The 71,040-nt window shown below is 47.9% G+C and overlaps 1 protein-coding gene and 2 non-coding genes across 3 annotated transcripts; 1 reads left to right on the top strand and 2 right to left on the bottom strand.

The window, feature by feature from the left end:
• Positions 1 to 22,162: 22,162 nt before the first annotated feature.
• On the top strand, positions 22,163 to 50,805 carry Fam174b (family with sequence similarity 174 member B). The gene is made up of 3 exons (XM_020154401.2): positions 22,163 to 22,503; positions 42,563 to 42,694; positions 48,808 to 50,805. Exons 1-3 carry the CDS (start codon positions 22,196 to 22,198, stop codon positions 48,809 to 48,811), a joined length of 444 nt encoding a protein of 147 aa, XP_020009990.1. The 5' UTR covers positions 22,163 to 22,195; the 3' UTR covers positions 48,812 to 50,805.
• LOC141419384 (U6 spliceosomal RNA) lies at positions 40,790 to 40,893 on the bottom strand. The gene has a single exon (XR_012444156.1). It is a non-coding gene; the product is annotated as a U6 spliceosomal RNA (small nuclear RNA).
• Positions 43,978 to 44,050, bottom strand: Trnaa-agc (transfer RNA alanine (anticodon AGC)). Its single transcript has one exon. It is a non-coding gene; the product is annotated as a tRNA-Ala (tRNA).
• Positions 50,806 to 71,040: the final 20,235 nt, after the last annotated feature.

Consider the following 71,040-nt stretch of genomic DNA (forward strand, 5'->3'; position numbering starts at 1 on the left):
CGCTGACATTCCTTTTTCCTTCTGAAATCAGAAGATAAAACTCCCGCGTGAGAGGCACATTCTGCACGAGGAGGAAGGAAGCTCTTCTTATCCCAGAGACAGGGAGTCGAGGCCCAGGGAAATCTAAAGAGAATCTTATTAAAGTACCATTGACCTTGCTGCTTCCCAGTTCCTAGCCCAGCCCCTTTGTCTTGTCCTATTGTCACAATTTGCTGTCCTCATGTAACCTCTTTGCCATGGTTTGGAAATGTTTCCCGGGTCCCCAAGCAGTGCTGTGTGGAAATTTGATTCTCCTCGTGAGGTGTTAGGAGGGTGTTAAATGGGACCTTTGGGAGGTGATTAGGTTCGGTCAGGTCATTAAGGTGGAGTCCCTATAATTGAACCCTGGAGGTTTTTAAGGCGAGAGGAAGAACAGAGGATTCTCACATACAGACGTACATACTCCCTGGCTACCTCAGGATTCTGCCAGCAAGAAGGCCATCCATCACCAGATGTCACCCTTCAACCTTGAGTCAAAATAAGCCTCTTTTCTTCATAAAGTTGCCCAGACTCGGCACTAATGGACTAATACGCTGGTCTATAAGTGTCAGGCTCTAACTGCTTCTTTGTCTTCCTTATCATTGTGAGAGCTTCCATGTAATGTAAAAGTTTTAAATAAAAGTGTATACTCTTTTCCTATTAACTGATTTTTTTAGAAAATATTTTCTTTCTTTTTAAATCTTGTTCTTTTGTTTTTTAACCTGTTAATTGACCTTATATCACTTTAAATTTGGGGTCTAGCCAGAGACTCTAGGAGGATACAGGAGAATTTTTACATCCCTTACAAAACCAAAAGGACTGTGATCAAATGTTCCAAATTATTATTATTTATTATTATTATTGTTTGTGGTACTGGGATTTGAACTAAGGACCTACACCTTGAGCCACTCCACCACCCCTTTTTTGTGATTTTTTTTTTTGAGATAGGGTCTCTCGAACTGTTTGCCCAGGCTGGCTTAATTATTAGTAAGAAGATAAATGCAAATTAGAACAAGAAAGAACTTACACCGATTAGAATGTCAGCGTTAGACAGCTGGATTTGCGTGAGGACATAGGGACTCATGCACTGCTGACAGTGGGTTACCTGTGCAGCTTCACTGACGAACAATCTGCCAGGCCTCACCAAATTAAGGATGCACCTGTCCTATGACTCACCTGTGTTGGTCCCTTTGGGAGCTAACATGTAGATGGTGCTGCTTGTCTTAGGATGAGGTTACATTCTGATAAACCCTGAAGATATCACTAAGTTGAAAATACATTTAATACGCCTAACCTACCAAACTTCCTGGTTTACCTGGTAATCCTTGAATGTACTCATTACACTGATGTTAGCCTGCAGTCAGGCAAAATCATTCAACACAACACCTAGTCCACAAGAAGGTGTTGAACATCTCATGTAATTGACTGAATACCTGTATCCAAGAAACGCTGACCATACAGTCCTCTTTAAATTACCAGCTTTTTCTCTTCAACATCCCATGGTGACTTAGAGCTTTGGTGAGTTCCTGTAGCCCAGCATAGCAAGAGTGCTGTGCTGGATATCATTAACCTAGGAAAAGACCAAAATCCAACATCTGAACTTCAGTTTCTACTGAATGCAGATTGCTTTTGAGACAGGGTCTCACTGTGTATTCCAGGCTGGTCTTGAGCTCATGATCCATTCCAATTCAGTCCCACTGAGTGCTGGGATTACAGGCATGAACCACCACACCCAGCTCACACCAGAGTTTTGAACTTTAGGATTTATTTAGCAGAACAGGATAAAGTAGGGAGTCACAGAAAAGGGAGAGAGGCCCATCTCTCGCTTGCCATGCAGGGGATGGGAGCAGAGAGGCTCAAAATCCCATTCTTTTGATGTCGCAAAGATATCAATTTATTCCTAAGCAATTACAGTGAAAATTGAGTTCAAAGAATGGCTTGTTAGCATGACATTAAGAGGAGAAAGAAGAATTTTGGATTTTAACCTAGGCCCACAAAAGAGTAAAGACCAAAATGTCTTTTCTTCCCTGTTAGGTCAAAACAAAACAAAACATTATAAATTTGGAACAATCTGTATATGAAATTGACACTTAGAGAAAGAGAGAGAGACAGACCCTCGTAACCTGTATTCTCAGTGGTCCAGGCAGCAGGAACTCTCTCTCTGCCAGAGAGAAGGGTTTACAGTCTTAGGGTTGTGGGGCTGTATGACCCCTGGCTAAATGGAAAGTCCCTCTGTCCATCCAACAGGCACGGAGAGCCTGGGCTCAGAGAATTCCAGGGCTCCTGGGCTTAAGACTGGGGCACCCCCTTCTCTCCAGTCCAAGGTGCCTTTCTTTATTGAGAAAGTCACAGCAAGGCACTTCTTCCCTGTCCCAAGGCTGATGACCCTATGTAGAAGGGAGCAGGCAGGCTTTCCCCACCTGTTCTGTACCACCCATGTCTCCGGCATTAGCCTTGCAGTATTCCAGTTGGCTTCCCATGCATGAATAAAATAACGAAACAGGCCAGATGTGTCTGTTTGAAGCTTCCAGTCATCCATACCTTATTAAAGTTAAAAATAAAATTCTAGTTTGCTTAAAGCTAGCATAAAGATGCACAGGAAACATATACCTTGTTTCAAACGGTCCTGCCGTAGAACAAGCTAACTTACTACTTCTTCCCTAACCCCCGAGAGGGGCTTGTTGTCTCTGACCTCTGCCCAGGATCCACAGGAGCAGCCCTTGGACCTTTTCCCCCTGCCATCCTCTGGGAAGCACCCCCCACTGCCCCTCCACAGTCCTCTGACTATGTGGGGATGAAATACTCAGAGATCTTAGAGAACTTTCAGGAAGACCGTGTTTGCTTGTTTTAAACTCAAACTCTTGAGACTAAGTGTTCTCTTAAATAAGAGGCTCTAGGGAGAGGTTACAAATGCTAGCCAGAAAAAAGAGCAGGTCCTGGGACGGGGTCCTGCAACTGCCAGCAGCACAGCTAAGACACATGCCCTCTGGGCCAGAGCTAAGGAATCCTTTTCTTTCTTGTTTTTTGGTGGTACTGAGATTTGAACTCAGGGCTTCATAACTGCTGAGCAGGTACTCTACCACTTGAGCCACTCCATCGGCTTTTTTTTTTTAAATACATATATATATAATGAAAAGTTTGGGAAAAACAGACATGGTGGTACATACCTGTAATCCCAGCACATGGGAGGTTGAGCCAGGTGGATCACAAGTTCAAGGCCAGCCTGGGCTATATAGTCAGAACCTGTCTTAACACAACAAAACAAAACAAAAAAATTTGAGGAAGGAAGGCCTGAGTTGTTTACACTGAGCCTGCAGTGGCTATAGAGAAGAGGGTGGGATTATGGGAAGAGAAAGTGCTTTGAGATGGAGGGCCATCCGTGAAGAGAAGCAATGTTGTGTCTGGATTGCTTGTGGTTAACAGCCCAGAAAGTTCATCTGTAAACGGCTCAGTGGCCCTGATGGTCCGTTGGGATGGGATTTAAGTCAAGTTAGTGTATACTGATACATTCAATGTGAAATTGGCTTTTCCCTCCAGCCTCAGGCCCTTCTAATTGTGTTTAGGAGGTGTCTTTTTGGCAGTACTGGGAATTGACGTCAAGGCTTTGCACTTGCTAGGCAGGAGGTTCTCTACCACTTGAAGTTCCCTGCCAGCCCTTTCTGCTTTGGTTGTTTTGAGGAAGGGTCTTGCTTTATGCCTGGGCTGGCCTAGGCTGATGTCCTATTTGTGCTTCTCTGCCTAGCTGGGGTGACAGGTGCATACCACACCCAGTCACTGATTGAAATGGGGTCTTGTGAACTAACTTCTCAGGATAGCCTCGAACCATCATCACCCTGATCTCTGCCTCCCAGGTAGCTAGGATTGCAGGCGTGAGCCACAGGTGCCTGGCTGAGAGTTTTTTTTTTTTTTTTTTTAAATCAGTTGAAAGCAGGTTGGGGGCCAAGGCAAAAAGCAAAACCAACCAACCAACCAAACAAAAACAAATGTATTCTCTTTCTCAGTCGAGGGTGAGACTTGCAGGAAGTCTGAAGGCAGTGTGGACCAGCCAAGGAGCCCCACACCTGAGGGAGGGCATGCAGTGCTTCTCCAGACAGCTCACACCTCACACCGGTGAAAAGCGTCCTGTCCACTTCATGTCAAGGGCGCATTGACCTTAAATGCCCAAGGCAGGACAGTGTCCTCGTCAGAATTGTCACTCCGCTTGGACCCAAGTCCTTCAGATGTTTTACTCTCTACCTGATTTGCTGTCACAGGAAGTGAGAACCAAGGGCCCAAAGGTCAGGCAAGTGAAGAAATGGGGCCTGGCCTGGGGGGGGGGGTTGGGGGAGGGAAGGAGGGATTGATGACTGGGTCCAGGCTCAAGGCAGTCACAAGACAATCAGCCTTGACCTCTAGTAACACAGCAGCTCTCCATACCCCTGCCTCTCACCTCTGCCCACACAGGGCCAGGACATGGGAGCCTGCATGTGTGACAGTCACTAGCCGATTCTGAAATGTAGCCAGGGCAACCTTTCCAAGCTAGCATGGAATAGAGGAAGGGGGACTGACATCAGTGAGGAGAATTATTCTTATTATCTCGTAATTAGGAGTAAAATAAAACCAGATACAAATTGCTTATTCTTATAGCTCTTAGGCATCTCTAAAACCAAAGCCAAGTTTCACTTAAAAGCAAGAGAAAACACATCAAAACAAGCTACGTTATTTTGATGGGACTTATGATCAGGCTATGCTAAAAATAGACCGTTATTGCTGGCTTAATTATGGGAAGACGCAGCCGTGGGTCTAGTTTATATATATTCCTGTTTTTAACAGTTTCCATGCAAACCCCATCGCTTCTCATAAGAATAAGACCCAGATGGTGTCCACAATGCCAAGGCTGTCTTTGCTGACTCGGGGGCCATCAGACACTAGATGACCCTAATTTGGCCGTGAGCAATTCCTAATTATTGATTTTAATGAGGTGTCACTTGGTATCATTGAGGTGCCCAGATTCACTTAAGGATATGGATAGATTTATAGTCTTCCTGTAGCCTTTTTTTTTTTTTGGGGAAGGGGGAGGTGGGACTGGGGTTTGAACTCAGGACTTCGTGCTCACAAAGCAGGCGCTCTACAACTTGAGCCACTCTGTCAGCCCTATAGTTTTCTTAAAAGCTACTTTAAATGGGGCTTCTCTGTTTTTGGAGTGGGGAAAAAGTACCTTAAATGTGTACTTACTGCTTGCTGTGAATAACTGCTGCACACTGCTCTATTTTTGTAGCTAATTTGACACTGACCACTACTTGCGCAGCATTTCGTGTCTGTTTTGCTTCCCTCACCTTGACAGGACTCAGTTTCCCTCTTAGTCCTTCTAGTTGACAAAACACAGACACATCTTGCAGGTGGTGTCTTCCAAAGGGAGTGTCAGACCATGAATAATAGTGCATTTTAGATTATCAGCATATTGAACACGCAGACAAACTATTACACAGAGCTGTGGATCCCTGAGAACATTCTGCAGACCCCGGGTTGAGAAATGTTGGCTAGAAAATGGAACTGTTTCCTTCTAGAAAACCCAGAAGGAACATTTTTTCCCCAAAATTCCTGGGAGAATCTCAGGCCGTGAAGCCTAACAAAGGCCAGGTGATTTTTTGTTTGGTTTTTGTCATACTGGAGTTTGAACTCAGGGCCTACACCTTGAGCCACTCCACCAACCCTTTCTTGTGATGTGTTTTTTTGAGATAGGGTGTAGTGAACTATTTGCCTGGGCTGGTTTTGAACTATGATCCTCATGATCTCTGCCTCCTGAGTTGCTAGGATTGCAGGCGTGAGCCACCAGCACCCAGCCAGCCAGGTGTTGAGGCTGCTAGGAGCTTGGGTACAGACCAGGAACGGTTAAGAGGAAAAGCAACCCTGCTGCTTCAGGTGCTCTGAGAGTTCTCTAATTCTTGCCTTGAAGACAAAGTGAAGGGGACAAAGGGGAATTAAACACTTATGGTGATAACAGCTAAATTAGGGCTAGCCATTATGAAAGACCACAATTAAGAGGTGAAGAGAGGAACCAATCCAGTGCCCGGAAGGCATACGTTCTCAACCTGTTTGACTATTAGAGTCACCAGGGGAGCTATTTAATAGGCTGATGCATAGATCAGCAAGGGGACTTGAAGTAATTGGTTTGTGGTTGAGCACTGGTGTTTGTAAAAAGTCCCCAGGGGATTCTAATGAGGAACCAAGGTGGTCCACCACTGTCCTAGGAGAAGCTTTCTCTATGGCACAATTACATTTAAGGCCCCCTGAATTAATTTATTTATGGGGGTTTGAGTATGTATGTGTGAGTGTAAAACAACCTCTGTTGAGAAATAATGGCTAACATTTGTTGAAAGCTCGTTCAAGGCCAGGCCTTATGTTGACACTTCACTTGCACTTGGTCTTTGCCATGTCCCTACTTCCTGGGTATGGTCTCTGTTTTACCGGTGAGGAAACACAGGCTCTGAAGTTTGCCTTTAGCGATTTCAGTGACAAATCAATAGACAAATAGATAGACAAATGAAGGTCAGCCAGTGAGGGGACGGGATTTGAACCATACCTTTGCCCTTCTTGCTGTCCGATGCTATCTTACTTCATGAGTTCACCAAGTATTTACTGACTGTAGACCTGAGTATGCTTCTGCTGTACCGTGCTGGGGATTTAAGAATGATTTCAGCAGAATTTTTATTTTTCAATCTTTTTTAGGAAGATGTGATCAACTCTATTAGGGTTGTTCCATTTTTCTGAAAATGTCATATTCTTGAAACGTCATTACTGGGTGAGTTGGGGCAGCTGTCACCTTGACTGTCATTGAGGAATGGATGTGGCCTGGGGCTAGTTTGCATGCAGCAGTGCAGGAGAAGTTCACACAGGAGCTGTGTTTGATTGTAGAATGATTAGGTGTTCTTTGTGTGCGTGTGTGTGTGTGTGTGTGTGTGTGTGTGTGGTCTGGGGTTTGAACTCAGGGTTTTGGGCTTGCAGAGCAGGCACTGTACTGCCTGAGTCACATCTCTACTCCATGTTGGTCTGGTTATTTTGGTTATTTTGCCTGGGCTGTCCTCAAACTTTGATCCTTCTGATTTTAGCCTCCCAAGTAGCTAGGATTATGGGCATGATCCATTGGTACCCAGGCTTGTTAGGGATTCTTTAGGCAAGGGCTGGTGGAGTGGCTCATGTGGTAGAACGCCTGCCTAGCAAGCATGAAGTCCTGAGTTCAAACCCCAGTACCGCCAAAAACAAAACAAAAACAAAATTCCTCCAGGAATTCTTTAGGCAAAAAATGGAGGGAAATAAATGCCTCGGAAGAACATTCTTGGCAGAAGAGCGAGGGCACAGCTCAGATAAAGGCTTGGAGGGGAGGCATAGCCACCATTTTAGTACAGTTAGAGTTAGGGGTGTATGGTGGTGGGAAGTTGAGATCATACTTAGGAGTTTGGACTCTGGGGGCGGGGACTTGAGACTTCTTGAGGGTTTTCAGCAAGGAAGTGCTATGCTTGACCTTGTATTTTAAAAGGTCACTCTGGTTATGATAGTAGTATGGGGACCGTCTTGGTACATTTTGTGCTGCTGTCTGGAATACTACAGACTTAGTGAAAAGCAGAAATGTGTTTCTCACAGTTCTGGCAGGTAGAAAATCCATGATCAAGGTGCCAGTGTCTGGTGAGGTCAGATGTGTGTTTCCAAGATGGTGCCTGAACAGTGGATCCTCACATGGAAGAAGGAGGGCAAGAGAGCACTCCCTCTATGGAGTCCTTATTAATCCACACATGGGGTCAGTATTTTCAGTGCATGGAAGGTACAGCTATCACTCTCTTTTCCTGGCCTAAATATCCCCCAAAGGCCCTACCTCTCAACACTGTATTGGAGACAAACTTTTCTTTCTTTTCTTCCTCTCTCCCTTCCTTCCTTTTTGTGGTACTGGGGTTTGAATTCAGGCCTTGTGCTTGCTAGGCAGGCACTCTGCCATTGAGCCACACCCCAACATTTTTGCTTTAGTTATTTTTCCGGTAGAGTGTCATGCTGTTTGCTTGGACTGGCCTTGGACTTTGATTCTTCTCTCTATGCCTCCTGCATAGCTGGGATCACAGGCACAAACCACCATACCCAGGTTATTTGCTGAGACGGGGGTCTTGCTTACTTTTTGCCTGGGCTAACCTGGAACCCTGATCCTCCCAATCTTGGCCTCCTGAAGAGCTGGGATCACAAGTGTGCCCTCCCCTTACCCCATAGCCTGGAGATTTTCAACACATGAAATCTGGGGGAACATTCAGACCATAGAGCTTCATCTAAGGGAAGGAGCCTGGAGACTGGGAAAACAGTTGGTGACATAGGAGGACAGGAGAGAATGACAAGAACAACAATTAATAGAATCCAAAGTTTATTGATTGCTTAATATGTGCAGACATTGGTGAGGATACAATGTTGATTGAAATGACATTCCGGTGCATGCTGGGGGAGAGGGGTCTGAATAAACAAATAACAAGTCAAAATCCCTTACTCATGGGTGGATTTGGCTGCCATGTGGAAGCATGATGGGGGAAAGAGGAGGGCAGGGGACAGTGGCATGGGGACTCCAACCGCAGGAGTGGGGTGGCCAGCAGAGACAGGAGCTCAGGACATGGAACAGGTTTGGGAGAAAGATGGGAAGCCCAGTTTTGGACATGTTGAGTTTGAGGTTCTGGCAGTCAGATGTACATGAAGATGCTCATAGGGCAAACTTGAAGTCAGTTAAGGCTGTGGCTATGGCTGAGGACCTGGGGATGGGGACAGAGTGAGAGGACTCAGCAGGAATCCATAGGGGTGGGGGAAGATATAGGGGAAGGCAGAGGTGACCCATGGAGCGAAGCCATTGAGGAGAGGAGGGTAGAATTCAGGGCAAAGGTTGAGGGGGTGGGGTGGGGGCTGGTCTCTCACAGGAGGGTGAGACCCTGAGACCTGAAGGGAACAAGGTGTGCAGGAATACAGAGCAGCCCTTTTCAGGACATAGGTGCCAAAGCCCCCTGTGGCCTAGAAGGCTCCTATGTGGGGCTAAGATGCATCCACAGAGGGACACAGCTTCTCGACCACCACTGAGGTCAATGGGAGAAAGAGCCACCAACCTGGGGTCATCACGACACTTACCTTTTCTGTGTCCCCATCCTTCCAAGGCCTGGCCTCTGGTTTCCTGTGTCTCTATCTTTCAAAGGCCCAAGATCTGCTCGGAATTGAAATACGGATTTGTGCAAATGTGAACTCTCACTTGATCTTCCTTCACTGGTTGGAATGTGAGGAGCAGGAGGCCAGTGAAAAGATGGCTGTTCTGGGGGTTGGAAGGCCTCTGTCACACGTCCCTGTCCAATCTGGGGCAAGTTGGTTGTCAGAGTCATGAGGGGGGTGGGCAGGTGTGGAGGGGATATTTCTGGACATGGGGGTGACACCCACTTGGACCCCTGCTTGGACAACAGCTGGTGTGTGTTCTCAGGCAGGTTGGGGTCCGCCTCTCTATCAGTATTCATTTTACACACAGCTATCTGGAGGATGGGCTGCCCAGCTCTTCACCCCTCCCCCCAACTTTTCTGGGGAGACCTGTCTGCAGCCCAGTTGGCCTTCACATCTCAATCAAAAGCAGTTTGATGGGTCTGATGAAGATTCTGAGCTTGAAAAGCAGCTGTGGACAGAGTGCTCTGGTCACTCAGAGGCTGGGCCCTCTTCGCCTTGCACAGCTCAGGGCTTTGTGTCCTGGTGAAGTCTCAGAAAGAGTGGCCCTGTGGGTGGCATCCGTTGCTGTGGTTCCGTTGGCCAAGAAGACTCCGTCAGCCAACACTTTGTCATCACTGGCTGTCTGCAGCTCTCCTTGGAGACACTTGAGAGACAGCTAGAAATGGCCTGGTTTCCATGGTTTGACAATATTAACCAGATGTGAGGTGCAGGAGGCCAGCAAAAATGATGACTGCTCTGGGGGTTGGAAGGCTCCTGTCACACATCACTGTGCATCCTGGGGCGAGTTGGATCAAGCCTTTGGGCTTCCGTTCCCTAGTCTTCAAAATGGAATGACAGTGTGACCTGGGGGACCTTCCAGGGTTGTAAGCAGGAGTGGTAAAGAATTGTTTATGTAGCCAGGGGCAGGTGGCTCACACCTGTAATTCTAGCTACTTAGGAGGCAGAGATTAGGAGGATCTCAGTTCAAAACGAACTCTGGGCAAGTAGTTCGTAAGCTGGTGGTGTGGCTCAAGGTATAGGCCCTGAGTTCAAGCCCCAGTACTGAAAAAAAAAGAATTGTGCGTGTTTTTGAGGTCTTGTGATAAAGACTTTGGAGGACACATTTCAGAAATGATTTTTGTTTGAAATTCTGAGAGGTCTACTGATTTAAATAAATAGTCCTGTCACCAGATATGAACAGAACAGTGTAATAAACTCACTTGAGTCAGTATTTTCAGTGCATGGAAGGTGCAGCTGTCACTCTCTTTCCTGGCCTGTCTTGGAATCTTTTCTCCTCTTCTGTGGTTTTGGTTGACCTGGGATTACCCCTAGCAAACAGGGCTGCTTACCCTCTGCAACCAACTTCATGAAGGTTTTTTTTTTTTGTCTTTAAAAGATATTTTGATAAAAGCAATCTTTTTTAAAATATCCTCTTTTGCTTTAGTTATTTTTTGGATAAGTTCTCCCGTTTTGGCCTGGGGCCAGCTGTAGACAGAGATCCTCCTACCTCTGCCTCTCATGTAGCTTGGATTATAGACATGAGCTACCACACTTCACTTATTGATTGAAATGGGGTCTTGTTAACTTTTTGCTCAGGCTGGTCTTGAACCACAATCCTCCCAATCTCCTCCTTCCAACCAGCTGATTACAGGTGTGAACCACTGTACCTTAATCTTGGTATTTAAAAAGAAATTATAGGAAACCAAATAAAGATTTTTCTTTTTTTTCTTTTTCAGTACTGGGATTTAAACTCGGGGCCTCATGCTTGCTAGGCAGGTGCACTTACTGCTTGAGCCACTCCACCAGCCCAAGATTTTCCTTGTATAAAAACTAGTGCATGATATTGGGTAGGGAGGCCCAAATCTTATTAGTTATCCAAATTGTTTTGTCCATAATTGCCTTCATCATGGTCATTGCCAGGTCCAGGACTGCTTTTCCTCTCCAGAGGGCTGCCTGACAGGCGTGGGGAGCGCAAACATACCAATCACAAACACTAACAATTGTGACCTCGTTTCCCACACCAAGGTCAGCTGTAGAGTCCATTTTATCCTTTTGTTTATAATTATTTTTATGGAGCTAACAAAAGCCTTTGAGTATTTGGGGCCTGGATTCCATAAAAATGTCTATTTGCTGAGTTATCTTTTAGATTTTCTGGTGAGAATTTAGCAATTTGGAAAAGTCCCGTTTCAGAGGGAGCTTAACCCGGCCCTTATCATGGCCAACTGAGAAGGGGACCTGGAGCCTTCTCCAGGCTAAAAGTAGGTCTTGAACCAATTGTCTTTCAGCCCTGGGATGTCCACAAACTGTCTGGCAAAGTAGCACGTTAGTATTTTATGAATAAGGCCTGACATTTCTTTCAGACGTTCCAGCTTCAGGTGGTTTTAATTTGGTGAGAAGACGAATTATTTATAAAAATAGACATGAATATCGTACGATAATACTCTCATTTTTAGTGGACTGGGTGATCAAGGAGCAGGTGGAGCTGGGGTTCTGTCCTTCTGTACCTCCCAGCGCACTGATGTACCTCAGACTCCTCTGGAGAGGAGGGGCACTGGATTCCTCTCCCCTCCCTCTTCCATCCCTCCCTTTCTCTCCCTCCCTCCCTCTTTTGCTCCCTTTTCCCTCCCCCTCCCTCTTCCCTGCCTCCCTCCCCTCTCTCCCTCTCCCCTCCCTCCCCCCTCCCTCTCCCCTCTCTCTTCCTTCCTCCCCATCCCCACAGCAGATTTTAGAAAGCAAAGCATGGAGACCATTTATAAACTCAGGTGCGGGCAGACCGGGCTGTACGGAATTCTTTGCAGACATGCTGCTCACCTGTCACAGGTGGTGGCCATCGGATGGCCCACTTAGGTCTGGCACACAGAGCACGACACAGCGCGAATACTCAGTTAATACTCGCTGTTACTCCACCCCCCTCAATGTGCCCCCTCCCAAGTATGAGCTAACTTGTCACCTTGTGTACCCTGAACCAATTCTGCACGGACAGAGTATTCTAACAAGATAAGCCACACCCTGGCTGCCATTATTTCAAGCCTCCCAGGAGGGAGGGAGGGAGTTGTGTAGGAGTTCAGACAACTGAGAGAAATCCCATCACTTCTGCTGTATGGATGGTGACAATCTGGTCTCCAGAACCTGTTAAATCTGAGTGTGGTATTTCTCTGGTGTTTGAGGTGTGCATGTCACAGCAGAAGCTGAGGCTCATATGCAGGAGATTTCAATTAGAGTTCCAGAAGGGTCTCCCACTACATCCCACTATATTTCTGATGTTCCCAGAGCTTCCACTGTCAAACAGTAGAGCAGCAAGCGCCATCTTTGTGGATAGCTCCAGACTTGACTTAGGAGTTTGCAGATGGAGGCTGGGGATCTGTGCCTCGGTTCTGGTGTGGCCTCAGACAGCTGTCAACCCCTCAGGCCTTCATCTCTTCCAGGTCACTGGAGTACAGATTGCTGTGAGGACTAGGGACATGGACGTGAGGTGGGTGGCACACAGTGGGCACTTGGTGAGTTCAGATTCCCTGTCTCACTAGCAATGACTGCAAAACACTTAAACCCAGTTAGCTCTCCCTCTTCACCCTTTTCTCTTTGGTCTGGAAACCTTATTTAATAGTGACCAGTCAGTAGTCCACATGTCCACAAATCAAATGGCTTTCATTACGGCCAAAGACTACAGTACATGTCACTTGGTTCTTCTGTCCCCTGTGGTGACCAGACCATCACAGGAGCACAGCAAATATCTGTTGCTGTGGGAAGAACTTTCCAGCTGCCAGATACACTTGGGAGAAATGCAAGGGGCTGGGGGGAACACTGAGGGTGGGGAAGTGTCGCTCCCTGGGCTTCTGGCTGAGTGGCTTTGGACTTCTCCGCTTCTTTGCCAGGGTCCCCTTCAGGGAGGTGGGAGTCAGCTGCTCCCCTACACTGGAGGAGAAATAACTCACAAATGCTTACAGGGAATTCCTTATCAGACCAACTCTCTCCTACTGCCCAAGTACATTCACCCCTCTTGAATTCTGAAATTGAAGAACCTCAGTTTCATCATCTGAAAATGGAATATTGGTGCTTTTTTCCCACAGGGTAGGAGGAGCAGGTGGACTGTTCAGGTAAAGCCCAGTGAGTGGCCGTAGCCATCTGGACCTTCTTTCCCCTTGAGAAACACTTATTTTTGGTGGTAATGGGGATTGAACTCATGACTTTGCATGCTAGGCAAGGGCTCCAGCCCTACCTCCTCCCCCTCAACCCTTTTTCCTTTTTAGTTTTTCACATAGGGTCTTGAGCTTTTGCTTGGAGCAGCCCCAGACTGCGATCTTCCTATCTCTGCCTTCTGAGTAGCTGGGATTACAGGCATGAACCACACACACCCTGTGAAAATTATTTTTACTGTAGAGTGTGAGGAATATGGAGAGGAAAGTCTGCCATTCACATTTTCTTTACACATGCTCCAAAGCTTACTTTTGTGCAAAAAAGGCAAATTATTCATAAGATAGGCTTGAATATAATATAACGCCCTATAATTATCATATCATATAATTAGTCCTTGTTTCCAGTGGGAAGAAAATGAGTTACAGCTGGTGTGATGTCAGCTCCACAGGCCAGGTCACTGTCTCTGGTCATCTTTGTGAACCTCCCAAAATTATATCAAAAAGAAGATGGAGGCTGATGGAATGGCTCAAGTGGTAGAACGCCTGCCTAGCAAGCACAAGGCCCCAAGTTCAAACCCTAGTTCTGAGGCAGGCTAGTAATAGGGAAAGTGCCCAAACCAGGTCATGGGGAACAGGTGACCTTCTCAAAGATCATTTCATGGGGATGGGTTATTTAGCTCTACCCAGAACTGCCTCCAAAGTACCCCTTTTGAAATAGCATTTTCATCTGCACCCAAGCTGTGCACAAGGGCCCCTAATTATGAATAAGGATTTCACCTCATTGAATTTGCATGTACCATCAATCAGTCTGTCAGTCACCAAAAGCCACTCCTAAGTACCACCAAAATCTCCTCACCTTGCTTACCCTTCATAGTGATAAATACCTATCCAAACCAAAGCACTGGCGCTCTTGAGCCACAGTGCTACTTTTATGCCATCTTGCTCAGATGGCTCCCTACTCCTCAGGGAGAGTACTTTCCTGCTTTCGCTCACTCTCTCTCAATAAAACTCTGCTGCTGCTTTGCAATCTGTGTGTCTCCACCCAATTCTTTGCTCACGATACTAAGGACCTAAGATCATCTTGACCAGAGTCTTCTGAGACCACCCATTGGTAACAATACCACCAAAATAAAAAGAAACAAACAATGACAACAACAACAAAAAACAAAAAGAATTTGGTTTCATTATAACTAACTTTAGGCAATAAAATAGTTAAGATTAAAAACATTGGAAAATCAAGACACATTTATTAAAGAGACTAGAAAGTTCTGATAAGGAAAAGGAAATACAAACGTCCCATATGGCACACTTAGGGATAATTGCTATTCTTGTGTTGGTTTGTTTCCCTCCAATCTTTTTCCTCTGGTGTCCTCCCACTTTAACTCAGCTGCCAGTCCTAGAAAATGGGGAATGTCTGTCTCCCAGGTTAGGTTATTGGCCTAAGACCCATTTCCTCTGGGCTGAACCAACCACCCATGAAGACCAACAAGTGAGAGATGTCCGGTGATTGTTCCTGCTTTGTTAGACATGGTTAACTAAAGAAGATAGTTTTGCAACTCAATTTTAGCTTCTTGAAAGTGTGCCAGACCCGGTGCTGGAAACGCCCTCAAAGATATCTGGGAACCTTGAAGGGTGGACAATTTACAGTTAAATGCTTTCTGCCATTTCAATGATCCATCTTCACTGTTCAGATATATCATCAATAATTAACATTTGCAAAGCACTTACCATATGGTGCTAAGCATGGTGCAAGGCTGAACTCATTTAGTCATTGAAATAGGCTCATAGATGGGCCTCTTACTCTACTCTACAGATGAAGGAACCAAGGCATAAGGACGTCCAAACCAATGGTGCACTGGAATTAAATGACTTCTCTTGTATTTATCATGTCTGTATCAAAACATATGTGCATACTATGTATACATACACGTGTACATACACACACACTCTCTCTTTCTCCCTCTCCATCACTGTTTGATCTGAATTATTTCTGAAGGACTTTCCTCTGCATTTGAATCATCCATGTATCATTTTTGGCCACCCACACCCAGATATTCTCATTTTGAGGACTCCCCGGTGGTGTGTGCCTTGGTGGAGGAGAACCTACCTCCCTATGGAAGACGAAGAGGGTGGGATTGTCCCTCCACCTGCTGGAACAGATAGGACAATGACTTTATGTAGGTCGGCCCATTGGACTCTGTGATTCAGGACTCCAATTTTAAGCAAGTGACGCAATTCGTGGGAGTTTAGAAGTCACTCAGTTTAGAAGTGGCAGTGGCATCTACTTTCTAGTGATGGAGGAGTGGCCTTGGGGATCCAGCAGGGCAGCTGCTGGTCCGTGTAGCTTCCTACCAACTCCTTCCTAGGGCTGTTTTGGCATCGGCTCTGCACTTGGGCCAGACTCAGTTGATTCCCACCTGTTGTCTGGGGAGTCACGGTTTTGTCAGGGTCTTGCTTCCCCTTCCTCCTTCAGGACAGAACCTTCTCTCTCCCCTTCACTGTTCTCAGGGGTCCTTCTGAACTCTAGTTCCACAGCGGGTCTGGTTTCAGTCAGGGCACCATATTCCTCTGGGGATGGAGACTGTAACTCAAGATAGATCAATCAGAGCACTGGGAGCATAGCTCAAGTGGGAGAGAGCAAATGCCTAGCAACTTTGAGGCCCTGAGTTGAAACCCAACTACTGCCCTCCCCCAAAATGACAGACCAATTAGATCATGAGAGGGTTTCTATTCCACAAATGGAAAAAAGACTTTAACACACAGATGCTGTATGTGGACAAGCAGCAGATCACCTTGATCATCACTGCAGCCATCTTGTGCCCAGGAGGCCTCCCTTCTACAGGTGATGCCATGGACAGCAGATTTAAACAGGAAAGATCCAAGGACCTTGGCAGCAAGCAGCTACCGGATCAGATCAACCAATCTGGATTCTTGTCATGTGGACACTTCCTTTAGTGAGAGAAGAGATTTCCTTTTTTATTTAAGTGGGTTCAAGTTGAGTTTCTACTTCTTACAGCAATAAGTGTCGTAATTGATTTGCCTCCTTGTCTCCCTCTGAGTTTGGTTTTCTAAGTTCAGCATTTCCCAAAACATCTCTGGTGTCAGGATCTTTTCTTTCCACTCTAAGAAATATTGAGGATCTCAGGAGCTCTTACTTATGTCAGTTGTACATATTATTATTTACTGCATTAGAAATTAAAATGTAGCCGGGTGCCGTGACTCATGCCTGTAATCCTAGTTACTTGGTAGGCTGAGATCAGGAGGATCATGGTTCCAGCCTAGCCAAAGCAAATAGTCTGAGAGACCCCATTTCCAAAGTAACCACAGCAAAAATAGGCAGGAGGTGTAGCTCAAGAGATAAGAGTGCTTGTCTAGCGAACACAAAGTCCTGAGTTCAAACCCCAGTCCCACCAATAAATAAAGAAATAGATAAATAAAAAGGAAGAAATTAAGATGTAGAAGTATTTTAAAATATTTCTCAATTCATTAAAATATGCTAATATATTTACATAACATGAACATGTCAACGTCAATAACATTTTTATGAAAAGCAACTAATTTTCCAAAGCTAGAAAATTGAGAAGAGCATGGTTGTGTTTGACTTTTTTTCTCCTGCAGATACTTTTAACATCTGGCTGCAGAGAAAGTAGCTGGATCCTCATGTGTGCTTTTGCTTACGATCTGTTGTGTTCGTTGTTTTGCAATAAGAAGGATAAAAGCCAGTCTCACTCAGATGTGTAGTCAGAAAACAGGGAGGGGGAGAGTTTAATCGACTTTCAGATAGTTGTGGACTTTCTTCTTTGGTACTACACCAAACCTGCAATTTGTAGTTTCTTAAAGAGTAGCTGCAATTTTAAAAAAGAAAAACATAGCAATAAATGCTTTGCACTTTGTTTCATCAAAATCCATTGATCACAAACAAAAATGTCATTTTTTCCTTCTTTTTTCCACAAAATCAGAGAACAGGAGGGCAGAACGGGTCCTGTCTGGGGGCTGGTACCAGTGTTGGTGGGGGAGGATATGAGGAAAGGGTATAGGAGAGTGAATATTGTGCAAATAGTGTGTACACATGTATGAAAATGGAAAATGAGACCTGCTGAAACTATTCCAGGAATGGTGGAGAGGAGGATAAAGGAGAATGATGGAGGGTGAATTCAACTGTGATATATTTGTTATATTGTAAGAACTTTTGTGGCTGCCATAATTTACCTCTAGTCAACACAACAATAAAAACAGGAGCTAAGAAAACCCAAAATAAAACAAATATTTTGAAAAAAAAAATCCATCTGCCGGGACTGGGAATGCAGTCCAGTGGCACAACACTTGCTTAGCATGCACGAGGTCCTGGGTTCAATACCGAGCATTGCAAAACAAAACACCAAAAATCCCCACTGGTCTGTCTTGCACTTTTTTTTTTTGGCAGTACTGGGCTTTGAACTCAGGGCCTCATGCTTGCTAGGCTGGTGCTCTACACTTGAACCACTCTACCAATTCTTTTTTTGTGTTGAGTATTTTTGAGATAAGGTCTCACAAACTATTTGCCCAGGGCTGCCTTTGAACTGCAGTTCTTCTTATCTCTGCCTCCTGAATAGCTGGGATTACAGGCGTGAGCCACTGGTATCCAGCTGTCTTTACTCATGAACGATTTTGTATTCTTATGCATTGGCCATTTGGAAAACTGTGCTGATTTATGCATATTTCATCATAAAATATTAAAAACCACTACACTGCTGGGAATGGTGGTACACTTGGGAGGCAGATGCAGGAGGATCCTGAGTTTGAGGCCAACCTGGAATACATAAGGAGACCCTGTCTCAAACCCAAACCCAAACCCAAACCCAACTGTTCTAAAAGTATTATTACTAAGCTCATCAGAAAAGTTTCCAAGAATTGGCAACTGCCAAGTTCATGACCTCAGTCGTCTTAATTGACCAGTTTACTAAAAATTCTAGTTTCACTTGAAGGTTTGAATTTTATTATTGACTTCAATACTGTCAGTTGGTATCCCTTTGCAGTGACAGTCTCTTTTTGTTCATTTTTGAGAAAATGCCTGCCAAAGACAAAGTGTGAAGTTTGTCACTCTTTTGATTAGAATCGCTGTTCCATGAAAAAAGTAACCAGGTCAGGTGGCAGCTGTAAGAATTGCACACTTGCTTTTTCTTGCCTTGATCATCAGGCTCCAGTGTGCAACAGAAGTGATTTATTCTTCCTGTTCCATCACATCCGGCATTCATAGGTCTTGTTCTAAAGTCAAGATGTAATCATTTCATGGTTACCTCCAGGAATTCTAAAGCAAAACTCTCTCTCTCTCTCTTTCTCGTGCATGGTTTTGAACAGCACAATTACTTGAGAGCATATGTCAATCCAGCAAAAAAAAAAAAAAAAAGAAAAAATGCAAATCACACCTTAGTATCATTATGGAATTAGTTTCCACTTTGAAGATTCCCTAAAAGGGTTTCAGGGACCCCAGGGATCCACAAACCACACTTTCAGAACTTCTGCTGTAGTGTGTAATAGTTCTGGAACAACCTATCCTGCTTCCAAGATGCCCCCCTCACCACCTTTTTTTTTGGTGGTACAGGGGTTTGAACTAAGGACCTCATGCTTGCTAGTCAGGTGCTCTATCGCTTGAGCTACTCCACCAGCCGTTTGTGTGTGTGTGTGTGTTGAGTATTTTTTGAGACAGGGTATTGTGAATTATTTGCCCACTCTGGCCTCAATCCAAGATCCTCCCAATCTCTGTCTCTCAAGGAGCTATGATTACACCCATGAGCCACCGGTGCCCCCTTTTTTTGGTATCAACCAGAGTTGGTCCCTGTTGCCTGTCCCCAATACTCCATGTTATAAAGGTCATTGTTTATAGTTATTTCAGTCAAAATGTTCAAGGGACTCTAATATGAAGCATTTATAAGTAAGTAACCATTAGGAAGAACTTAAGATTCTCAAGTTTCACTTTACTAAAAAAAAAAATCTAACATTTATGCTTCCTATATTCTTGATGTTAAGTTAATATCAAATAATCACACAAGGCCAGGCCCCAGTGGCTCACGCCTGTAATCCTAGCTACTTGGGAGGCTGAGACTGTGAGGATTGCAGTTTGAGGGAAATATTTTGAGAGACCCCCATCTCCAAAATAACCAAAGCAAAGTAGACTGGAGGTGTGACTCAAGTGGTGGAATGCTTGCTTTGCAAATGTGAAGCCCTAAGTTCAAACCCCAGTCCCACCAATCATCCCCATCCCCATCATCACCATCATCAAACAAGTCTACATCAGCCCATGAGTTGTGGCAAAAGAAGGAAATGGCACTGATGTTTTCTCCCATCTTCTGGATGTTCTCAATGACCTTATTGTGCTAGGCAGTATTGTTCTTATTTCCGATATTAAAGGATATATTCAGTGGTTAAGTCCTTGGCTAAGATCACTCAATATTGGAACCCCTCATTTGGATTGAGATGCTCCAAACCCCAGAACCTCTTCAGTTTACCATGCAGGAATTTCTGATAAGCACAAAGATACAAGGTGGTGTCAGCTCAAGTTTATGTCTTTGAACATAAGGTTGTAAAATCATGGATGAAGGCAGTTGGGTTAGTCACACTTTGGTCAATTTGTGACAAATGTCTGAGAGAGATAATTTAAGATGAAGAAAGATTTATTTTTGCTCACAGCTTCAGAGGTTTCAGTCCATGGTCATTTGGCTCCATTGCTTCTGTGGAGAGCCTGTGGTGGAGCAGAGCTGTTCACCTCATGGTGGACAGGAAGCAGAGAGGCAGACAGGAAGGGGTGGGGACAAAAATATCCTTCCAGGGCACCTTCCCCAGACCTACTTCCTCCAAATAGGCCCCACTTCCTAGTTTCCACCACTTCTCAATATTGATGGATTATGAATATATCAATGGATTAATCCACTGATGAAGTCAAAGGCTTCATGATCCAATCACTTCCCCAAATGTTCCCCACTTCTGAACATTGTTCTGGGGACCAAGCTTCAACACATGTACTGTGGGGGACAATTCAGATCCAAACCAAGACACAGATTCTTTAAGAAGGTCCCTTGAATATTCCATCATGATGATATGAGAACACTGACTCCCGACTAAAGCATAGTCCATCCTGAGGTGGTATTTCACAGCTGGAAGATACTCTTCACGCCTACTAGAGAATCCATGTACAGCCAAAATGCACTTCAGTCACTGCTTTGTGGGGACATCTGAGAATCTGATCAGCATCCAAATCACAATGTATCACACTGCAGGTGGCAGGCAGTTCTCGGATGGTCCCAGTGATCTTTGTTTCCTGCTATTCACATCATCACAGAGTCCCCACTCCTCAAGTGTGGATGAGAACTATGACATATTTCCAGCCAATTAAATAGGGAAAAGGTGTGGAGCTACCATGTATGTGATCTGAGTTCATAAAACTGACTTCTGCCTTGCTAGCAGACTGTCTCTGCCATCTTGGTTGGAACACTTCAATGATGCAAGTTGCTGTGTTGGAAAGAGGCACACGCTGGAAGTGGAGGGCAGCCTCTGACCCCCAGCTGGTGGGCAGTTAGGGGCTCCAGTCCAACAGTCTGGGAAGGGCTGACTCCACCAGCACAAGCTGGTTGAGCTTGCAAGCAGATCCTTCCCCTGGTGACCCTTCAAGAGGAGATGAGGCTTAATGACAGCTTGACTGCAGCTGTGTAAGACACCCAGGAGTCGAGGACCCAGCTAGGCTGTGCCTGGATTCCTCACCCACAGACTGAGATAATAAATGTGGAGTGTCAGGAGCTAAGTTTTGGAGAATTGATTATGGTCATTTGTTATGCAGCAGAAGATGCCAAATATACTGCATTTACCTGTGCCTCTTCAGCAGGACCAGAGTGAGCTGTTTAAACTCACTGGGTCCTTGTCTGGTGTTTACTGGCTGCGGGACAGCATGCACCAGGATCCAGACTCTGGAGTAAAAGGGAACTGGAGGCTCTGGGAGCCACTGCTCCAGGAGAGCCCTCTGTGCACTAGGGTTCCCACCGGAACCTCCATAACTGTCTCGTCATCGTCATCTGAGCATCACTTAGTTTATGCATCAGAGGCAGCGAGCCAATCACTCCTTACAGTCTGGAACCAGCTTGGTTGGGAGGCGTCAATTCTCCCAAATGCTGTTCCATAGCACAGGCGCAAATGCAAAACTTCACACCCCCATCTGGTTCATAGGCAGAGGTGCAAAATGCCTGAAAAAATGTTAGATCAGAGACTCTTTTTGAGAAAGAGGAATATTGGGGTGGGGATGGGGGTGGGGGAGAGGATACTGAATTATATTGCAGTGGAGAATCAGAAAAGCCACTTCGGTCTCGGGTGGCCCGATCTGTAAAGCGAAGGTTTATCTCCAGGAGGCACGGTCCTTTGATTCTTAGTCTGACATAATCTGGGTCGCCGTGAGCTGGTTCTCCGGGTGCTCAATCAAATCTCAAATTGAGGGTCACAGAATGAATACCTGTTTACAAAGGGGGTTGCAGGATGGAGGGAACTAGAGAGGCAGTGCAGCGCCTGCACGAGAACGGGCCTGGCAGTCATTACTTCTGCGCGGGGTCCCACGTCCCCAGGGGGTGGGGAATGTGTGTCACTGGGACCGCGAGGGGAGGGGCAGAGCGCAGCCGGGACCCGCGCCGCTGGCCTGCCCCGCCCACGCGGGGCCGCAGCCCGTCGAATGACTCTGTGCAACGTGTTGGTGGCGGCGGCGGCGGTGGCGCGGACTCTTCCGGGCTCCGCGGCTTCCTGCCGAGCACCGCGCAGCCGCCTCCGTCGCGGGATCTCGGGGTGCAGGCCTCGGCGCGGGTGCGGAACCCGGGCGCCCCGCGCGCGCCCTGCCGGCCGCCGCCCGCACCATGCGCGCCGCGCTTCTCCCGCTGCTGCTGCTCGCGGTCCTGGCCGCGCCGGTCGCCCGCGCCAGCAGAGCCCAGTCCAACCCCGCGCCACAGCCCCAACCTGAGCCCGGCCCCGGGCCCAGCAACGCCACCTGGCCCGGGTCTGGGGCGGCGGAGAGCGGCGGTGGCAGCTCCAACAGCAGCCGTGAGACCTTGGTGATCCGCATCTCCACTCTGCTCCGCGATCTGCCCACCGTGAAGGCGGCCGTGATCGTGGCGTGCGCCTTCAGCGCTCTGTTCATCGCCTGCTTGCTGCTGCGCGTCTTCAGGTGGGTCCCTTAACCCCGACACCCGCGGACCGAGTAGGCGACATCACTAACCTGGTGCAACCACCACGCTCGCCCCACCTGCGCGCGCAGGTGATCGGGGCGCGCCGGGCTGTGCGCTCCTGCCACCCGGGCACCTCTCTGCCCTGCCCGGGAGGGTGGGCTCATCGGGTTTTTCCTGGTACACGTTTTAGGAATCCTTTTCCCTTTATTTTAAAAGCGATCCAGTATATCATTATGGGTTTCATTTTACTCTCTGTTAACCCTTTATACTTAACAGTAGTGCTCTGAATTCTGACAGCCTTCCCTGCGACTTATTTTTGTACCCATTTCATGGATGAGGAAAACATTTCCAGAGAGGAAAGGTGGCTTATCCAGGTAAACTAAGTGATTCGTTTTGTTTTTGTGTATGGTGGTACCCTAGTCGTACCGGGGTTTGACTAGCAAGTCAAATGCTCTACCACTTGAGCCATACCCCAGTCCTAAACTCAGTGGTGCAGGTGGGTTTTGAACTCAAGTTTGTCTAGCTTTAATCTTGCTGTGGCTTCTCCTCACTTCCATCTGCTGCTCACCCATATGCCATCTGCTCCCTCCTTCTTTTTTTCTTTTTCTGATACATTTCTAGCTGGGGGTGGGGTGAGAGTAGGGTGTCCTTAGATGCTTATTTTACACCTGGGGCTAGTGCTGGGCTTTACGGTACTTGGCGACCCTTAGTGGCCTGGGTGACTTTACTGGGGCTGTCTGAGGCCCCTGTCTGATTAAGCCATCCCCAAAGGCAGGAGAAGTCTCTGAGAGGTTTTTGGAGATTGCTAAGGTCAAGGAGAGAGTATGCTTCCTGGAGTTGTGAGGTGGACATGTCCCCTAGTGCCTGGGACATTCCTATTTTTGTAGGAAACGAACTGAACGTGTCCTGTTGTTCGGGGCGGGCCTGCCTGACAATCTAGTTGTGTGTGTCACTTATTCCCTGCCTGTTACCTCACCCTGTGTTTTGGCCTTTGGTAGTTCCTGGGGCCCTGGGGTCAGGGGCTTGCTCACGGGTAGCATTTTCTGTGTGTGAGCAGAAACCCTCCTGGAAAGGCAGGGTTGGGAGCTATGGGTTACACTTTACCCTTGGTTCTGTGTGACACAGTCCAGGTGTTTCCGTTTGGGTTTTCATGAGTAAATACCAGGGGGCTGAGAGGGGAGAAGCGGGGAACTTTGGTCCCACACAGTCCCTCTCCACCCCTGCCTTGGTGCACGCCACGTCACTGGTCTCCTTGATGTGCTCCAGGTCCACCCCACCCCCACTACATATGAACTCCAGCAGCTCCTGGTAGCCACAACCAAGGCACTACCTGTGCGTGCCACCAGGGCTCTTACAAACTGGCCCCCCGGCCACCCTGCAGCCACAGCCAGCCTTTCTGTTGTTGCTCGCTTGGAGACCTCTGGCCTGATTCCTGCTGTACCTCTTCCAAGGTTGCATGCTGCCACCCAGTCTAGTTTTCCTGGACAATCAAACCAGGTGGTCATTGCTTTCTTTTCTGGCCTCCCAGCCCTGACCTTCTGCATCTTCCAGAAGAAGTGCTACCCTGCCATGTGGGGGGCCCGCCTCCCTCACTCAGCAGAGAGCCCGGAGCGCGGGCGCCCAGCTCATCCTTGGGTCTCTGTACCCGATGTGGGCCTGGCACTCAGAGAGACCAGGGCGTCATTTGCTGCCTTCCTCACTGTTCAGTCGGAGTCAACGGACGCCTAGAGCCACCCTGCGCTTGGAGGTTTGAAGCAGTTAGCTCAAACTAGGCTGAGCCCACAAGGCTGTGTACTTTTTAGGAAGGTATTTGAACTATTTTGCCAGTCTGCTTCTTATTACCCACAAGTGGGGGAGAATAAAAAGACATCATGCAGCCAGATGTGCGGGCATGGGGCCTTGGGATCTGGCGCTCAGGCCTGGAGGATCCTTGATGACTTGGGTGTGGAGTGTTGAGGGAAGGCTGCAAACGAAGAAGACAGTATGGGTGCATTTGACGTCCTCTTCCCGGGAAGGTATGTTTGGCAGGTGAGTTCCCAGGTGGATGGCTGCTACCACAGAGGTTCTGATTTAGACAAGAATTTGTAACATTGTACATCTGTTACCCCGTAACCCAAACGTAAGGAAGTGGAACAAGGCGTCACTAGATTCTAGGACACTCTGCAAGTCCTGTTGTCTAGGCCTGGCCAACATCTCCACTCTGCTACTCTGGGGTGCGTGCTGTGGCAACCTCCATCCTTCCACGTTTCCACAGGGCCTGGTTCAAGAGGCTCCCCGCTTGTCCTGTGTGCTGGCCAGGTGTCCTTACCTGTCTGCTGTCCAGTTTCTTAGCACTCAGGCTAAGAGTCCTGACCCTTTCCCCACTCAGGTGTTCCTAAGACCCATCTCACCTCTGCCCAGTGAAGTGTCCTCTCCTGTTGTCACCTCTGCCTGGGTTGCTTCCCTCCCTGCCCCTCCTGAGTCACAGTGACAGTCTGAATGCTAGGGTTGCTGCCTTCATCCTCCTCCATCTCCATGCCATCCTTTCTTGCCTGCTGCGTTGCTGGTCTCATCCTTCCTCTGCCTCCCCACCGCTCCCTTCCCCAAAATATAAGCCTCTAGGCACGTGGGAAAAGCTGGTTTTCCATGACTGGGCTCGTGCCCTCTTCCCTAGGCCCCATCTCGGCTCTGCCCAGTGTCCCTCTACCCTGCTTAACCCCCAGGTATTCTCCAGAGGTGCTGTGTTGTCTGAGCATCTCATCCAGCTCCGACCTCTGCCTCGATTCCCCTCCGCCACCAAGACTACACCACCGGCTTATTGCTGTTGGCTCTCCCATGTTGCCTTGTCTGAGTAGCCTTCTTCTGGCCAGGGCTCCTCTGAGCTCCCAGCACTCTCACATCCCTTTACCTTCCCAGGGCTGAGTCTTCATCTCTTGCAGCTCTCTTGACACCTAGAATGGTTCCAGGCACAGGCCAGCATTTAATAGGGATATTTTAAGCAAAAGAATTTAGCACTCCCAACTATTTTATATCGCTGATGTCTCTCAGAGCGTCCTGTGTGACTGGATGCGTGACTGATGTGGGAATTTGGGGTAATACTCATTCATTGTCTTAGCAACGAGCAAAAGGTGGGGGGGATGTAGAATTGTTGCTTAAAGCTGACAATCGCAGCCTGTTTGTTTTCTGTGAAGAAGCCACCTTGCCCAACAACAGAACAAATAACAAGGAAGCTCTGAAAATAGAAAGCAAAGAATACGTACTGTGCTGAAATGCGTATAAACCTTTAGCCAAGCTGTCCCATTGCTAAGGTATACATGTTTTTCACAATGGTGCGTATCCCTTGTTTCTAGTATTAGTGATTAGAAGAGGAAACCGAGCTGGGTGCAGTGGCTCACCCCTGTAATCTCAGCTACTTGTTGAGTTTGTGGAGGATTGTGGTTGGAGGACAGCCTGGGCCAAAAGTTTGGAAGACCCCCATCTCAATCAGGTGGTGGTGGGTGTCTGCCATCCTAGTTATGCAGGAAGTGGGTAAATAGGAGGGTCGTGGTCCAGGCTTGCCCTGGGCATAACTGTAAGATCCTGTTCAGAAAATAACTAAAGCAAAAAGGGCTGAGGGTGTGCCTCAAGTGGTAGAGCACCTGCCTAGCAAATGCAAGGCCCTGAGTTTTTGAACTAGTACTACCAAAAAAATTAAAAAAAGAGGAAGCCTAGCTGAATGTGCAGGTATATTCACAAAAGTTCTGTTTGATAGTGAAAAAGTTTAAGTAACCTACGTAGAGCAGGAAATGCTAGTGCACACCTGTAATCCCAGCACTCAGGAGGATCTCAGGTTTGAGGCCAGCCTAGGCTACATAGCAGGAACATGTCTCAAAAAGACTGCACGCCACCCCCCCCCCACTCCATACTCACCAAATGGCGCCAGCTAAATGAAATGATGGCACTGCTTAACAACTGTTAAAAATGGTGACAAGGTTACACCACTGGCCTACTACACTGTGGATTGTAACAGGTTGCAAAACAGCATGGGAGCATGTGCTCATTTCCCTAAATAAATTATAAAGATGCGAAGCACAAGGCCCAGAGTTCAAACCCAAGTACTGCCAAAACAATCCCCAAACCAAACCAAAATTATAAATGTGCGCATATACGAACACGCAGAGAAATCTGTCAGTGCCAGTGCATGCGTGTAAGCGTGGGAATTCTTTCTTCGTGTCTTTTTCGTGGTATGTTTCTGAATTCCTTTACAGTCCTGTGACATGGATTGATGACTTGTTCTTCCTGTGTGCACGCTGCATCCTTGCACAGGTCTGAGGACCAGAGGGAGGGTGTCTGGGTTGTATACCTGGGACAGGGATTTCTGGGTGCCAGGGGTGCTGGTACTTGACTTCCCCAAGTGGGTGCTGTGTACACTCCCACCTGCAGAGCCCCCGGGTTCTGGGATCCTCCAATCGTACTTGACACTAAGTGTTAACATTTAGTGCTACCTGCCTTTCCGATGTCTTTCCCATCAGACAGGTGTAATTTGGTATCCTGTTGTTCTTTCTTAAAGACAAGATCTCACTTTGTAGCTTCGGCTGGCCTTGAACTTGGGATCCTCCCACCTCTGCCTTCTGAGTGCTGGGATTATAGGCAAGTACCAGCTGAATTTATTTTCTGTTGTTTGAGCAGCTGTTTTTTTTTTTTTTTAAACTGATTTCCCCATCTGCAAAATCATTTCCCTGTCTTTCGCTATTTTACTATTAAGGAAAACATTTTATTTTTATTTTTTGGCAGTACTGGGATTTGAACTCAGGGCCTCAGGCTTGCTAGGCCGGTGCTCTACCACTTGCTCTACTCCCCAGCCCTAAGGGAGAGGAAGGCAGTTTGGGTAGAGCAGGCCCTCTGGTGGGCACCTTCACGTGGGGCGTAGGAGGCGTCCAGTGGCATGTGGCTGCTTGATGCCTCTGATGAGGCTGAAGGAGAGTCAGCAAAAATGACTAAAAAAAAGAAAACTGAACTGATTTTTCCTACTTTTTTTTTTTTTTTGACATTGGGAGGTATCTAGCTGTATGGATTCAAGGATGGTGCGTGTAGGTCAGTGACCTCTGTTATTGGGACCTTTTGCCCAAGAACTTCTTTTAGAAAATGCGTAACTCTTTTGGGTTCCGGGACTTTATCCTCTGCTGTCTTAGAACAGGGTGGCTGCAAGCCAGGGAAACTTTATCACCTTGAAACCACAGCTTGCCTTTCTCTGTCTTGGCCAGGCTCCCGGCTCCACTGTACGGGCCGTGTCTCTCCCATCTCTGTTGGCTGCATGCCCAGCTGCTTCTTTTTTCAGAATCTCTGAAAAACCCTCTTAACTGAAAAGAGGATTCATTTTGAGCTTTCCCCTGGGATTGGGAGTATGAATTCGAGGTGATCTGACATTGTCTGGCATTGGTGGGGAAGGAGGGATCACGGTCTCCTGGAGACATGGACACCACAGAAGCCTAATTTGTTAGTCCAGATCTTTAAAAAAGAAGTAGAGTTTCTCAGATTTCCCCATGGTGTGTGCAGTTATCTTTATAATAATAAGAAAAGTTATTTAAAAGAAAATATAAAGGCCTAATACTTCCAGTGTTTTGGGAAAGTGCCATTTTGGATGATTCTAGCAATAATCGATGCTATTTTAATAAAGTAGCCCTCTGGGTGGAGTTATGGTTAGAAGGTCCGGCCCCGTTTCATGACTTTGAGAGAAAACATTGAACTTGGTTAGCATTAGCAGGTCATTTCCGATTGTTGACCAAGGCTTTTGAGTTCAGAGAGGAAACTACAGAAGTGCTACACGCCATCTACTTTCCTATTTAATTTTATGGAAACATAAGTGAAGAAGTGTTAAATCTAATACATAAAAACAATTCCAGATTTTTTACACAAGAAACAGAATAGCCAGCCAGCTCTTGACTCAGTTCTCCATTGAGCCACGGCATGTGGTGTTCAGCTGGGAGGGGTTTTGTCCCCCTGATGTCATTTGGTCATGGCTGGAGACCTTTTTGTTTTTTTGATTGGGGGTGGTGAAGGAAGATTACTATTGGCTACTGCTATAAGAGAGGGCACCATTCAACATCTGGCAACAGACAAGACAACCCCCTTTCAAGAAAGAATTACCCAGCTTCAAACCTCAAGGGTGTGGGGCTGAGAGACCCTTGGGCTCCAGCCCTTTGCCTGAGGTCAGCCATTTCCTGAATGCTCACCTCATTTCCTGAATGGGTGCTTCGGGCACCCATTCTTAACTAGAGTCCTCCCTTCCAAGGGCTGTTGGGATATTTAGAACAAGATGTGCCAACCAAATACCTGGCTCCCCTTTAAGCAGGCAAGTTGTTCTGTTGTGTTTTGCAACGGAATTCTGAAAACATGTAACTTTCTACCCCATCTTTTGGGTTTGTTTTGCTCATAAATGAGGATGTCGCCATATGGTCAAAAGGATCAGAGAGCTGTATCTACCTTCCCTTCTCTTTCAAATGAAATTGGTGATTTTTAGCCCTGGTAGGTCTCCTTGACAACTCATCCCCTGGATGAAAAAGGTGCCTCGTGACTCCCTTTATTAACGGGCCTGTGAGAACCAGGCACCTGCTACTGATTTCTTTCTATCAATCTGAAAAGAAAGGAAAATCCTTCTTTAATTTAACCCAGAGCCCTCGGGCTTATATCGCTCTACGGCCCGTGTACCCTTTGCATTCGGGCATGTTTGCTGAAACACCAGGCACATTTGGGGCTAAGTGGGGTGGGGGCTGGGAGGGATCCAGTGTCACAGTCCACGCAACATCCTGCAGGGAGGAGGGAAAGGGAGGGAACCCCCCTGGACGTGGGCAGAAAGGCTTTCTGGGCTGTCGAATCCTTCAGTTTTGTGGCTCGTGTTTTGAGTCTGAGCATTTGCAAGGGGAGGTTCTGGGATTGTGCATTTTGAATCAAGTCATCATGGTTTCACTTTAAAAAACTCTGTACTTAATCCAAGGGCAGGCTGCCAGGAATCCAGACCTGATGTTTATTTTCTGGAGTGCAGGGAAAAGGAAGCCCTTTGTTGCTGGCGGGTGTGGCTAAGAATGGGTGCAGGCCTCCTTCCACACCCAGGAGGCCCCAGGGGTCCTGTGACCTCTCAGCTGTGGGCTTCTCCCATCCAGAATTCCTCTGACCTAACTTCCCTCACCCCATCTCACTGATGAGTAAACCGAGGCTCACAAGTGGGGAGGACTTGCTAAGATCACTGAGTGAATTTGTGGGGAGGGAAAAATGTAAGCTCATGTGTTCAGCAGGTCAGCTAAGTCCCTCCTGGGCCTCCAGGAGAGAGCTTTGACCTTGTCAGCTGGATGTCCCCAACACTCAGCCCTACACAGCTGAACTGGACAAAGCGTTCTTCCTATGGTGTTTCCTGAACACGTGTGTGAACACAGGGGCACAGGGGCCAGGCAGGGGACACATCAGAGGCCTAACAGCATCTGGTTCAGTGTGGGAGGAGGGGTGGTGCCCTAGAGTAATTCAACCCAGCAGGAAAGAGGCCATGCAACCCAATAGGACAGCCACAAGTGCCTTTGCTGGAACAGATGGGCCTGGGAAGGCCTTATGGCAGGGGGGTGTGTGTGTTGGGGGCGGGGCGGGTAGGGGGAGGATTAGGATTCAGGGGAGTGGGAGGAGGGGAGGAGGGAGAGGCTCTGCCAGGGCTGCTTGTGGCAAAGCAGGTTTAGTTGTGGGTAGGCTTTGTAAAAATGATCACTTGGAATTCATGATGACATTAATAATATATTTATTGACTGAACCCTGAAGGGCATACCAGGTTCCATGCTGAGCATTTTATATGTGTCCTCACTCCCATGAGGGATGTTCTATCTATTGGGGTCCCCATTTTACAGATGAACAAACCGAAGCACAGAGTGATGAAGTGTCTTTCCCAAGGCCACACAGTAGGACCAGGAACTGGAGAGGTCTGACTTACCCTTTCCCTGTTCCGTGGGTTTTCCAGCCAGAGGATTTGGTGCATTTGAGATTGAAGGATTTGAACTTGGGAGTGAGATAATCCAAGGGCTGTGTTGAGATATGTTGGTGCAGATCTAGTCTTCAGGAGTGTTTACTGAGTGACGTGGGGAAGCCCGATGGCTTGGGAGGCCCTGGAAGGTGTGGGGAGAAGCAGTCGGCAGAGCTGGGTGCTGAGGGATAGGGCAATGAAGAGCAGGAGAAAGAGGGGGGTGTCCAGATGAGCTGAAGGTCCTGGAGCAGGGGGTGGGCAGGCAGGGGAGAAGCTTGCTGAGGAAGAGGGGGTGCACAGAGGAATCTGGTGTGTGGAGGTACCCACCGTACGGCTGCCCATTGGGGACGGGAACATCTGCCTAGAAGAGGGCGTTCTGGGAGTGGTGGCTCTCCCTTACCATGGGCCAAAACCTGTAGACACTGAAAGGGCCATTTTTTTGGAGGAGGTGGTGTTGGGATTTGAACTTGGGGCATTGCATTTGCTAGGCAGACACTCTACTGCTTGAGCCCCTCCTCCAGCCCTCTTTGAGTTGGTTATTTTTGAGACAGGGGCTCAGGTTTATGCTGGTTTCCTATTTGTGCTTCTCCACATAGCTGGGATTACAGACACACCCCACTGTGCCCAGACATGGGTTGATATGGGGGGAGTCTCATGAACTTTTTGCCAGAGTTGGCCTCAAACCTCGATCCTCGGGATCTTCTCCTCCCAAGTAGCTAGGATTACAGGCGTGAGTCACCATACCCTCCTGAAAGGACCATTCTGATGTGTATCCCAAAGCACACTAACCCCAGAGCCTCCCCGGGTTTACCGAAGGGTCCCTCCTCTTGGCCATTGTGCCATGGCCCTTGGGCCAATGGAGCTGTCCCCAGAGGCTGTGCCTTCTTTGCTTTAAGCCTCGCTTCCCCTCCCCCCGCCCCTGCCACCTCCTACACAAACAGTGGACACAGCCCTTTGCAAACACACCTGGCAGCTGGAGGAACAGGACTTGGGGCATTGCCCGTGGCCGTGTTTCGTGTGGCAGCTCAAACAGGTCAAACCCAGGGTGTGCCACTTGTCTTGGAGAAGGAAACATGGTAGTGTCACAAAGAAAAACCCTAGACCTGTGGTTGAGCCCTTTGGGGTTATCGGGTCCATGTCACATATCCTGTATGATGCATAAGCCCCCTCCCCGGGCCACACTGTGTGCTGGTGTTGGGGGTCCGTCCACCACGGTACCACCTTGTTAACTCCAGAGAGATGGGAGGTGCAGAGCTGGGTTGCCTCAGTAACGACTAAGTACCTGCTCATCTTGGCTGAAGTGCTGGGAACAGACTAAGGCCCAGGTGGAAGGTGTGTGTCACTACATCTGTCTGTGCCCATGGGTTTTAGCTGAGTTATTAAATGTCACTCATGCTCATAAACAATGGTGCAGAAACGAACAGCCTGCACGCCATGGCCCTCGAGTGGGAAGATCTGACCACAGGCACTTTTTTTTTTCCTCTTTTTGTTCTGCTCTTCACAGTGATGTAAAAAATGAATAAGCTACTGCTGGACGTTGGTGGCTCACGCCTGTAACCCTAGCTACTTGGGAGTCTGAGATTGGGAGGATCGAGGTTTGAGGCCAGTCTGGGCAAATAATTCGTGAGACCCCCATCTCCAAAATAATCCAGCAAAATGACTGGAGTTGCAGCTCAAGAGGTAGAGTCCCTGCTTTGCAAGCGAGACACCCTGAGTTCAAACCCCAGGCACAGTAGTTAAAAAACAAAAAGCAAAAAAACCCGATAGTTGAGCACACTTAAAAAAATATGGGAGTCTTCACGTACAAACCTGGATCCCTACACCTGTCAACAGATGGGGTGCCTGCTGGTGTGGGAGCCTCTCCGGCCCAGGGGACGGTAAGGGGCAGGGGCAGGGGCAGGGGCAGGGTGGCTGCTGCCCCCTTTAGGTTAGGCACGGTATTACCTCTGTGTCTCCTCGACTGTAAGGCAGAGCATTGGTCACCATTGTTGTCACATTTATTCCCGTTTTCTTCACATGAGCTCTGTCTCAATCTACGGAGCACTGAGGCATTGGAGATGTTGACTTGGTGCCCTCAGTCACTGTGTGTGCTGGGACAGAGGGGCCACAGCATGGTGGGGGAGGGCAACCTCAGGACAGGGGTAAGGGGGTGCACCCAGAAGGTTCTCCAGCACCTGTGTTGAGCAGGACTCATCTGGAGTTGGCTGGAGCTGGTTGTGAAGTTCTTGCTGCAATAGAGGGAAAGGCTCGTGTGTCTTGTGACTCAGTGGTTGTCTGAAGTCGCCATCTGCGGGGGAGCAAAACACAAGTCACCCTGGTGTCTGCCTCTTTTGGTGGCTGTTGAAAGGCTTTCAAAGGAAAGCGTCTGGGTGGAGGCCGAGGGCCCAGCCCAGGAGAAGGAAGGAGGGAGGGGACCTTGGTGGCAGGCAGTGGTAGCTTTTCCACTGAGACCCCAGCCAACCACAGATGCTGCGGGGGACTCAGGCACCTCCTTGCCTACAGGGTGAGGCAGAGGCCAGGGCCAGAAAGCAGGTCTGGGGTCTCATTCTTCCAGCTGAACTGGGTTTCTAGGGGAGGCCTGGCTATTTCTGTGCTCTGAGGGGGAGGCGCAGAGACTGGCCTGTGGTCTCAGGACACTTGCCATTGGGGTCACCTGCATGTCACCCCACACCCACCATCTACACTTACAGCAGCAGCTGGCTTCCATCTCCCCCTCCCCGGTTCCATTTTCATTTTCTTGCCTAAGTTTTCTAAACGTCAGGGGTAACCCATGCTGCTTGTGACACGTAAGGTGGCTTCTGCAGGACACTAGCCCTTACATGTGTAAGGGCCAGTGACTTTAGCGGGGCTATAGATGGAAACAGTGGCTGGGTTTGGGTTCTGAAGCCACTCAGGAGTGGAGTAGGGCCACACGGGGTTGACCATGGACAGCTCCTGGTGGGCTCTGGGGGTCCCTGCTGGAGGAGGTGGCAGGCTGGTCCATTTCAAACTTTATTTTCATTACTTACTCTGACTTTTTAAAAGTTTATTGACTTGTTTTAAAAACAGGTCTTATATTCAATGAACAAAAGACTATGAAGTGAAAAAAATCTTCCGATCCTGCCCCTCAGGTCTCTGATTATTTTCAGTGGTTGCTGTCAGTTGCTTGTGGCACTTTCCAGAGGGATTTTTTTTTTTTTTGTAAATAGAGAAACAAGTGCATATATTTACATGTATGCACACATGTATGTTTATAATTTCACACACTGTACCATTCACTCATTTAGGGTCAGTTTAGTTCATTCACAGAGGTGGGCATCTGTTGCTAAGCTCAACTTTAGGACTGAAATCCTGTATCCATCTCTGCTGCTCCATGTGCCTCTCCCCAGCACTGGCAACCACTGACTCCCTGTGAACTCTCAGTTCTGGAAATTCCTATGAATGGACTCATACCAGATGCGGCTTTTTGTGAGTGGCTTAGTTCATTTAACATAATTTTTTAAGGTTCATCTATGTTGTAGCATGTATCAACATTCCATCCCTTTTTGTTACCAAATTGAGTAATTGGACTGGATATGCCAGCCTTTTATTTCTTCGTTCGTCAGTTGGTAGGTATTTGAGTTGTTTCAACCTTTTGGCTGTTTGAATAGTATTATTCTGAACATTTCAGGTTTTTGTGTGGACATTTGTTTTCATTGCCCTGGGGTATGTCTTCAAAGTGGAATTGTTTGGTCATATCAGAGCTCTTTTAAGAGCTTCCACAGGCCAGGTGTGGTGGTGCATGGCTGTAATCTCAGCTATGAGGTAGGGAAAGGTAGGAAGATTGTTGTCCCAGGATGGCCCTGGGCAAAAACTTGAGACCCTACCTGAAGAATAATCTAAAGCAAAAATGGCTGGGATGTGGCTCAAGTGGTAGAGCACCTGTCTAGCAAGCACGAAGCCCCGAGTTCAAATCCTAGTACTGCCAGAAATAAAAAGTTGTGAGCAATTTTCCAAAGTCACTGCCCTATTTGTTTTCCATCTCTCTAGAAGCCATGAGGGTTACAGTTTTTCCACATGGATGCCAGTGTGGGTTATCATCTGGCTTTGTGATCACGACCATCCTTGGGGGTGTGCAGTGGTTACTCGTGGTTTTGATTCTCAGTACACTGGCTGCGAATGACATTAACCTTGTTTGCATTTGTTTTTTGGTGATTTAGCCTCTTCACAGAACTGTCTAGGATGATTTTTGCCTGTGCATGTTTTCTCTCAGATGTGGAATATGGACCCAATGCAAATACAACAATATTATGAAAAGCGGGTCACGCTAAGGGGAGTCACCCATGAGATGGGGAGGTGAATATGGTGGAATATTATGTACTCATGTATGAAAACGGAAAAATGAGACCTGTTGAAACTGTTCCAGGAATGGGGGGGGGATAATGGAGGAGGTGAATTCAACTTTGATATATGGTAAGAACTTTGGTAAATGTCACAGTGTACCCTCAGCACAATAGTAAAAAAATTTTTAAAAATCTACAAAAAAACCCCCCAAAAAACAAAAGAAAAGATCTTTTGCCTGTTGTTGAGTTGGGGTGTCTGTTCAATCTTGACAAATGACATCTGTGTACTGTAAACGCAAGCCCTTTATCAGACGTCTGCTTTGCACGTTCCCTCCCCTTCTGTGGTTGTCTTTTCACGGTCTGGAGTTCTCTGACCTTGATGGGGCCAACTTCTTTTTCTAGGGTCCTACTTAAAAGCCATTGCCTAATCCAAGGTCACCAAGTTTACGTTATGTCTTCTTCTCTGAGTTTTATGTAGTTTTAGCTCTTAAGTATGTGTCTTACGTATTTTTCAGGTGGACGTTTCAGGTAGTGTTTGTATATGGTGTGAATTAATTTTTTCTAGGGTATGTGGGGGAGTCCAGCCTCATGTTTCCACAGGTGGATAGCTTTATCTTTTGAATATATGATACATATGTCATCTTGCTTTATATAAATATATTATGTATCTTGTGTGTCTGAGAGATGAGATTATTCCTTGTCAGTGTAGAAAAAGCTGCTTCACTTGTTCAGGTGTCTGCTTAGCGTTCCTTCCACAGCGGTGTCCTCCCTTCATTTAGTCAGTCTTCTATTAACTGGAATGTATGTGCCCCTTTTCACATACCTGGAAACACGAGTTTAGGGACAAGTTGCTCGAAAGGAAATCCCTGGGGAAGGCCTGCATCTTTGCAACTGGTGGATCAGGCCCAAATGCTCTCTGTATTTTGTAAAGATTCATACTTCCACGAGTAATTCGTGAGTGAGCCTTTTTCACCACTTCTGGGCCAACACTGTATTTTCAGACGTTTTGACTTTTGCTAAATTCATGGGTGGCAAGTGGAGCCTGTCAAGGTAAATTTGCATTTCTCTTGCTGAGAGTGAGATGGGGTGTTTCTCTATTTGCATTTTCCTTTTTTTCTGTGTGTGAACTGCCTTTCATAGCCTTTGACCAGTTTTCAGTTATGTGATTGATCACTCTGATGGATTTGTAGACACTCTCTGTGTATAGTAAGGAGGTTAGTTGTTTTTAATCTGCAACATAAATTGGGAATATTTTCTCTAGTTTATTGTTTGTTTTGACTTTAAGAATTTTTTTATGAGTTTATCTTATCATCGCTTTATTTTTATGGCTTTTGGATTCTTCATGTTTTCTTCTAGTACTTTTATGGTTTTATATTTGACCATTAAGTCTAACACATCCAATTTATTATGATATTGAGTATGAGATATGACAGGTGCTAGTGGCTCGTGCCTGTAATCCTAACTACTTGAGAGGAGGATCGAAGTTCTAGACCAGCCTGTGCAGAAAAGGTCACAAGATTCCATCTAAAGGGAAAAAAGCTGGGCATGGTGGTGCGTGCCTGTCATCCCAGAAATGGCAGGAAATATAAACTACGAGGCTCACTGTCCAGGACAACCCTGGCCAAAAAATTTGAGACCCTACCTGAAAAATAACTAAAGCAAAGAAAAGGGCTGGGGCGTGGCTCAAGTGGTAGAACGCCCGCCTAGCAAGCAGGAGGCCCTGAGTTCAAACCCCAATGCTGCCCCCTCCCCCCAAACCTGTGTTATTTTATTACATCTCATTAAACTTGTAGGTTAATTTAGGTGGCCCTCTCCCTTTCTGTGACTGAAGCACAGTCTGCCCTGCTGTGGACACACACACACTTCTTTTGGTTGCTTTTAGTCGGAGTAGGACCTGGCTGGAGATCAAAGGAGCTGGAGGTTGACCTTCCAATGGCCTGGGAGGATCTCCTGAGTGCCTGCTCCTCGGGTGGGGACACCTGAGTCCCCTCAGTGTCCTGACCTCTGGGGCATGTTTGGAGTATGATGGACCCGGATTTGAGTCCCACCTACCAGGGCAGGTCCCTTCACGTGTCCTGGCTAGATTTCCTTCACTCCATAGTGGGACCCCTTCCTGCCTCACTGGCTGGCTGGAGACTGTGATAAGGTGATGTCTGCCCTGTTTGGCACCAAGGGTGGCCCCATCATGGTGGCTGCTGTTAACTCATTGCCTCCTCCTAGCTAGGCAAGAGTTCTACCTCTTGAGCCACACCCCCAACCTTTTTTGCTTTAGGGTTTCAGATAGCATCTCCTGTTTTTGGGGTCTGGACCACCACCTCCTATTTATGCTTCCAGTGTAGCTGGGATGACAGGCATGTGTCACCATGAACAGCTTGTTGGTTGAGATGGGGTCTCACTAACTTTTCCCCTGGGCTGGCCTCAAACTGCAATCCTCCCAATCTCTGCCTCCACAAGTAGCTAAGGATTACAGGCATGAGCCACAACACCTGACAGAGTGAAAGAATTCTGAGCATCTCATTTCAATTGTAGAAGTGAGTGTTTTGGTTCCAATGAAAGCGTGATGTGTTTAGTCTAGAATTTTCTCTGGTCTGGTCTGCTCCTGTGAAGACAATTTAGACATTTATTTAAAACTGTCATTTGCTATCTCTGTTGAGGACATGTGGTTAATGAGATTCCAGAAAAGAGAACTTGTGCCCTTGGGGATGGGTCAGCACCGTCCCCCTTCCCTTCTTTGTTTCTGGAATCTCCTGTTGTTCCAACAGGAAGTGTTGTGCTTGGCAGTTTTCACTGACTGCTGTCTTCTTTGGCTGCCTGCTGTAGCTGGCTGTCAGTCTGACCCCTCATGGGGACTCTGTCTACAACCAGGTGCCTTGTCTTCAAGCTACAGGTGGCCCTGGCTCCCCCAGTACCCCCGGAGAGACTCAGGCAAGTGCAGATGCTTCCTCAGGATTCTGTGCTTGTGAACGGTCCTAAGGTCCTGCAAGGTCAAGTCACCCAGATGTTTGGAAAATCTATCCACAGGTGACCTTAAGCAAAAATTTCCGTACTCTTGTCACTGGGTCCCTTCATATGAATGGAAGGCTGGCTTTGTAGCAGATTTAGGACTTGGTTTATCTCTACTCACCCTGCTCTCTTTCAGGGTGGCTTTATTTTCTGTATCTAGGGGGTAGCAAGATGGTTTACACCATCTGGCTTTTCAAGGCCAGTGGGCAGGGCACCTCTCTCCCCCTGTTCCAGTATTCCTAACAAAGGGTGATTAGCTCTGTTTGGTCATGTCTCCTTCCCCTGCCATTGGCTGGCTAGGGGGTTACAATGCACCGATTGGCTCAGGCTTAATCCTACGTCCAGACATGGAGGCAGCAGATGGCCAAAGGAGGCAGACAATGGATGCTGGCTGGCTCCAAACCAGCACGTGTCCTAAGGGAGTCAGTCACACTTAGAAAGTGTTTGTTAGAAGTGTGCCTGGATAGGAACATGTGAGCTGTGCAAAGTGACACATTCCAGAAAGTGGAAAGAAGGCAGAGTTTGCTGGTGGGAGAGACAAGGAGGGGGGTGCAAACCTGGTGAGGATGTGGACTGGGGAGCTCTGTTGGGAGTGAGTAGAAGGTAGCAAGGAAAAGCTGGCCCTTCATCTTTTGGCAAGGGCAGGGTGGCTCAAGGTGACCCTTGTCCCTCTGAGGGCAGATGTGCTCCCTGTGCTCTGAGATTGTCCTGAGTTGATCCCAAAGTCTGTGCCCCTCAGCCCCATGTTCTCTTCTCTCGGTGGCACATTTCAAAGCGTCCGTGGCTGGGAAATACTTTCACTTAACCCCGGGAAGGAGGTGGGCTTCCCAGGAAGAGCCTTGGCCATGGACCCAGCCCTGCCCCTCACTGGCTACGTGCAGTGGGCAGATTGACCTCCCTGAGCCCCCCCATAACAGCAACGAGTACCTTGTAGGCTTAGTGCAGGCTGATTTACGAGTTCCTCCCGTGAAGGCACTTGTGAATTCTGGGCTATCACCCAGAACAGCTCGACTTTCCCCTACTACCGTTAGTGTAAGAATACACAGGGTTAGTCTGCTTTTCTGCTGCTGCTAACACAATGCGACAGACTGGACGGAGTTATAAAGAAAAGAGGTTGATTTGGGTTCCTGGTTCTGGTCCCGGATTGAGGAGCCACATCTCGGTGATGTCGGTGATGGCTTTGAGGGCAGAGTCCTAAGGTGGAGGCCCAGGACATCACGTGGTCAGAGACAGGCGCTCTTTCCCTCTTCTTATAATCCTAACCGTGTCCCCAAGTCCCCACCCCCTGACACATAGCGGGATTACATTTCCATTCCGTTAGTACTTCCCTGTGGGAATTAAACTCCAACACGGAGCCAGAGGGGACAGTGCTGAATCCACAGCAGACACACAGATGTGTCCACACTCAGGATCGTGGGGGACTTGGTGACATTAGTTAGGCTCTGAGAGGCTCTCTGTCTCAGCGAGGATAGCATCTTCTCTGATCCCAGGACAGTTAGGCTCTAAATGTCTGTGGGGAATGCTGATCCATTCTGTCCCTACGTTTTGGGCTGTCCAGCTGGCAGAGGAAGGGGTTGTCCCCTGCCTTCTCCCGACACATCCATGGCCTTCCCTCCTGCTTGTCACTGGAGGCTCCTGTCACCATACGCTGTGCACTTCAGCCAAGAATGGCATCCTGAGTGCCTTCAAACTTCTCCTGAATTCTCACTTTTCCCTTGTTAACCTGCCTGGCAGCAAAAGGGAAGGAATTGCACTTCTTTTGTAAAGGGCGTTGTGCCTCAGAGCATTGAGTGTTTGAAATAGAGCTTGTGTCACCACCGGTGTGGAGCCCGGATAAGGGGTCTCGCTAATGGCCTTTTGTGTTGGTGAGGGCTCTCGATGGAATCAGAGCGTGAGGGCGTGAGTGTGTGTGTGAGTGAGTGTGTGAGTGTGTGTGGGAGAGAGTGAGGGGCACAAGAGAGGCATATTTATTACGGGCTTATGAAATTGTGAAGGCAAACAAGTCTAAGACATGTCCTCTGAAACCTGGGGACCCAAGAAGAGCCCGTGGCGTAAGTGCCAGTTCAAATGCCAGCACTTTTCTGGCCCAGAAAGAGCTGATGTTTCCATGTGAGTCCGAAGTCGGGATAAAAACTGACGTCTGTTGCCAGGAGGAGGTCTTCTTACTTCTCCAGGGAGGGGCAGCCTTTTATTCTACTTGGGCTTTCCACTGATTGGACGAGGCCCACCTGCTCTGGGGAGGCCTGTTGGTTATCTAGTCTATCAGAGACACTCCGGCAGACACATCCAAGAGAGGCCACATGTCTGGGCACCTGTGGCCTCGTCAAGTTCACACCATCGTGTATTATCTTGGGTGGGGTTCATGATTTTTTTCTGAGGTCGTGTAGTTGGAAAGGCTGGTGTGAAAGCATTGCAAACTCTAGAATTCTCAAGGCTGGTGTCGTTTTCCTGCCTCTTCTGTGGTCTGTATTCAAGGGCCTCTCAGGGGCCAAGAGCTATAAGCATGCAGCCTCTGGCACTCAGGAGCTCTGATTATTTCCATCTGAATAGAACAAAAGGACCCTCAGCCAGCCATCTGTGACAAGGTGACTGACTGGCTGTGTCCCTTTGGTTTAGCCTCTTACTACCAGGCTTGGGGTTTTTACCATTCTTCATGCTGTGTGTGGACCCCGCCTGTGTGAGCCGGTGATGATACAGGAAAGAGAAATTGTTCTGCAGTGAGGTGGAGCTCACCAGATTTTCTGGTTGTGGTCTCCTTCTTTCCCAAGGTCTCGTGTCTTTTTAAAAGTTTTTTGGCAGGACTGGGGTTTGAACTCAGGGCTCTGCACTTGCTAGGCAGGTGCTCTAACCACTAGAGACACTGCAAGCCCCTTTATTGCCTTAGCTATTTTCCAAATAGGGTCTTGCTTTTATGCCTGGGCTGGCCTGGAACACGATTCTCTTATTTACACATACTTGTTATGTAGTTGGGGTGACAGGCATGTGCCACCATGCCCAGTTTTTTCATTGAGATGGGATCTTTTTTCCCTTATGGAACTCTTCACGAATTTGCGTGCTGCCCTTGAGCAGGGGCCGTGCTAATCTTCCCTGTATGGTTCCAGTTTTCACATGCCAAAGCGAGCACGTGATGGGGTCTCCATAACTTTTTGGCTGGGCTGGCTTTGAACCGTGATCCTCCCTGTCTCTGCCTTCCGAGTAGATGGAATTACAGGTATGAGCTACTGATCCGGACATATTTTATGTCTTTTGTCTACCCAAAGAACCTTGAGGAGAGAGAAGTTGCTGTACGTTGCAGTTTGATTTGTGTCTGACATAGGGTACTAAGTCTTCCTATGTAAACAACATAACACTTTGGTAAATCTTATTTTTGGTAACTCATACTAGGTAAGCCAAGAGCAAGTTACTAAGAAATTTTTACAAAACCTGAAAGTCGAGTTCTGTTTTCATTCTTTTTACAAATTTATGGAAGAGTTTCTGTGTGCAGGAGGCAAAAGGATCTCACCTGTGTCTTTGACGTAGTCTCCATGGGAGACATATATGTTTGGCAGTACTAAGGTTTAGGACCCCATGCTTTCTAGACAGGTACTCCTACTCCTTTAGTCACTCTACCAGACCTTTTTCTGTGATTTTATTATTATTTTTTTGAGATAGGGTCTCACAAACTATTACCTGGCGCTGGCTTTGAACCTCAATCCTTCTGATCTCTGCCTTCTGAATAGCTAGGATTATAGGTGTGAGCCACCAGTGCCTGGCTAAAGAGGGCTTTTTTTTTTGTGGCACTGGGGTTTGAACTCAGGGCCTCACACTTGCTAGGCAGGTGCTCTACCATTTGCGTCACTCAGCCAACCCAACAAATATTTTTTAAAAAGAAGAGCCAGCAGAAAACACAGAGCCAATCAGGAAAAGGTCCAGGATCTTGGAGAAACAGATGCAATCAGAGTGTTTTTCTTGGTGACATTGCACGGTTCCAGCCATACCCTGGATCAATGAAATTGCAGCCTTCATGCTGGGATTCTTGTGATAGTGACTGAAAGCCCTTTTTGCTGTGGCCCGTGCTGACCCTGTGCTACCCCAAAGGTAAAAGCGCAGTGTTACAACTGCTCTCGTCATAAATTCTCAGGATGGAGACAATATTGACTCACTTTCACATGTCCTTGTCATGACAGAGAGGACAGAGCATGTTTGACTTTAATTTACTTTCATTGCCGTTACTAAGGGTGACTTTAGCCACGGGCCCCTGCACTCGAGCTTGTTAAGACCCATCTCAGGTGGTCCTCCTGAAGACCATTCCTGTCCTGTTTTACTAATGAGGGGACTGGCTCCCCCCGCCCACATCACACTAGTACAGTATGACTGAGCTCTGACCCAGGTCCCCTTCACTGGCCAATCAGGCAGCATACACAACTGCCAGCCAGGCTGTGCTGGGTCCTTTCTTCACTTGGCTGTTTTGATCTTTTGTTCATTATGGTTTTTTTTGCATGAATTTTGCCTTTTTAAAAGTATTGCACGCATAGATTATCTTGATTACTGAGTCTGGGGTGCTCAGGGCGGGTTATCTCTGCTTTGTGTGTGACCATCATAAGGATGATGAGGTCATAACTTGCTTGAGGTCCTCAGGCTGCTGGGGTCTTAACCAGGTGTCCTAGGGTCAGCGTGTGTTGCCTTCGGTGTGGACCATGGTGCCCTCAGATGGGAGGAAGTTTGCCCACAGCTCAGCGGTGGCTGTCATGCCTGTGTCACCTCCTGGATGTCTCTCTCTCTTCCAGCTGTATTCTCATGAGTGTGGCTCTCTTCCAGGTTGGGAAGGAGGTTAAAGAAGACTCGCAAATATGACATTATCACCACTCCTGCCGAGCGTGTGGAAATGGCCCCGCTGAATGAGGAGGACGACGAGGACGAGGACGCTACAGTATTTGACATCAAATACAGGTGCGGGTGGGGACTGAGGTTTCCTTCTGGGCTCCAGGGGTCAGGTGGGTGGACCTGTTCGCCTGTCAGAGCACGGTGAACCTGGGCCATGGTGTCCGTGTGACCTTGCTCTCTGGTTACGTGTTGGACCTTGGGTCATTTTGCTTCTGAGGCATCTGGTCTGATCCCTCCCCAGGTCCCATAGCACCGAGAAATGGGGCAGGGGGTGCTACTAGAGAAATGCTTAGTCCCTGGTCTTCTCAAATGAGAATGCAAAGTCAGGAAAGGAAGGGTCCCACTCAAGACCACAAGCTTGCAGGGAGGGACACACCTGGCCCAAGCAGCTGCATGCGCCCCACGCTGCGCACCCAGAGAGAAACATCTCTTCCAGCCGTGGGTGCGTGGATGGAATTTGCCAATGAGCTCCAGATGGCTGTGCTTCCTCATGATGCTGTGTAGGAAAGGCAGAATGACCTTGACCTTCACAGTGTGCCTTCAGGTTCTTGGGGGATCTGCTTTGAACATGTGACATTCTGGCCTAAGAGCTGGGGGCTAGAAGGCTCGGAGAGGGAATGGCTTGCATGACGCCACGGGGAGTAGGAGAAGCACAACCAGGCTGGGTTCCATTCTGCATCCTTCCCGTTCAGTGGCTTCCCTGTCCCTGGAAGTCAAGCCTTTCACACCTACTGAGCTACATTCTTCCAGTACCATCTTGGCTGTCCTTTGCCTTTGGTCCATCTGCTTAAATCAGCTGTCAGACTCAGGTTTTGATTGGAATCCCATTGACTCTTGTAGGTGAAACCGGGGAAAAACAAGGCCTTTGTCGTTGACTCTTCTGAGAGGTAGTGAGGGTCCCTGCCCCCTCTTCCTCCTCTCCAGCCCTTAAAACATTTGATCTCTTTTTTAGCCTCTTCCTACTCTCAGCCTCTAAGTCAATGTTAAGTAGAAGTGGTGATCACAGGCATTTTGTCTTATTCTTGATCTTAAAAATGTATGCTAAGAGTAGTGTTTGGTCTAGTTTTTTTGTGGATTTTTTTTTCTGCCCTGGTAAGTTTTCCTCTATTCTTTGTGTGCTAATGTTGGATTTTAGTAAATGCCTTTTCTAGCTCTGCTGGGGTCATAGTGTTTCCTTTAATCTGTTAAGGTGGTGATTTTATTTTCAGTAATTTTCTAGTAGTCAATCAGTTTCCCATACCTGTGATTAAAAAAAAAAAGCTTGGTCATATTCAGCTTTTTTGTATGCATCGCTGCATTCAGTTTGCTAATATTTGTTTAGGACATTCTTGTCTCTTTTTTTCTTTTTTTGGTGGCACTGGGGTTTGAACTCAGGGCCTCATGCTTGCTAGGCAGGTGCTCTACCACTTGAGCCACTCCACCAGCAGGAAAATACTGAAATGTGTTGCTGCTTGCTCGTTTTATGAGTCTAGTACAATTCTCCCCAAAGCCTGACAAATAGGCTAACAGCAAAACAGAACAGACCATATATCAGTCACTAAGAGAGAGGAAAATGGGGCTGGGAGGCCACAGAGCGCCTGCCTAACAGTGTAAGGCTCTGAGTTCAAATCCCAGTACCACCAAGAAAAAAAGACTTTTCCTTTTCTGTGGAATTACTTTGTATCAGATTGGAATCATTTGCTTCCTAAATATTTGGAGCATATTAACACTGGCTGGGCCTGATGCTGCCTTTGTGTGAAGAGTTTTTTAACTGTTGACCTTCAGATTTTTGAATAATTGCAGGACTATTTAGTCTTTATTTCTTCTTGGGTCAGTTTGGATGAGTTGTGTTTTTCTGGACTTTGTCCATTTCATCTGAGTTTCCAAATGTGTTCTTTGACTAAAGTTGTTTCTAATAGTGTTTTGTGTTGTTTTTTGAGACAGGGTCTTGTTTGGTAATTCAGGCTGGCCTGAAACTCACCATCCTCCTGTCTTAGCCTCCCAAGTGCTGGGATTACAGGTGTGCACCACAGCATCCAGCTTCCCAATATTCTTTTATTATCATCTTGTAAATCTTTGTAATTTGGGCTGCCTTTTGCATTCCTAACCAATTTAATTTTATTAAGTCTATGCAAAGAACCAGCTTTTCAATTTTTAGTTTTTTCTGCATCCCCTCTTAAACTTTCTTTGGGTGTGTTCTGTTTCGTTTTTGTAACTTCTCCCACTGACTATTTAGGCCAGCCATTGTCAGACGTCTTATCTGGCAGAAGCATTCATCCTGCTCCTTGTCTGCATTAGCTGCTTCCCGTAGATATTCGTCATCACTGCCAGGCACAACCCTGTCTCCCCACTTATCCTGGAGTACTGAACTCAGGGGGCTCCCACGAGAAGTGTGTGCTGTTTGTGGTTGAAATAAAACCGGGATGCCAGTGAACTTGGAGGTGACTCACTAGATGCCAAACCACTGTTGTCCTCAGGCCCAGAGACGACCCTTTTACTCTGTGAACTTTAATTCTCAAAAGAGGCAGCATTTGCATCTAACAGCTTATAGATTGTGTTGGCGGAGTGGGCTCAAGTGGTAGAGCGCCTCCCTAGCAAGTGTGAGGCCCTGAGTTCAAATCCCAGTATTAAAAAAACAGAGTTTACAGATGGTTTGAATTTTGCTGACTGGAGCATCGTGACCTTGTGGAGAGATGAAATGTTATAGATCAAGAAGTCGGGGTTAGATTGGACCATCTTTCCACAGATCCCAGTATTGTACCTTTTATTATTGGCCTGTGTCTGGACTGGGTAGAGGTAGCATTACTTATTCCATCTGGAATGCTCGTTGTGGAAACCCCGGATAAGAAACAAAGCAAAACAAGCTCACCCCTCATCTCACTGCTTAGTGGTAACCACTAGAGTGTGCGTGAGTACACATCTGCGGATTTTTCTCTCTTTCTTCAAACAGGATCATGTTACAAAGACTATTTGCAACAGCTTTGCACCTGAACAGCGTATTGCAAGCAACTTTTCAGGTCAATGAGTATGAAAGAACCAAGGTTCTCAGACCAGTGTCATGTTCGATGTAGAGACTTTTCTTTGTCTGCACGTTAATAGTCTGTTCTCTGGGACTTGTTTTTCCCTATTATGATATAGCTCAAGCAAATGGTTTTGGTTCTCTCTAGGAAACAAACTACATTTAAATCAGGTGTAGTTGAATCATAATTTTAGGTTCTTTGAGGGAAAGAGAAAACAGTTTTTTTGGTGCTGGGCAATGAGGCAGTAACCTGCTTCTTATGATGACACGTGTAACTTTCTGATAACACCTGTGACTTGGAGCCTGGGTGGGTCAGCCAGGTAGAGAATGTAGAGGAAGATATGATGACAGCTTTCTTTGTGCTCCACAGAGCTTGGGTGCCATAATCCAGGAGATGAGACCACCTCCCCGCCCAGTGCTCAGGGCCAGAAAACCAGTTTCTAGATCTGTACATAAAAAGGGTACTTATAAGCAAGAACTGATAGCTAAATGGAGTACAGAGAGCGCTGGGATTTTGAGCTGGTTCTGTATTTCAAGAGGCATTCTGATGTTGCTTGTGTGGCTTTTGCGCCTGGTTGACCTGGGACCTGGCGAGCAGTTGCAGCGGAGGTTTTGGTACAGTGTGCCTCCCTTGTTTGTTGCAGGATTCTTTTGTTACACCCTCTAGGTGTCCCCAGGGCGAGGCAGATACAGCCCGCAGCTGTGACAGTACAGTCCAAAGGTATGCTGTCTGCTAGAGCACCCTGCTCCTGCCAGCCCTGCCTTTGCCAAAAATGGGTGTGTGTGCCCTGCTTCTTCCATGGGGAGATATGGTTCCACTTGAGTATGGATCTGAATTCTAAACATGCCTGCCTCCTGCCCCCACCCTCTGCCTGTGGATAACTTCCTGCAGGATAGAAGTAGAAACCAGTGAGATTTCTGTGACAGTGCTGGGGACCATGCCTGGTGGCTTGTCTTGGGAACAAGGACATTCTGGGGTTCTCTGCAGTCGTGGCCCCTGCGGGGTGGGTTGGGAATGGGAGAAAGCAGACCTGACTTGCACATCCTGGAATGAGAGCATTGTGTCTACTTCCTAGGGACCCCACACTGGGTGGGCTCACAAGGCCCTTCTGCCCATGTGCTGGAGGTCTAGTTGTGCCAAGGAAGTAGTTGAGGACAGGTGAGGAGTTTGTGATGAGTGGTGGGCACCCCCTGTCTGCTGTGTTCCACTTGGCCTCGTTTTCACAGGTACGAGGGGCACACACACAGGCAGCAAGCACCCTGAGGGGTGCGGGGCCTGGTAAGAGGCTCCCCCAGGGTGCTCTTGGGGCCTCCCATAAGACACAGGCTCACCAGAGCAGCTGCCTATTGCCGGTGTCGGTGGTGTAGAATTCACACCTGAGCTGATCCTGGCACCTGGTCCTCCTAGGTGCAGCGAGCCGCTGCTGGCAGCTTTTGTTTACACGCACATCTGTGTCTGGTTCTGTATTTCAAGAGGCATTCTGATGTTGCTTGTGTGGCTTTTGCACCTGGTTGACCTGGGACCTGGCGAGCAGTTGCAGCGGACATCAGCCCCCTGCACTCTGGCCTGGCTCTTGGCTTAGTCTTTGAAAGCTTTGCCAGTCTTGAAATTTTGTGAGATTTAAATTTTTACCTGTGTGCTTTTATGATGCCCACAATTGAATGCCAAATGATAGCAGTTTCCCCGTTTTTTTCTATGTCTCTTTAAAGATTTTGAAGAGATTCAGCTGTTTTTTGTTTTTGTAGTATTAGGATTTGAACTCAGAGCCTCATGCTTGCAGAACAGGTGCTCTACCATTTGAGCCACACCTCTTGTCCTGTTTGCTCAGGTTGTTTTGGGGATAGGGTCTTGCCGTTTGCCCAGGCCAGACAGGACTGTAATCCTGTTTTCCACTTCCTGCCGTCCCTGGGATGACAGACATGCTATTGGTGGAGATGATGGTCTTGAACACTATTTGCCTGAGCTGCCGGTGAACGGCAGTCCTCCCAATCTCAGCCTCCCACGTAGCTGGGATTACAGGTGTGAGTTACCAGTGCCTGGCTTAGATTTGAGGTTTTAAACTGTCACTCATTGCACAGTTATTTCTTGTCCCCGGACGGTGTCTGACACCGCGTTGATGCTCGAGTCTGAAGACCAGCAAGCTTAGCTGGGGATCTTGCTGTGTGAGCTCTCAGTCTAAGCAAGACACAGACCCCAGTCAGATACATAAAACAGGGGGTCAACAAACCACTGCCCGTGGGCCACATCTGTTATGGTGCTGTCACTCAACTTTCCAGTACTCTGACAAAATGCCTGAGACAATCAACTTAAACAAGAGAAAAGCGTTATTTTGGCCGGCAGTTTTGAAGCTTTCAATCCACGATGGACTGGCCCGATTGCTTTGGGTGTGTGGTGTGACAGCACGTCACGGCAGGGGCATGTGGTGGAGCAAAACTGCCCACCTCGTCACGAGGTGGAGAGACTGGGGTCCCATAATCCTCAATGGGGACACACCCCCAATGACCTAAAGATCTTCTACTAGGCCCCACCTCTTAAAGGACCCGCCACCTCCCAATAGCACCCAGCTGGAAACTAAGCCTTTAACTCGTGGGCCTTTGGGTGGACATTCCAGATGCATCCTGTAGCAACAGTTCATGAGCCAAGAATGATTTCTACATTTAATGGTTGCAAAAAGAACTGAAAGAAGAAGACTGTTTCATGACACATTAAAGTAATATGCAATTCAATTTTCAGTGTCTATAAAGTTTTCCTGGAACGCAGCTGTGCCCAAGCGTTCTATGTTATCTGTGGCTGTTTTTCCTGTCACAACAGTGTTGAGCAGTTGCCAAAGAGACTGTGGATATGAAAAGTTTAAAATATTTATGCTTGGACTTTTACAAAAATAAGTTTTCTGAGTCCTGTGGGATGGGCTCAGAAGGAGGGATACAAGGAGAAAAGAGGTTGTGTATGAGGGGTCTGTGTGGAGAGGGAACGAGTTACTTGGAAGAGTAGCATGTGCCTTCCAAACAGCACGTTCAAAGGCCCTGTGGTTGGGGAGTGTGTAGTTTTCAAGAGCTAAAAAGATGCAGGAAGGACAGTGAGGCAGGGTGGTCCAAGGGATGGGGACTGTTAGGAAGGGGTCAGGTGAGCCCCGTGTTCTGCTGGTAGGCACTGATTCTTATCCTTCCTCTTATCTTTCAGGTAAAACCTGTTTTTTCGCATGTTCACATCCTGTGGGAACTTGGCCAGCTGCAAGTGAAGAATCTGGGAGCTGCCTCTTGTCTGAAGGGTTGAAGCCAAAACAAATGTTTATTCACAAAACTCTGGCTGCAGTCTCAGAATGTCACCGGCAAAGCTTGCTTCCAAATCACCACACTAAAGTTGCCTCTGCTTACCCTTTGGGCACCCCTTTGAAAGGTCACCCCCCCACACACACCGTTAAGAGGTTTTCTGCCTTCTTAAGGGGCAAAGACTAGAAGCATTGATGTAAAAGAATTTTTTTTTGATGATAGTGAAAGTGCTATGAGAAGGATCACGAATCTAAAAGATGACGGGAGTGTCTTTAGCTGTGTGTTTGGAATTCCTGACACCCTGCTGTCCCAAATCTACTGCTGGACTGCTGACCCTTCAGTGGTCCCTTGGGCTTCGTCGTCAGTTCTGGATGTATTTTAGGGTGATGGCTGGAGTGAAATTTCAACTTTGCAACTGGTCAGCCCCCACCACAAATGTACAAGATGTGACTTTCTCCTCCTGCCTCCTTCTTTACAGGGGTCTTGGCAGAAATAAGAATCATGGCTAATTCACAAAGAATTTTGAATTTCAAGTGTCAGGGAAACAAAATGTGCACACCTGGGTGTGGTTGTATCTCAAATAGCTGCCCTCAAGGGAGTGGAAAGCCCTAGGAAGCTTTTGGTTAGTAATATATTTTTTCATTTTTATTTTTTGGTGTTTCTCTACCCTGTCATAGTTCCATGTCATTTGTTTTAGAAATATAATTGTAGAAAAATCACTGTGGTAATTTAAGCGAATGATGGCTTGGTTGGCTGAGAAAAGAAAAGCGTCAGGGACTGTGTTGGAAGTCAGGCCAGGCCAGGGTGGACTGAAGCCCCTCCACAGGTAGGTGCTTCACCTGGGAACTGGTGAAGTGACATTACCCAGAGATACCCTTCTGGAAACAGGGCCTCGGGCCCACGTCTCAGGTTGATGGAGGCCTCCCACTTAGCTCTTCTTCCCTATTGCTGCACCCCAGATGCTCAAGTCTACTAGCAGTGCCTTTGGGACCCTGGGTGTGGGGGGGGTCTCATCTGTCTAGAGAGATACTTGTTTTTTTTTTTTTTTTCATCCCTTCTTTTCCTTTCCGGCATTGTTCAGAGTCATGCATTTGCCTGTTTATTGCCTGGCTCCATTGCCCAGGATGAAAACCTCCCACATTTTCCTCAGTCACCCGTATGTTCGGTCTCTTCTGTTTCCTGAGAGGGGCTCTTGTGGAGGCAGTAGGAAAGAGGGACCAGGTATGGTGGTAATCCCAGCTACTCAGAAGGTATGGGTAGGTAAGAGGATCGAGATCCAAGGTGGCCCCAGCCAAAAAGCGGGAGACCCTGTCTGAAAAATAACTAAAGCAAAAAGGGCTGGGGGTGTGGCTCAAGTGGTACAGCACCTGTCTAGAAAGTACAAGGCCCTGAGTTCAAAACTTAGTACTGCACCCCCCTCCCCCCCAAAAAAAAAAAAACCCCACTAGGTGGTAAAGGGGCTGCCCTGGCTCCTGGGCACCTCTAGTCTCTTTGGCCTCTGCAGGACAGAGAACATTCCAGACCTAGAGCCACTTCTTTGTTGATTTTTCTTCTCCCTCATCCACCCTGTTTGCCAGAGGGGTGGGACTGGAATCAGCCACTGTGGCTGCTTTTATCTCTCTCCTCCATCACGGCCAGAGTGGTGACTCTAGGAGGCTGGGCCACCTCACAGCTGTGTGCCCTCCCAGCCTCTGAACTGGAACTCCGGCTCTCGGCATGTCCCATGGCTGCAGCTGAATGGCTGGAAAAGCTGGATTCTTCTGCCTTATGGAGAAAAGCCACGGATCCAGGTCTGCCTGCCAGGCACTCGCCACAGGTCCTGGTGGGAGAGGCCACGACAATGACCTTCTAAACCCTTGATGGAACCTCAGCACCACAGGCACTTAAATAAAGACCCTTTAGAGGTGAACCACATGTGTGTTGAGTTTGAGTGTTTTCTGGTGGAGGCCAGAAAGGTGCCTTTCTTCTGTGGTTGGGAATTCGGGCTGTGGAGGAGGGTGGGCAGGGGGCCCAGGTGGGTGTGTGGGGCCTGGTGACTTAGAAAAAGGCCTAAGACTGGGATAGTGCTGGGGGAAAACTCGCTGTCTTTGCATAACACACTTGTAGGCTCTTTGATCGGTCCCTGGAAGCTGGCTCTTTGGTTAGGAAATACTGAGCCCTCATTGCATCTGGAGTCTCTTGGGATATCTGCAGAGAACAGACCCAGTCATGTCAAAGACTTTTTGACTTCTGTCTCAGCTGACTCTGCTCAGCCGTTTACGAATGTGGGTTGGATAGGCCCAGTCTGGATTAACCCCTAGGTAGGTACAGGCAAAAAGAAACGCTCACTCACTTCCATTCAAACATGGTGACTTTGGACATTACCATGAAGCTGGAGGGTGTGACCTACTGGCCTTTGCCTGTCTGTAGCCTTCTTTACCTCCAAGTGCTTTTCTGCCACTCTGGTTCCTCCTGACACCCAGGGATGAGCCAGCCCGTCGGGGAGAGGGGTGAGCAGGACCCCTGATTCAGTTTGATTCTTGAATTTAGGGAGGAATAGAGAAAATGACACTCAAGTCCCCATCCCAGGGAGGGTGTAGGGGGGTGTTGCACACCAGTGTCCTAAACTTATGGTGAGACTTTGGCTACAAGAGCCATCTCAGGAGAGCGGAACCTCCTAGAGGGTAGGGGAGGGGTAGGCAGGGCTGTGCTACCAGCATCATCAGTGTACTGATTCCATGTCACCTCACTGGACTGAGCCCTCTCCAATCACCCACCTGTCCTGCACCTCTCCTCATAAGCATTGTGAACTTGCACATGAAAATATGGCTTGTGTTTTAATCACTGGCAGCTTCCTGTGTCTCCAGAGGGATTTGGGTTCAGTCTGTTCTTACGTAAATAAATGATTTGTGTATGTGGGACAGGGGACAGCTCTGGGGACCTGGAGGTATCTTGTACCACAGTACCAGGCAAGGCTCTATCTGCTCCTGGTGATGGGTGGGAGCCAGTTCTGACCTCCAATCCAGGAGTGCCATTAATTCCTTGTGGTTTTTATCAGAGAATTCAAGAACACTTGATGTAGACTCAGTGTACGGTACCCAGCATTCAACTCGTGAAAGTTTTTATATTTTCCATTATTGTAGGGAGGCAAATAGATGTGAACGTTCCAGGTTGTCACGAGTCACACTGTGCCTTGCTACCTGAGTCTTTGGGCTAAGAATTCCCATTTGTGACTCTCCTTGTAAACTGCCTCAAAGCTGAGTGTTATTTCTTCTTAGGTTCAGTGGGTCAGCTTACCAGCAAAGCACAATCCTCCCGGAGATGGGTTTTTTGATGAGCCAATTTGATGTGGATGGGAACACAAAAGAGATTGTGTGTACCTGTTGGCAAAGCAGGTGGCCGACAGTCTCTGGTTTAAGTGTTCAAATGGCTCATCTGGCACCAGGCGCTGTGAGCAGGTGCCCTTTTGTGAGTAGGTAAATGTGTTATGAATTATCTTAAGAGTCTGCAAGAAAACCATCGGGGTGGTGCTGACCGTCGTGGGGGAAGCAGCAGGATGAGGACAGACTGTCACCTGATTTCTGGCCTTGCTGCTTGTGGACTGTACCTTGGTTTTACTTTCCCCACCTGTGATGTGGGGCAAGCTTACGGCATTGGTTATTGTGATCATTAAAAAGGTGTAATTTAGCAAAGTACATGCTATAGGTGTCTGACCCAGAGGACACCTGGGGGTAGTCACCCCTATCAGCAGGCTTTGAGTTCCTCCTGTGTGCTCAGTGCCTTTGCAAGCAATTTCTTCTTCAGTTCTTCAGCTGGTCCACTAGGTGTTATCCTTGGAACAGATGTGGTGGTTCTGTGATTGTTTCCACAAGTCCCAGGCCTATGTCCATTTTGCCATGTCCCTTTCCCCACCTGTCCATAAGAAAGTAGTTCCTATTTGCCTGACATCTTTTTTTTTTCATTTTTCTTTTATTATTCATATGTGCATACAATGCTTGGGTCATTTCTCCCCCCTGCCCCCACCCCCTCCCTTACCACCCACTCCACCCCCTCCCTCTCCCCCCCTCAATACCCAGCAGAAACTATTTTGCCCTTATTTCTAATTTTGTTGTAGAGAGAGTATAAGCAATAATAGGAAGGAACAAGGGTTATTGCTGGTTGAGATAAGGATAGCTATACAGGGCATTGACTCACATTGATTTCCTGTGCGTGGGTGTTACCTTCTAGGTTAATTCTTTTTGATCTAACCTTTTCTCTAGTACCTGTTCCCCTTTTCCTATTGGCCTCAGTTGCTTTAAGGTATCTGCTTTAGTTTCTCTGCGTTAAGGGCAACAAATGCTAGCTAGTTTTTTAGGTGTCTTACCTATCCTCATCCCTCCCTTGTGTGCTCTCGCTTTTATCATGTGCTCAAAGTCCAATCCCATTGTTGTGTTTGCCCTTGATCTAATGTCCACATATGAGGGAGAACGTACGATTTTTGGTCTTTTGAGCCAGGCTAACCTCACTCAGAATGATGTTCTCCAATTCCATCCATTTACCAGCGAATGATAACATTTCATTCTTCTTCATTTGCCTGACATCTTAACAACCTCTGAGTCCTACCGGCAACATGGTGGGGTTAGCATTTGCCTTCATTGTGGGTGTGCAGGAATAGGTCTAGGGAGGTCAGTCACTGCCCCAAATCACTTGGTTTATAAAAGGCAGGTCTCAAACCACCAGCCTGCTGCCTCCTCCAGTACTTCTTCCTGAGTGGGATTGTTAGGAAACTTTCCTTCTGAGATTCGAAGAGTATACCCTTGGGATGGTCTAAGATGTCTGAGTTATGGGCCAAGGACATTTAAGGTCATGTCCTAAGAGGCACCCAACTCAGATTGTGATGTGGAAAGGCATCTGCAGGTGAGGGGACAGTGCCCCATGGTGCCCATGCCCTTCTCTTTCTAGATTTCACCAGGGCACCTGGGTCCTGGAATACTTTGCCCAAATGCCCTGAGCTGATTTCAGAGTCTGTGCTGGGTTTGTCTTCCCTAGGGATATTCCTGTGCTCATGTCTAAGGCCAAGAGTGGCCAGGTGACTGGGATGTGGCAGGGATGGGACCACCGCTATGCAGACTGCACTGTCCACACACGTGTGTCAAACCCCTGGTAATGAGCCGCAGATGGCAATGGAGGGAGAAAGATTGAGGGCTGCAGGCCAGGCCTGGGGCCTGGCAAATAGTAGGGGTGGATGAACTCACCTGGGACCCCTCTTGGGCTGTGCACTCAGGGAAATAGCACACCTGGTTTCCCTGTAAGTTCTGATCTCATCACAGAGAGCCCACTCCAGGCCTGCCATGTTACCACAGGCCATTTGCCAACTAGGGACCTAGTTCTGGGGGAAGACTGTCCACATAACCAGGACTATAAAAGGAAAAACTTTTGATTGTAGCCAGCTTGCACTGCTGGTTAATTTTGCTATGTTCGTTAAAGTGACATTTTTATTCTCTGTCTCTCTCTCTTTGGGAGCCCAAGGTTAATAGTCTATTTTTTCTAGGAAACTCCTCCCCCCATCCCCCACATCTCTCTCTGACTGCCAGGAAGGAGCAAACCTCTGTCAAATAAGACATGCCAACTTCAGAGATGTGGCACCAATAACCAAGGCCAGCACTTGGTCACGTACCCCAAACCGAGCTCCTGGGCTTTCCCTTATAATCCCATCCTCCCCCTCTAGAATAGGACTGTGGGTTTGAGTCAATAGGTCATACAGTCCCCATTTTGTCCTGGCAAAATTCAGAAAGCTTATTTCCTTCTCCTTTAACTCTTGCTCTTTTTACTTGTGTGTTGGCATTGAATTTATGGGACTGAATTTCCTGGAACAACATCTCTTTTTTCTCATCAAGGCTGGAGAGGTAAGCTGGAGACTGCCACTGCTCCGTGGTCACCTGTTTCTCTTTGTAATGACTGTGTCTTCATGTTATAAGATTTTGGGCCCATCATTGATTCAGCTGCCTTGTCAACCACCCTGTTAGCTCATTCTCCCTTCCCATTCCCCCATGGTCTTGGTAAGCATCTCTGTCCTTTTCTCTCCTTACTTTATAGCTAGAGTCACAACCTGTGGGAAATAATTACTAGACATATTCTAGAACAGAAAGGGAAGAACAGCCAAGTTGTGTAAGCACCACATAAAGTAGCTGAGGAAATGGATTTTAATAATTTTGTTTGTGAGCATTGCCAGGTGTACCAGTCCCTGTCTGCCCAGCATTCACTCCAATGCTGGTGGTGATGTTGTGTCCTTTTGCCAGGATACAAGGTGGGAAGGAGGGTCTGGAGTGCTTGACGTTCAGGAAGCTGGAGGCACAGCGCCCTGACATGCTGGGCTACCCGGATTAGGAGGGCAGGCATGAGCCTGGCTTTTAAGGCTGTTGGAGGTGAGGGAGATGAGGTCTCCACCAGAGTCCTGTCTCGGCTGGTATCTGCTTAATTCAGGTGTCCTCACCTCAGCAACTGAGAGCATCCGATATTCATTGAGCTTTTACTGTGTTACAGTGGTAAGAACTTTACAGGCGTTTAAAGAGACTCATTTGTATAGTAGTAAGCTGAACTTGTGCTCTTAAAACCACACTCCCTGGAACTGAGTCCAGGACTAACATTTATACCTGGGTGACTTTTTAAGGTCATGTCTTTTAAGCCTCAATGATCCCCTTTCTCATCTGTATCAGCAGAGACATGGCAGTACTGATCTCATCCAGGTACTTGTGAATTGGATGTGTTAATGTGTGTAAAGTGATTTCAACACTGCGCTAATGTGTTAATGTGTGTTAATGTTTTCAGCAACACTGCAAAGTAGCTTCCGTGTTACCATTTCTACCTTCAAAGTTAGGAAACCAAAGCTTTGGTAATGAACTTGTGCAGATACCCTGCTAGCTAGCAGTGGGTTGCCTGGTGCTAACGGCTTGGGTGCTAGGCACGGTACCACACCAAGTCTGGGACTTGGTTCAAGGTCAGGGGCCAGGTGTGCAGAGGGGTGGGCGCTGATCTTAATCAGGTCCGTGGAGGGATTCCAGAGGCACAGAGAGTGAGTGTGTGCATGTGGGGGGAGTAGGGGTCTCCTGAGATCCTCTTTCCCTGGGCCAAGAAGTCAGTGGTACATGGTGCTTGGGTCCATGGAAGCGGCCCCTGAGCAAAGGGGAAAAAGAGGGAGATGGAGGTGGAAGCCTTTTGCTTACCTGGATACTCAGCTCCTCCTTCTGGAGACAATATCCATTTCTTACAAGCAGAATGCGTTCAGCCTCAGGGCACACCGCTGGGCTGGATGGCGTATTGCACCCACGAAGGGTGTCTTTTCCCCTCTGATGTCTTCCCTTTTCCCATCCTTATGATGGGCAGTTTGAGGGGCTGGCTTTGAGTGGGGCCCATAGCCCTGGAATTATGTCCTTCTGTTCCTTAGATGTAGGAAGCTTGCACAGATTTGGGGGCCCCATTTCAAAAACTCAGCCTCATTTCTTTTATAAGCATTTAAGAACCTGTCAGGTTATGAAAATGCCACCTTGGCTCCAATGATTTCTGGATTCCTTAGTTAAAAATAGGACTTGAAGTTAGTGGAAAAAAAAAAAACACAAAAAACCTTTCAGACTGATTTAAATGGCAGAGTGTTCCCCATGCTCCGCTTTGCCTCACAGGTCCCGTCCTTCCCTCTCGGCTTGTGGTCACTTCCCAAAGGCAACGCTGGTGCTTATAGGTGACCCAACCAAGTCTTGCTACGGCACCCCATCCAACAGGGCAGCTGACAGTTTCTTATCTGTCAATGGCAGATACTTGCTGCCAAGCAACATTGGCAACCATGCTAAATAAGAATTTCGATACAAAGTGTATTTACTGTAAAAGTGATCTTTTTAATGGTGAAATATTGGAATATAGGTGTATATAAAGATAAAACAAGCCATCCAGATATTAACAACAGATTTTTTTTTTTTTGGTCTCCTTCCCTCTGAACTCTTTTGCCTGCCTCCCTACTCCCTTCCCTTCTTCCCTCCCTCCCTCCCATCCATCGTCCATTCCATTCACACATTATTTGCAAACACAAATTAAACACCCACTCGTGGGCAGACTGAGGAAGTTGAAGGATCAGACACGCCCCTGCCAAGGACGATGAGAATAAACTGTTATGGCAAGGGACAGGGTGGCCTCAGCCTTGTCAAGGGAGGGACCAGCTGTGCCAGGACAACCAGTGACCTCTGGACTTCTATGTGTGTGTTGCCATCTTTTCTTCTATAGACTTGGATCACATGACCAGACTTTTTTTTTTTCAGTGCTGTGAGCATTTCCCCATATCCATGTCTAGATATTTAAAGGTGGGGTCTCTAATTGTACTTCCTGCCATAGCACCTCTGAGTGTATTTCTCCAACCTATGCTGGCAAAAGCTGTGAATGAGAGAGGCCTCCTGGAGTTCAAGGAGTAAGCCCCCAAGAAGAGCTCAGACATTGGGTAGCCTCCTTTGCACCTCCTCATTTCTCCCTGTTACCTCCCTCCCCTTCCAGTAGTTCAGTCTGAAACTTGAAGAGGCAACCTGCCTGAGTGCTGAGCTCAACTCACTGTGACTCACCATTATCTCCGCACAACCAGGCAGGAAGCATCTGATCTCTGCTGAGCTAGGCACTTAGGACTGGACTGTGTGCAGTCCTGGCTCTCTATTCTCCCCTCCCCTAGCAGAGAGAGCGAGTGTCCTTGTGGCATTGAGCAAGGTCCTCCAAAGGCTGCTGCTGCCCATGTCAAGTCTGTCAGATGTGGACCCATGGACAGATGGATTTGAGGCTCTTTGCCTAGGATGAGTCTATTCAACCTTGCTCTGGGGGCTTTCTCTCACCTACTGTAACTCTCAGTACCCCGTGTGCCATGGGTCTCCCTGAGCCCTGTATCTGAGGTGCTGGTGGTTGGAGCTTTGGATTCAATTTTGTTGGCTCCTGGGTGTCTTGCCAATCATCCCAGTACTGCTGTCAGATTACATTCTACCAGAGCCTTCTGATGAAAACTTCTGCACTTTTTCTCTAAGCTGCAAATAGGTATCCCCGGAATGAGGCCATAGAGCCTGAAAGATCCAGATCCGACACGCCTTCTGTACCCAAGGACTGAGCTCTTTTGAGCAGGATGACACCCAGGGAGTTTGCAGTGTGGGTATTTACATTGGAGGGACCCTGGAGACCGTGGAGTTCTGCGTCCTCATTCTACACTGGGGGAACTTGAACTCAGAGGGTTTCTGTGAATTCCAACTGTTTCCACCACAGGAGGGAAACTACCCTCTGAGCCCGGGCCATTTGTCCCTGGAGTGCTAAACTAGAGGCTGGGGGCTCTACCCTCTCCAGTTCCCCCTGGTGCACCGGTATCTCAATGGATCCCCTGCCGACACGGGGGAGGATGTCTGGGTTGGTTGTGCTGGGCACTTGCCCATGTCCAGACTGGGAGCAGTGTGGCCCCCGCATGCAGGGCAGAGAATGGACTTGGGCATGGCTATAAAAAAAAAAAACAACACAAAAACCCTTTGGATTCATAGCGTGATACTTTTGAACAGATGCACCATAAGCTCAGTACTGGACCAAGGGCCCAGGAGTCTGAAAGCTATGAACTTCACCCTGGAGAAGGCCAGTATTCTGGAGGGTGGTGACCCCAGTTGACTAGTCAGATCAACTGTGGCTTCTGCTTGAGGGTGGTGGTGTGGGTTTCTGCAGGCTAGGGACCCTGCCAGGCCACGCCAGAGCTGGGAGAGGAGGCAGCAATGTTGGGAGTCCCAGGAGCCAGTGCTGTGTGTGAGAGGCCTGGGCGTTCCAGTGGGAGGAGCTACAGCCCAGGGATGCCAACATCCATCTCCCTGGCAGGGGGCTGGTGGGAGGAAGAGGAGGGTGCCCCACGGCCTAGAAAGGCCAAGGTCACACAGCACATGAGCACTCACCCTGGCAGCTGTGCAGCGTGCACCATGTGGCGGTGAGCAGTGTGAGATTCTGTTCCAACAAGTTCTCAGGAGATGCTGTGACTCCTAGTCCAGGGACTAGAGGGGCAAAATTTACAGGCTGCCTTTTCTCCAACACCCTGTTTCAGCATGCCTCCTTAGCCTTCCAAACTTTATCCCTGCAGGCAAAGCCATAGCCTCGTGACTCCCCCCCCACCCCGCCCCATTTCCTTTTCTTTCACTTTCAGATGCTATGACGCCTCCCGAATCAAAAATCATGGTGACCAGACACAGATGTCTTAGCCAGAGGGTCACATGTCACACATGTGACTCCAAATACCATCCCAGGGACCTGAGGCCACGAGGCCTTCATGAGGCTAATGGGAACATGGGAGGGTGACAGACTTCTCCCCACATGCAAGAAAGCCATCCTGTCTGGAGGAACAGGACTCCCAGAAGATGGGCCAATGCCTTTGAAAGGGTCAGTTAGTCAGAAAGGGCCAGGATGGTAGGGTGCACACCCCATGGAGGTTTGACTGTGCCTTTCTGATGAACGGAAAAGACTTCAAAAAGTGTAAGGAGTTTCCTTTCCTTCTCAGCAGCCTACAGGTGGAAAATACTCTGATTCAGAATGTGAGGGTCTAGTCCTTGAGGAAGACTGTACGCCCCCTTCAGGGCCCATCTGGCACTGCAGGTGGATTGATCAAGAGCAATTCTTCAGGGGAGGTCCGGGCCCCAGGGACGGGGGAGGGGAGGGAAGGGCAGGTCCCAGGAAAACTGGCCCTGGCTGAGTTCCCCAGGAATCAGTGCGGCACCAACAGACCAAAGCCTGGGGTGTAGGGAATTAAAATAGCTCTAGGACTAGTGCTGTGAGATGAGAGTTCAGTTTGGGTTAGAGAAAGCTGGACCTCATGTAATTATTGGGCTTTTGGCCAAATAATTACTATCTGTCCAGGGGAACCCATGGTGGTGGGGAAAAGAGAATACCACAAAGCATTTGGAAACTAGCCAAGCAGTGACACAATTGGGCTTGGGGAAGAAATAAATGCAGAGGAGAGAAAGAGAAAAGTAATCTGAGACCTCCGACTGCAGTATATAAAAAATGACAAATTCAAACTTGGCAAGTAGAGGTGAAGAATCACGAGACTCCGCCCGAGGCTAGCTCGCCCCAGTAGGAGTTTAAGTTTGGGAGGAATTTCACACTCTCGTCTGTGGAACATTTCAGACGTATTAAGGGCTGCTTTGATGAGCTGGGGCTTCGCATAATATAAACGAAAAGGTAATGGGTACATGGACAACCGTGTGGATTCTTAATCTTGAGAGGATAGTAGGGTGGTCCCAAGAAGAGCGGACAAAGGACAAGTGGCAGATGGGGGCCGCTGGACGCAGGCTCCTTGCTGTGCAGTTATGACTGGTGTATGGAAGCTGCCATTGCAATGGGCTTTTGTGGGGTGTGCGAGGATCACCTCATTTCTTTTTCCAAGAAAAAGAAATTCCTCTCCTAGTCCAGTGCAGCCTAGCACCAAGCCTCTCTACACTTGAGAAGACAAAAGGAAGGGAGAGGAATTTGCATTTGAGAAAAGAAGTGTGAAAGGTCAAAAAATCCTCCTGCCTCTCACAAGAGCTCACCTGGCACATTTTCCTCCCAGCCCCTTGGCTTCTCTCCAGGGATCCTGGGGTTCCCTCCCTACCCTTCTGCCAGGCACCAACATCATCCATGTCACCTTTCATTCAGTGCCTGCCTGTCCTGTCCTCTCCTCCTCTCCCCCACCAGCCACCTGTTCCATGAGTCTTGCCACTTGGGCAGCCATTATTGAGTCTTGGTACTTCCCTCCCACCCACCTCATTCCTGTCCAGGCCCTCTGGCTGCTCATGGTCCTTGAACGCCCGTGCAGTTTTTTAACTGTCCTTTGGGCCTTCAGGAGCATCCTCCCATCTCCCGCCCCACTTCCTGGAGCTGCCCTAGGACCTCTCTCAGATACCCCTCTCAGGGAGATTTTGCTCAAGCACTCTTTGGTCCAGACACTCCTTTGGTTGCTAAATCTTCATGGGCTCCCTATTGCCAACAGATAAAGAACCCACACTCTTTAACTTAGCTTCGCAGACTCTCCACAGCCTGATTTTGGCTCCATCTTCCTCTTCCTCCACAGCCCTCTGTGTTTCTGTTTAACCCATCTCAAAAATTTTTACTGAACATGCTACATGCTTTCTGCTGCGCCTCTCCCCCCCAGAAAAATCCAACTCAAGTGACACTTTTGAGTGATGATGTCACCCAGGGTTGGCCAGGCTCCTTTGGGGTTTAAGATCTAGAGAATTCAGATGCAATTCTATTTTGCAACCTTTCCTTGAAGGCTGAGGTGTGTCATGTTGAGTATACAACACAATCAAACTCAATCACCTGGCTGGGGATGTTCTGGGGAGAACCCCCCACACCCCCCTTCCCCCTAACACACACAACACCACACACAAGGGTGCCTTAGGCATCCTTGCTTTTAGGTGGCCTTCCTGCCTCTTTGTCCCGGAATGGCTCATTTGTTCCAGGTCCAAGTTTGGTCTCTTATTCATACCTCCTCTACTCCCTCTTTTGCTAGTCCTTCTTTTGCCTCCCTTAATTACTCCTCCCACCCTTTCCCCCAACCAAAAAATGAAAAAGAAAATCCAAATTGCACCACTCATTGAGCACAGTCCGTATTAGGGACGCCCCCCAACCCTGCCCCAAGCAAATAGCACTCTTTCTCTAAGAAGGTGACAGCTGTTCAGACACTCCCCATTCACCTGTTTACACATCTGTAGCACTACCAGATCTTCCCTGGTCCAGCTTACCCCATGATGCCTAGGCTTTGGGCTGGCACAGACCAGAGCTTAAATTCCTTCCTCGTGCTGAGCCTGGGCCTTGCACTTGAGTGGCGGAGAGCCAGTGGCCAGTTTTGATGATGACAATGACAGGGACTTTGGGAATTATTTATTTATTTAGAGAGGAAGATGGGACTAGTCTTTATTATTAAGAGTATTCTGAAAGCACCAAATGGCCCAGGAACTCAGAAAGTCTCCTACAAAAGGAGGTGACAGAAGAGGAAAATGAGGCAAGATAAGGAGAGGGGCTCCCAGTATTCCTGAAGGAATGGAAAGTCTAGCACTGCAAGAAAAGCAGAAGGGAGCCCCAAGGCTGCCTAGGTCTCAGAAGAGAGGCTGTGATTTTATTCACTCCCCAGGAAAGTGGGGGCTAACTCCTATCCTGTACCAAGCACTGTTCTAGGAACTAAGAACACCCTTGACAGCAAAACGACACTTGGTTTCTGCCTGTGTGGGGTTTTTATGAAACCAGAGACCGACACTATGCAGCTAAAAATCCTGTGGTTATGCTGACAGCGCTCAGGGCTGATTTGGTGGCTGCCTCCTGTCCAGTGTGGACCACAAGCCCAGGGGTAGTCAGCCTTGAAACCAATTAGAAGAGACAGGAAGGGGTGTGTGTGGGACTAGGGAAGACCAGAGTGAGGCTCAGGAGAAAAGGTTAAGAGGTAGGAAGTGTTCTCAGTCCACCATAGGGAAAATGTTCCTAACAAAGACCCTACAGCTAATTTCCCAGTGTTGGAAACTCTCTTTCGCACAGGGCTGCCTGATTGTTAAGAGAGCCTTCTAGTTCCTTGCAAAGGAAAATATGGAAGAGGTTGATCAGTTTTAATGGTTCTACTTCAGATTTTTTATTGACCTCACTTAGCAAGAAGGAGCGTCCAGCATAGACAGGGTCTGTGGAGAACCTGCAGCAGGATCCAGGTCCATCCCAGAAAAGTGGACAGTGAGGGCTAACTGAAGATTGAGGAGAGAACAGGTTTCTTTCTGCCCGCTATGGACCAGACATTGCAGGTCATTGTGGGACGACTTCCATGAATGGTTTTTTCCTTTTATAGGTGGGGGTGAGCTGCCGAGAATTCCTGGTGAGGAAGGACTTAAAGGCAGCTCTTTCTTTGCAGAACTAAGAAAGGCCTGGGATGATGTTATCCAGACATTTCTCTGCTTCTGACAAGATACCTGCAGGCTGGTACTACCAGACGGGAGTCACCATCATCCAAGGTCAACACCTGAGGTTCTCTGGATCAACCCTCTGACATAACGCTGAGGTGTAAGTCTGGAGAGGGTTGATTTAGCTCTGATTCACCCTTATTCTGAGACTATAAACCACTTTGGGGGAGGTGGGATCTGAGTTGTGACTTTAGAAGCCCCTGGGAAAACTCAACTCCATTCCTAAGCAATCCATCCTGCACTCACCTGTGCCCTCAAGGCAAAAGCAGCTTTGAGAACTGACTTTCCTGTTCTGGGTTCTCTATGATTACATTTTACAACCACTTCCTTATTATTTTCTTATCGCTTTGATCTCTTTGATGCCTTTAAGAAGATTTTTTTTTTTCAATATCTCACCCTTCTTTCATAATTGACCCCAGAGGATGGTTTCAGTGGCCTCTTGGGGGCAGTTCCAAAAGCAGAAAGAAATCTTAGCAACTTCTCTCAGCCCTTCCTGGCTTGAGATTTCTCCCTCCACCTTCAGGGACGGACAGACTGGGAAAGTGGAAGAGCAGAGCTTAGGGGAGAGGGCAGATGAGAAGCTCAGTAAGTAGGCTATGGTGATGTAAGAGTGGAGGCTCGTGCCTCGAGGTCACCCATGAAAGTCTCCAGAGCTGGTGCCTTCATTCACCTGCTGCGGGGTCTACATTTCCCAAAGGGGCCTTGCAATGAAGAAAGAAAGAGTCATAGGTGCTGAAGGGGCCTGCTGACCCCAGCCCACCACCGAGGAGGGATCCAGTTCCAAGCAGGTGAGTCTGCAGACCCTGAGATTGGGCTCTTGTCTGTTATGAAAGATTTCCTTGGCCTTGGACTTTTATCAGTTTTGGATGCCAAGGAAAACCAGGCTTCTGAGCTTGCAAAGGTTGGATGGGGTTCTTGTGCCTCCTCTGGTCCTCTAATGGCTCCTGGTAAAGCATGCCCTTTGGAAAGGAACCAGCTGGCCTTTTTTGGGAGAACGGTCCTGGGCAGCTTAGGTAGCATGGGTCCTTCTTTACCTTTATAGTCTCATCAGTTAACTTTCCATTTGTAAGAAATGGATCTATCTACTCATTCATTCATTCATTTCACAAATATTTACTGAGCACCTCCTATGTGCCAAGTCTATGTTGGGTATCAGAGACACACACCAACCTACGAAACAGACTAAATAAATAAATAAATAAAAGGCCTTCCCATGTCACTTTCCCACTCTCTGGCCAGATTTCCTGAATGAGTATACATTTAGGAATTCTCCTCTCTCCTAAGTCCTTCTGGCAGGGTTTCATTCTCCTTGAACCCAACTGTCTCCTGCCCCCACACCCACATTTACTTGTTCTTATACAAGAATGATTCTCTCTAGAACTCTGATTGGTCAACAGCCCAGGATGCATAGACTTCTTTTAGTTTCTGACTAGCCTTTCTGGGGTGGGCAGCAACTTCTGCTGAGTTTGTACTTGTTGGGGAGGGCAGGCTGCTGAGGTCAGTGTCAGGAACCATGAGGTTTTCATCAAATGAGAACCAAAGGACGAGCAAAAGGTCAAATACTGTGTAGGGTGGGAGAGATGACCAGTAGAATAGAGGCAGCCTGGCTGATTGCCTGGACAGCCCAGACATCAGCTAAGAGGGTTCAGCACAAGTTCATTTTGCTGAACCTGAGACCAGCTAATGACACAGCTGGGGCTTGGACGTCTGACTTCACAAGAGTACAAAGGATGAAAAAGACTTGATCCAGTCATTTAACGTCTGGTTGCATTCATTTGCATATTCTTTCTATTACATGGATTAAGAAGTGGGATGTATAACATTATTTGCATGATTGCAATTTAGCATTTCTCAAAATATCTAAGAGTTTCATTACGACATGTGTGTCACCGGTGAGGCTGCTGTGGAGGACGGCTGGGGTCCGAGAGGTGGGACCCTCCTGCCCGTCTTGTGGAGGAGAGTCTCCCCATCCCCTGCAGCTCTGAGATCAACTTATCATCAGCGCTCCAGGCCACAGATCTTCAGAAGGCCAAAGCATACCCCTCCATTCCTGCCCACTTCTGGAGAGTGGCTTCTCACTGTCCTGTGACCTCAAGCTTCCATTAATCTATCAATTAATTCCTGCTGTCTTATGAGAATCCGGAAATGCGGCCCCTCACCCTTTTCCCCAGGACTCCAATCACACCAAACACTGCTTGGGCTCTTTTGATAACCTCCTCCTACTTCTGCTCCAACGGGGGTGTCACACTGTGCCATAGACAATCTTAAGAAATGTCTCAAGTGCTCTGCCCCTTCAGTCATCACTTCTCCCTTCCTCCCCCTCCTGTCGGGAGGTGAACTTCCTCCATAAGGTAGAACAATATGATTCTCTGCGTATCAGGATAACGATTAGAACTTGGGAAGTGAAGGTCCTACTTCCTCAAGTCTAGAACATATATATATATTTTTTTCCAAGAATGCACTATCCCTGTGTCTAATCACCAGCTAAGCCTGGCTGTGGGCCCACAACCCTGACAAGGTTGGGACACGATCATCTCCCCCGCCCCAGAAGACCTGCCTCAGGTCCGGTGAAGCTCCTATGTCCCAGAGTTAAGGGACGGGGTGATCCCAGGCTCTAACTGAGGCAGAATGTCTTCTGCTAGACGAGATCACAGTTCCTGAATCTTGAGAAGCATGCTTCTCCTCCTGCCACCAGGAATAAAGCAGTTAAGGAGGGTCCCTCCAGGGGGGACCATTTTAATGGGAATGTGCAACATGACAGCACATACTTCAGTTGGGTTTTAAAACCGTGGCATTGGACACAACCTGGAGGGTGGACGAGGCCACCGGTGGTGGCTGACCGAGAGGCAGCTTCTTCCCCTAGATCATATACCATCACCCTCTCTTCACCCCAACCCCCAAGAATTTCTGTCGTCCTGATCACACTGGGATATAACAGTAGTTTCTTTCTGGGGGTTGGAAGAAAAGGAACATGGATAATTCCAGAATCCCTTAGTTTTTCCTTTCTCATGCACCAGAAGAGTATTACGTATTTTCCAAGAAGTCTAGCAGGGAAGAACCTATTTGGTTACTGTTCTTGATTTGCTTTTTTGGAGCTCAATAAAGAGTACTATTGTTTCTAGGGCATCACTTGAAACAACACTTGAAACATCAAGGCCACCATGAGGCTGGGTATCCTTAAACTCCGCTCTGAGCTCAGCAACACTGTTAACAACTTCAGTCAGAATCAAACAAGAGGCACCCGGAACTGAGACACAGATGAAGCAAGCAGGAAGAAAGGACAGCATCAGGTAATAAACTGGTGAATTCATGATGGCAAGGGCTGGGCTCATCTTCAGTTTTGCAGCCAGTTTCCCTTCAAGTAGTTGGGTCCACCTGGGAGTATCTCAGGAGCTATTTGTTGAACTGAATGGTCCTCCGATATCTCCCAGAATGAAATTTCTTCATGTGCCTCACCACAGGTGCTATTCCAGGGGCAGAGGCTGAGGACACCTGGGGTGCTTGGAGGAATATCAAAGAGGAGAGGAAAACAAAGCCTTCCCTTCCAAGTGTGAAGAGGAATGGTCCCGGAGAGGTGGTAGCTGGGCATCAGCACTAGGAGTGCTGGGCAAGGGCAGACTGGGTGTGTGTGTGTGAAGAGGAACAAAAGTGGATAGATGATTGGGTCATGGGGAAATAGTGTTGACCTTGTTTCTAGACAAACACGATTCTGCAGACATCCCCATTATTCTCTTCAACCTTTTAGCCAGGAAGGCCAAAACCATGAGGAAATGAAGCCAGGGAGCCTCCGGTCCACTCTATGGGGCCTAGAAAGAGGGGCCTACTGTTCCCCAAGGAAAAGTCCGTTCAGGGCCCAGTGAGAAGGGCAGAATGACACTTGGGCACAGGAAGCAGATCCTCTGATGCCTGAAGAGAAGGGAAGGGAGAGTTGGAGGTTGAGTGTATAAGGTAAGTAAATAGCTAATGCATCTCTTGGGTGGGATTTCTACCATTTAACATTAAGGGCAGAACTCTTGACTGTCCTCTTGAATACTGGCCCTCATGGCGCCCATTCCTCCCAACCTGGAAACCTGGCTATCACCTTTGACCCCCAACACAACCAGTCAACAAATCATAACAAGCCATCTGCATTCTTGCACACCATCTCCTGACTGAACTCTCAGCCTCCAGGCTCAACCCTTCCAGTCCTTTCCACACAACCCCGACAGTCTATTCTCCCTGGCACCATTTAGAGTCCCAAATCTCCCAACGGCTTCCCAGTGTCCACAGATTAAAGTCCAAACTCTCTAACTTGGTGTGAAAGACCAGATCCTCAGCCTTTCCCTCCTCCTCCCATCCCCCCCCCACTTGCTTTGGACCTCCCTCTTTTGCAGCCACCTTCCAATCCCTTTCTAGAAGTTTCTGCAATTGTTTCTGAGCACTTACTGAGCATTCAAATCCACCCCCTCTTTTACCTACTTAGGAATGGTCTCCCCATTGCGAAAGTTGAATTTCACTTAGATTTCAACTTCAAATCCCCCCCAGCCCCCCCACCCCCCCACCCCCCGCCTCAGGCCAGGGTCTCCCCTGGCCTGGTATTCTTTAAGGTTCTTACAAACAGGCCTGTTTCCTCTGGCTGCCATGCACACTTCACTTGACTACCTTTGTGCGTCTTTCTCTCCAAAGACACTGTAAATTCCTTGTGGGCACGGATTATGTTTTATGGTCCTTTGAAGCCTCAGCTTTGAACAAAGGGCCTGAAGGTTGTGCTCACTGACTTGTGGGTTTTAAGAGTCTCCTGTGACCTCCCTCACCAGGAACAAGCTTAGGGGAGTCATAACAGGCAAGGGGATAGCTGTACTCACATCAAGTTTGAACTGGAGGGAGCCTGGATTGAGAGGAAGTGAGAAGACAAGAGAAGAGAGGGAAGAAGAGTGGGGAGATGGTCCCTTATGTTCTGGGGGAGGGGGAGCTCTCTGTACCCAACAACAGGGAATACCAGGAGGGCCCCAGCCCTGGAGTGATCTGAGCAGAAATTGCTATCACTGTGCACCAATCCCAGTGTTGAGGACACACTGAGGGCCGGACGATCACGCTTCATGATACTAGGACAGAAAGACTGGGACTGACATGGCAAGTACCACTCATTTGAGTGAGCATGACAAGCCAGCACAGAGAGCCCTCAGCATCCAGAGAGGAAGAGAGGAAAAGAATGTGGGTGCATGTGGGTGCATATTCTGTGTGAGCATCTAGACAGGCTTGGGATGGGCTGGCAGAAGCACCTTAGACCTCTCCCATTCTGCTCACCCAGGTGGCAGTTGGGAGGTAGGTAGGGAGGTCCAGAGGACTGCAAATTCCTCTGTCAAAACTAAAAGATTCTCTCAAGTGATTCCCAGGGTCTCAAATCTTTTTAAGCTAACACTTAATGTCATGTCAGATGCCCCCAAACCCTAGCCATTTGGGATGCGGGTGACAGCCCGCCTTTTTCTGGATTCTATGGTTAGAGTCGGTCCTTTGTTACGGAAAGGATTGTTTTTTGTGGGGGGCGAGGGGTGGTTTGTGGGATCTGAAGGATGAATCTTTTGCCTGGCAGGCAGGAGGGTTAGCTGAGCAAAGTCTGTATCCCAGGTCAGCCTGGGCTACAGTGTCAACCAGCCTGTGTCTGGGAGTCAGGGACAGTCCAGCTCCCAATTAGGAGCAGAACCTGACTCCCCCTTTCTTTTCCTTCTCTCTGCTTGCCCATTCTCTTCCCACCAGAGCTGCTATGGTCACCCTGTGCTCAGCCTCATAAACCCAACAATCACAAATGACCCGAGAGAAGAGTTGAACGGGGAGGACCAGGAATGAGATGGAGAAAAGATAGCCACAGGAGTTATGGCCTTGCCAAGCCTGCGCTCCGTCTCTGTGAGACTTTGCCAGTGCCCAAATCCCCTGCACAGTAGGGTCTTACAAAACCTCCTGAAGAGGGAAGAGTGGGACAGGAAAGGTGTCTCTTGGATCAACTCAGATTTGGAACTTTCCTCAGTATCCCTGAGAATAAAAAGGCTGCCAGCGGGACAGGGCCAAATCCAGCCTAACATTTTTCTACAGCAGTGTCTCACACTATGGGATGCAAACCATTAGTAGGTTGTGAAATCAATTCAGTGGTTTACAGCCAGCAGCATTGAGAAGTGATAGATTAAAAACAGAAACCTAAGGGTATCCCTTACGAAGCGGGTTACACCCTTTTTATTTCAGTTACATGTGTGTCTATTTATCTGTATACCCGTACCTGTGCTAGATCTAGGAATCCACACTGGAAAGTTATGAAGATTTTATTAAATTTACTTCTTACTGAAGTTTTGTAGTAAAAAAAAAAACAAATTGAAAAATATTGGGTTGGTAAGATGCTCAACTCTGGGTCCAGCTTGGCCCCAGAAGGTGCATCACTTAGTCCCTACGAGATCAGTCAGAACTGGCCGTGGTAAGGGCCTGCTTGGGAATCATAGACCCGAAAGCACTTGTGGGCCCCTCATGGGAGGACTCTAAATTCATTGCCTTGAACCTCACATTAGTTTCTAAGACACGCAGACTGGGAAAAGGCTGGTGGAACTTGGGAGGGCGGGATTATGTCGAGACAGAAGGGGAAAGCAGGAATTTGTCAACAGATCTCAGTGGCCTTCTGGGACATGGGTCAAGTTGGGCTCAGATGGTTGAGCGGGGCACGCACCCGCTCATTCAAAAAGTCTGAAATGCAGGATTCCCCGGAAGACTTGGAGTTGCTGGGAGGCTTGGTACCCTCTTCCTGACTGACCCCTTGCAGAGAGCCTAAGAGGACACCTGAGGCGCTGGCGTGATCGCCTCTGCTCCTTACAAGCTGCATTCGAGAAAGAGAAAACATGGCAAGACTTTTGCCATGGAGGGGGGCTCTACAAATCACGGAGGAGTAGAGCACAGCCTCCCGCATGCTAAGGGGGAGAGGAGAAAGAAGGCAGAGGTGGTGTGAACTAACCACAGGATGCTCTAGACAGTGCTTTGTGCCAGGGGCATTCGGCTGGGATGGCACACCGTTTGGGGCATCTCTGAATCAGGATTGGTAGTATTGCTACCCAGAGAGATGGCACATTTTACTACGGGAAAAATGATACACCATTTAGCACACAGGTTTGAATATACCACGAACTACTTTTGTCAAGAGGAGCAATTTTGGCACTAGGAAGAGAGAGGTCTCTTCCAATCAAAGGTGTCTGTGGTGTAGGCAGTGTGTAAACTATGCCAGGACAGGATTCTTTGCTTAACGGGAAGTTGTGGAGTTTGAAGTTTACATTAAGAGTCTATTGTTCTTTGCTTCTTTCAAAATCCCTTTCACTTCCCCACTGATTAGTGAGATTCCCCGTTTCCTTCCCTCTTCCCGTTCCTTTTTGCCCTTCCGTCCTTCCTCATCCAGGCCTACCCATATCTCTGGCACTCAGTACATCAGGAAGAGGATAGAAACGCTAACTGGACTAAGAGAAGGTGTGGGTGTTTGGTGCCAGCCTGGGGCTAACATGACTAGCTAGGGCTACTTCCCAGACTTGACCTTTGGTTAACTCACATTTGGGAATAACAACACGTGATTCCCCACACATAGCATTGCCACCATCTTTAAGGACACCCTTAAGTGGCAGGGGACTGGTCATTTCACAAACTAAGTCCACAGGTATGTGCAGGGTACGCCTTTCTTGGTCAACATTGTATCTAGGGTGAGGGGATCTGAGAAGGATGGAGACTGAAGCCTTTGGCCTCTAGGGAGAGCACAGAAACCTAGACACTGAAGAAAGGACAATTTGGGGAAGGAGGAGACCACACGCAAATGGTATTTCACTGCTATTTTTGCTCTGAAGTTGAAAATTTAAAATGGGAGTGCATTTTGTAGATTAAATGTGTCTGTGTTCTTGGGGGTTAAAATGTGCTCAGCTTGGAGAAAATAACCTTACCAGAAGCTTTAAACATTCAGTGAGACCTTGAGTGCACTAATCTTCCCGGGAAGGCTGAGATTATTGGGCAGAGAAATAAAATAATCGTCTAGGAAATCCTGTCGGTTATATAGTGACTTTTTAAAAAAATGATTTGACACACAAATACCTGCCATATTTTACTCTGGCTGAAGGTAGTATAAATCCTGTACACTTCCACCATGATTCCTAATCAATGGTTTGTGTTTATGGTTTCCAAATTCTGTGATAAGACCCCGCCCCCCACCCCAGGGTGCTATAGCAAAGTTACAGGTG

The sequence above is a fragment of the Castor canadensis genome, chromosome 19 (genome assembly GCF_047511655.1).
Source record: "Castor canadensis chromosome 19, mCasCan1.hap1v2, whole genome shotgun sequence".
Classification (NCBI taxonomy): Eukaryota; Metazoa; Chordata; class Mammalia; order Rodentia; family Castoridae; genus Castor; species Castor canadensis.

Excerpts from the sequence above, each read along its gene's own strand:
- Fam174b (XM_020154401.2), top strand. The coding sequence starts at position 22,196 with ATGCGCGCCGCGCTTCTCCCGCTGCTGCTGCTCGCGGTCCTGGCCGCG. Across the intron at positions 22,504-42,562 it reads TTGCTGCTGCGCGTCTTCAG|GTTGGGAAGGAGGTTAAAGA; the intron begins GTGGGTCCCTTA and ends GCTCTCTTCCAG.